The sequence below is a fragment of the Schistocerca piceifrons genome, chromosome 11 (assembly GCF_021461385.2).
Source record: "Schistocerca piceifrons isolate TAMUIC-IGC-003096 chromosome 11, iqSchPice1.1, whole genome shotgun sequence".
NCBI lineage: Eukaryota > Metazoa > Arthropoda > Insecta > Orthoptera > Acrididae > Schistocerca > Schistocerca piceifrons.
The window spans coordinates 17820172-17892260 of record NC_060148.1 but is presented as its reverse complement, the minus strand read 5'-3'; the positions used below and the strand labels follow the sequence as shown (position 1 = coordinate 17892260).

General features: G+C 43.1%; 1 long non-coding RNA gene across 1 annotated transcript; it reads left to right on the top strand.

Annotated features, from left to right (window-relative positions):
- The first annotated feature begins 43784 nt into the window (after window positions 1-43784).
- LOC124720304 lies at window positions 43785-69456 on the top strand. The gene is made up of 3 exons (XR_007006123.1): window positions 43785-44053; window positions 64038-64197; window positions 68002-69456. It is a non-coding gene; the product is annotated as an uncharacterized LOC124720304 (long non-coding RNA).
- Window positions 69457-72089: the final 2633 nt, after the last annotated feature.

The window sequence follows — 72089 nt, the reverse complement described above, 5'->3', positions numbered from 1 at the left end:
ATCGGCATTTCTTGTGGTTGACTTTGCCTCCTCTGCCGGAAGGAGTGCCAGTGATAGTTCAAAGGATTATGTGGGTGCTGCGTGATGGTGCTCCAGCCTGCTTCACCGTTAATGTCTGAACATACCCTCTTGAGTAGTCCCCGCCCGGAGATCCAAATGGGGGACTATTTTACCTCCGGAATATTTTACCCAAGAGGACGCCATCATCATTTAACCATATAGTAAAGCTGCATGCCCTCGGGAAAAATTACGGCTGTAGTTTCCCCTTGCTTTCAGCCGATTCTTAAACATCCATATTCACCTACTACTTTCGTTCTCTTCCTTTTCCTACTGCCGAATTCCAGTCCCCAACGACTATTAAATTTTAGTCTCCCTTAACTATCTGAATAATTTCTTTTTTCTCATCATACATTTCTTCAATCCCTTCATCATGTACAGAGCTGGTTGGCATATAAACTTGTACTACTGTGGTAGACGTTCACCCTGCTGTTCATAGTAGCTTACCCGCATTCCTAATTTTCATTCATTATTAAACCTATTCCTGCATTATCCCTATCTGATTTCGTATTTATAACCCTGTATTTGCCTAACCAGAAGTGCAATTTGCTCTGCAACTGAACTTATTAATTCTCACTATATCTAACTTTAACCTATGCATTTCCCTTTTTAAATTTCCTAACCTACCTGCCCAATTAAGGGATCTGACACTGAATGCTCCGATCCGTAAACCCCAGTTTTGTTTCTCCTGATAACGATGTTCTCCTAAGTAGTTTCTGAATGGAGATCCAAATGAGAAAATATTTTACCTCTGTAATCTTTTACCCAAGAGGACGCTATCATCATTTAACCATAGAGTAAAGCTACATGCCCTCAGGAAAACCTACAGCTGTAGTTTCCCCTTGCTTTCAGCTGTTTGCAGTACAAGCACAACAAGGCCAGTTCAGTCAATTGACCAGACTCTTGCCCCTGCAACTAGCTGCCCCTCTTCAGGAACCACACGTTTTTCTGACATCTCAACAGATACCCCACTGTTGCAGTTCCACCTACAGTAAGACTAACAAGCCTTCCCACCAACGGCAAGGCACACGGTTCGTGGCGGGGGGGGGGCGGGGGGGAGTACAGAGGTACATAATTACAATTCCTGACAGTAGTCATTTTGAAGACAGCCAAGAGTAATGTGTGAAAGCACACACATTCAGCTCTCTCGGGAAGTAATAAGGATTTTTTTCATTTTCAAGATGGAAAACAAATTTCATTTATATAGAGCGCACACATGCAAAATACACACAATTTATTGATGTACTACAGTGGTCTTGCTCTATGCTTTTCAATTGCTTTCACAAACTGTTGCCAGATATTTTATGAAACTGCACACATTTATCATTATCATTTTGTTTGAGGGTATCTGCAAGTAGTTGCAGTGCACGAAAGTAGCCATCTTCAGCCTCCTTAGATTTTGTTGGTGTGGAAGATTTGGGTACAACACATCTTCCTGGTTCCACATTGTTTGTGGAGTGGGGGGGGGGGGGGGGGGGCTGCAGCTGTCCAGTATTGTCTGATGCACGCAGGAACTCCACGTCAATTCCTTCTGTAGGCTCTGCAGTACTGTTAGTGGAAGTTGCTACAGGGTCACATTCACGCCATGAGCTTCCATCTCTCTGAAATGTACAAAATAAGTACTTAGACATGGGAGGAGGAGATGGCTGTTTAATGTCTCATCAAAAACGACGTAGTTAGAGATGGACCACAAGCTCAGATTAGCAGAGGATGGTGAAGGAAATAAGGCCATTCACAGTGAAAGGAACCATCCCAGCGTTTCACAGAAGTGATTTAAGGAAATGACGGAACATCTAAATCAGTATGTCTGGACATAGGTTTGTATCACTGTCTTTCTGAATATGATTCCACTGTGCTATCCACTGCTCCACCTCGATCAGTATGATTAGAAATAGCAGCCTGTTTGGTGTTCTGGGTGCGTGTGTGTGTGTATTGTGCACTGAACTGGGGACCTAGAAACGATAGAGAGGCTTCATCCCGCCATAGCCCTCAGTGGTTCACAATCCCACAACAGGCCACAGCAGTCCACCCAACTCACCACCACCCCACACCAAACCCAGGGTTACTGTGCAGTTCAGCCCCAGCCAGTGGACCCCTCCCACCCCCACCCCCCCCTGGGAACGTCTCATACCAGACGAGTGTAAACCCCATGTTCGCGTGGTAGAGCAATTATGGTGTATGCTTATATGGAGACAGTGTTTGAGCAGCAATCGCCGACATAGTGTAACTGTGGCAGAATAAATGGAACCACCCCTCATTCGCTGAGGCAGATGGAAAACCGCCTTAAAAACCATCCACAGGCTGGCAGGCGCACCGGACCCATACACTAATCCACCAGGCAGATTCGTGGCGGGGAACTGTATGCCTTCCCGCTCGGGAAGCAGGGCATTATACCTCGTGGCTAGCCGAGCAGGTGGTGTTCTGGGTAGTGTTGACAAAAATTAATTACTTAGTATCTGCATGTCACAATAAATGCACACATAAAGTCCTGATATCTATGGTTCTGTAACTTGCAGCTGCAACAGTAGATTTAGCAGTAGTACTAGCAGATGCAAAAATTGCATTGCTACAAATTATATTTAGCCTGAAATATTCAAACAGCAATAAACTAAGATATGGAGAAGTTTAGTTGAGTCGCGTAATCTGTACATTCCTGCAGTTGGTAATTATTAAAATCACTACTCAAACATATTGCCATCAACTAAAGGTTATTTCACTTAATAGAGCACAAAGAGACCTATGCAAATCTGAAAACCTATCTGAGAAATACAAATGCTGTGGTGGCAGAAATGAAGAGGCATTTTCACTTTGACACAGTAAGTGCTGATTCACTTAGCAAGGTTGGATGAGATTTCTGGATGAGGTACTGTTCCCATCCTCACTATTTTTATGTAATGACACTCCCCTGTTGAATTAAGATCACAAAATATCTCCTTTATATGTTACATACGAGCCTGCTGTACATCCACTCACTAATGGCGGGGCGGAAGAATGCAAATCGACATATACTACATGAAGACACTTAGTTCCAAAAGCTGCAAACAATGAGCAACCTAAATGTAACAAAAATAACCGAAGGATACATGCATGCAATTAACTTATACCAAATGCAAGAGCAAAAACCGCCCTAAGTAAGTAACTGGAATTATATTCAATAGATGTTAATGAAGTTGCCTTGCTATTTACAGATAAGTAATTTTCTTTTAGAAATTCAAGTTCTGTTGTTAGTGTACAGCTGGTGCATACAGCTGAAAATAGTTAGCACCTAATTGCAGCCAAGTACGAGAGTAAAAGAAGTAGGGAAATTAGATTCACTCAGCTTTATCCCTTACAGAGATATGAGAAGTTCTAACACAACAGGCCTAAAGATGAAACTACAAAATGAAAAGTGGCCAGAAATGTACTTATCTAATAGTGTTAATGATAAATATAACAGTCCCCTAGATACCAATTTGAAAATCATTAAAGAGTGCCAACCAAAACCAAACCATGGAAATCTACCATGGCTAACAAAAGGTCTGTTAGTATCCTGCTGAAAGCTGAAACTTCTTCATGCAATTTGGAAAGCTCCATGTAGGCCTATTCATTTTGTTGAATATTATAGAGGCTATAAAAAGATTTACAATAAAACTTTGATAGCTGCAAAATAACTGTATAATGGAAATGTTATAACACTAGCTCCCAACAAAGTCAGAAGCACCTGGAAGATAATAAGCAGAGAAACAGGAAAGTCATCAGGAAATAACAATAAAAGTTTTAGCCTAACAATCAATAATGTTGTAACAGAAGATGCAATAATCATTAACAACACTTCCAACCAATATTTTACCAGCATCTGCCAACAACTTACACAGGGTAACAATAGTAATTCTCTGCAAGCCCAAAAACTAGTTGAGAATAAACAAAAGTCACCCAGTAACTGATGTTACCTGTATCCCGCAACTGAACAAGAGATAAGAAAAATAATAGAGAAACTACAAAATTAAGCATCCACAGACATAAATGGCATGTCAAATAAAATTTTGAGTTAACTACTAGGGAAATTGCTAAACCCCTCTGTCACTTAATCAACTCATGTCTCGAAAAAAGAATCTTCCCAATTAGAATGAAGATTGCCAGAGTAATACCACTATTCAAAAAAGGTGATCACATGTGCCCAGATAATTACAGATCAGTTAGCCTCCTTCCCATTTTGTCAAAGATCCTAGAAAGAACAATATTTGTTAGGTTAAGGGCATTTTTTGATAAAAACTGTACCGGTATCATAAATGGTACACAGTTTGAGTTCCAGAAGGAAAAATCTACAGTGTCAGCTGCATTTGTACTTATTAATATAATCTCTGCCTGCCTAAATCAATGCCAAATCTTGGTTGGTGTTTCTTGTGACTTATCTAAAGCTTTTGATCTTGTCAAACACTGCATATTAATAATGAAGCTACTCCACTGTGGAATTAGAGGAACTGCTCTTGATATCATAAAGTCATTTCTGCAGAACAGAGAACAAGCAGTGGAAGAGTCACACAATCAAGGGAAACAGATATCGGAACTACAAGATATAAAGCATGGGGTGCCACAGGGTAGTATTCTAGGACCCCTCTTTTCCTTATATACATGAATGATTTACCTTGTAACATAGACAGTGAATTGACACTCTTTGCAGATGACACAACAAGCATAACTGTGAGACCAAGCTTACAAGAGACCATAAGTAAAAGTAATCAAACAGTTGAAATGATCACCCACTGGCTTGAAGTGGATAGGTTAGTTCTGAATTATGAGAAAACTAGTGCAATCCTATTTAGGAACAACAAAAGAAAAACAATTGAACTGACAAATTTGCGAGAGCTAAATGTAAGAACAGTTGAAAGTGCTAAATTTTTAGGGATCACTGTGGGCATCATATTTCCAATATAAGCAATAAACTTAGCAGTGCCGCTTTTGCTCTAATAACTGAAGATGATGTGTGCATCCCCGAATAAACTGTTGTCAGAAGCTCTTCAGTATCATTCTGATGTTTTGGCACAGAATCTTCTTGCCTCTGTTATTAAGGTGCATGCAATGTCTAGAAACTAGAAAATTATGTTCATAAAATTTTTCAGCACTTCATATACTGGTCAAGTCAATGCGTAAGTTATAATTAAAGCACATTAGAAACTTGAAGTTTACAACTGAATACATGTATAAGCCAATATTAACGATTACAGTATTTGCATGATCCTCACTTAAGCTCTAAGGATTTTTGAGGAACTCTTCTACACTATGAATTGACATGTACACTAGAGAATTACATTCACAGAATTTTACTTCATATACTGGCCAAGTCGGTATACAACTTATACTTGAACCCTATTTGAAACTTGAGAATTACATCTGAATGTATTTATAGGCCAATGTTAATGGTTACAGTATTTGCATAATCATCACTTAGACTCTCGAGGATTTTGGAGGAACTCTTCCACACTATAAAAGCAATGTGTCAACAGATATTCTTTTAATGCTGCTTTAAAATTTTTTACATCAGTCTTTACTTTAATTTCTCTTGGCGATTTATTGTAGATAATTTTTCCATGGTGTAATGTTCCTTTTTGGCACAAACTGGTTTTTGTATGGAGTACATGAAAGTCAGTTTTCTGTCTTGTATTATGATGATGAACATTTTCATTTTTGGGGAGGATACTAGGATTTGTTGTTGTATATTTCTTTATAAACATTGCACTTTCAAATAGGAAAATACATGGAAGGGGAAGAATCCCCATCCTTTTAAATAATGGTCTACATGGTTTGTTCCTTTTTATTCCAGCCATGATTCTCACTATTCTTTTTTGCATCCTGAAGAGTTTTAGGCAGGATGGCGAGTTACCCCAAAAAGTGATCCCATATTTTAGGACAGAATGTATATTAGAATAGTAAACTGTCATTAGACAGTCCTTATGGCAGCAGTTTTCTAGCACTCTCATTAAATAACACATGGTACTTAGCTTCTTTAATATGTTGTCAATGTGAGTTTCCCATCTAAGATTTTCCTGTAGCCAGACCCCCAGAAATTTTGTATTAGGCACACTTGCAATATCCGTGTCTGACATCTGAATTCTTATATCCTCTTCAATGTTTCTCTCTTGACATTATGAAAATTTAATGCTACTGTTTTGCTTTTATTTATTATTAGTTTGTTTTGGTTGAACCAGTTTACAACATTTATATATATCAAAAATAGGATGGGGCCCAGTACCGAGCCCTGTGGTACTCCATATTTTACTGCTTTATAATCAGAATAGTGTTTTGTTGATTTATTTTCTTTGTGATAATGTATTTCTACTACTTGCTTGCGGTCAGTAAGATATGATCTAAGCCAGCTGTTAGGCATACCTCTGATACCAATTCTTTCAAGCTTCTGCAGCAATAGAGTGTGGTCTTTGATGTCAAAAGCCTTAGACATATCAAGGCATATGCCAGTTACTTTTTGTCCACTATCAATTGAGTTCTTGGATGGGTGCACCTGGTTTGACAATACTAGTTGTTTGTATACAATGACTGTAACGTAATTTTGCAATTTCAGGTCCATAGCTATCAGAGAATATTTTCACTTTGAGTTTGTCTTCACGTTTATTGTGGAAGTTTCTGCTCAGGTGCTTGTCACTATATAGATTCGGCGTGTTGTCGTCGTCGTCACAGTTTTCGGTGGCCTAATTTAATGTTAATTACGAAAAGAGGTGTTGAAACTCGATACCACAACAAGAACTGCGAACTCTGCTTTCGATATTAATAAAGGATAGCAGGGGGAAAACTGTTTCATGCTCGCCACAACAAACACTTATCGACTCATTTACCTTGAATTTGTCGCTAAATATCTGCCCCCTACTCTCCATCTCTACACCCTACATCTCCTTGCCCAAGGTGGCTTCCATCAACTCCCCCTCCCCGATGATGCCCTCTCTCCCTCCATTTATCCCTCCTATCAACTCTGATCCTCACCCCCCCCCTCCTTTCCTCCGTCCTTTCCCTGGGCTCCCTCCTCCTCCCCCCCTTCCATCCTGTGTTTTCTCCCCACCTACCCTCTCCCTATCTCCTTTCTCCCCCCCCCCCCCCGCATCCTTTTAGACTCCCCTCTCCCCTCCTCTGCCTTCACCACTCCCAGGCACGTCTGCTCAGCACCCCCCCCCCCCTCTTATGTATCCTCATCTTCCATTGGCTCCTTTCCCCCCTCCCCCTTCACTTTTCCTCTCCTTCCACCCCCCCCCTTTTTTTCCGTCATCTGACCAGTTTTCCCCCACCTGCTCTCGGGTGTGGTATGTCATATTTGTGCCAATTTTTTAGTGCAGTGTTTAAGTGAGTGTTCAGTATTGTGCGTCTTTCCACAGTGTTGCGAACAGAAATCATGATGTCGCTGGGTGTGCATTTTATATCTCTTGTGAACAGAAACCAGACTGTCGCCATGTTTTTTAATTTTCTGTCTATTATTTTTTTCTTCTTCATGTGTATTTTATTAGCATCATCCACCCTGTGTTTTATGTTTTAAGCTCCAGTATTTTCTGCCATTTTACCTTTAAGTCACTGATTTTATCATAAACTGTTATTATTTTTATTATCTTCATCTTTTTAAAACAAATTCTGTAGGCTGAAGAGCGGTGTAATAAGCTGCTGCCAGCCCGCCCCCTTTAGGTGGAATCGAAACTCAATAAGGAAAAAAAAAAAAAACTAAATATCTGACATGCTTCATTTGAAGCTACTAATCAGTTTTAGCAGTGCATTAGGCGGCTGAGTGCACTTGTTTAATATACACGGCTAAATGTGCTGCAGAAGTCACTGTATCACCAGGGCCATACTTTCACTATACAAAGGCTTATGCTTTGCAGCTTGCACATGCCATCCGTCAGCGGCAGTCCGTACTATGTGAGTCCAGCTACTGGTGACACACAGGCTGGTGCATCTCTCTCTGGTTATCACTGTTAGCATTCAACCGCGATTCTTATACATACGTTTTAACAACGCGTTTCAAGAGACAATACTCTCATCATCAGGTTGTAAAATCTATGTCATGAAATTTATCGGACTGAAAAGACAAAATACCATCACAAATAGTTGGGAAGTCCATAGGGTAAAACAGAATTAAAAGTATATTGGACTGTGGGTCCTCGTCTTACAGCCCCTCCCCGGTTCTATAAAGCTCTCCAAATCGTCGAATGCCATGCACTCCGCCTCGCCTTCCGCATCCGCCTTCCGTCCCCCACGCGCATCCTCTATGACCTCATCCCCTTCCCCCACCTTCTCCTTTTCCTTGAACACATCCGCACACTATATATTGTCCGCCGCCTTGATCCCCCTCACCCCCTGGTGTCTCCCTTCCTCTCCACTCCCAACCAGTTGCCGCGCCCTTACCGTTGTGTCCCTCCCTCTCTCCATCTCCACACCCTCCATCTCCTTTCCCAACACAACTTCCACTGTCTACCACTCCCGGATGATGAGCTTCGCCCTGACATCTACCCTTCCTACTAACTCTAACCCCCTCTTCCTGCCTCCTCAGGGCCGACTGCACTTCGTGGCATTTGTAGCCACGTTGGTCGTGTACGTTGTTCGTTTAAAATAGCAAGTACTGTGTATTTTTGTCTTGAATAAGTCAACAATGCTGAGCTTTTAGCTGAACTTTCGAAGCCAACAAGAGAGGGAAGCAGCAAGAATAAGAATATGGCTGATGAACTTCTGCAGAGCAAACTGGCAGAACACAAAAGCAACTGCATTATGTGGAGTAAGAGCAATTTTCACGCATTGACGTAGATTGGAAAATGTAAGATTCCCCGCCTAGCATGTCACGTAGCAAAGACGTGCAGTATTTTACTTGTACAGCTCGTGACGTAACTAGCTGCAGAATGTTGAGGTTAAATTCGTAAGGTCCAGTATTGGTGCTTTTACAGGTGAACACGTGTTGGTAAAACACAAAATTATGTCACCAGTAACTGAGCCAGCAAAACAAAATCTCGTTTCAACGTTGCGTGCAGTTCCTGAAGCATGCTTTTCTTATTTGTTTATTTCTGTTCAGTGTAACATCACGGGAAGTAACGAATTAAAACGAAACGAGATAAACGTGAAAGGAAGACAAATATAATGAGAACAGTATAGTTGATATCTCGTTATTTTACAGTTGCTGTGTAAGAGACTGTTACAGTAAATTTTTTTTCTTTTTTTTTTTTTTCTTTATTGTATTTCAATTCCCCATCGGGGCGGGCTGGCAGCAGCATATGCGCTGCTCTTCAGCCGAAAGACATAGAACAAAACAATAGAAGACATTTAAAAACAGCAAAGGAGAGAAGAAGGCGAACATAGATATACAAAAGGGAGAACATCATGGAAGGCAATATAAAAAAAAAAAAAAAATAAAAAAAATAAAAACGGGGTGACTGTAAAATGGAGATAAAAAAAACTGTTTAAAAGTAGCACACACAAAAAGCCACACTCTGCGACGATTAAAAGAACACAAGGCACAGTATGACTGGAGCATGAAGGTGTTGACGGATGGCATAGCACACTGACGGCGAACCTCAAGGCAGGACACAATTAAAATCACACCTCTGGACGCACACGAGAAATAGCACGAAACACAACACTGACGTGGCACACTGATGATGATCAATACAGAGGATCTGGCAGGTTCAAGGAGATGAGGGAGACCTGAAGAAGGGAGGGAGGGGAAGAGATGGGGGAGGGGAATGGGGGTCGCTCGGAAGAGGGCCAGGTAGGGAGGGATGTGGGAAGGAGAGAGGCAAGTATGGGGTGCAGGGTCTCAGGGGAGGGGGGGATGGAGGAGAATCCGCTCTGGGAGAAGGAGGAAAGAGGAGAAGGGGGCCCTGGGGAGGGGGGGGGGGGAACAAGGCCGGGTTATAGTTGGAAGGAAGGGTATATGTCACGGCGAAGTTCGTCATCCGGGAGGGGGAGGCGTTGGAAATTGCCCTGATGAAGGAGATGGAGGGTGTGGAGGTGGAGAGAGGGAGGGATACAGCGATAGAGGCGCGGTAACGGGCGAGGGGTGGAGAGGAAGGAGGAAACCAGAGGGTGGGGGGGATCAACCCTGCGAACAATGTAAAGGATGCGGAGATGTTGGAGGAACAAGAGGAGGTGGGGGAAGGGGATCAGTTCATACAGGAGCCGTGTGGGGGAAGGAAGGCGGATACGGAAGGCAAGGCGGAGCGCATGGCGTTCAAGGATTTGGAGAGCCTTGTAAAAGCGGGTGGGGGCGGAGATCCAGGCGACGCTGGCATAACAGAGGATAGGACGGATGAGGGATTTGTTGGTGTGGAGGATGGTAGAAGGATGCAATCCCCATGTCCGGCCGGACAGGAGTTTCAGCAGGCGGAGGCGGGAATGGGCTTTCTGCTGGACGGTCAGGAGATGAGGGGTCCAGGTGAGGTGTCGGTCAAGGGTGAGGCCAAGGTATTTCAGGGTGGGGGTGAGTTGGATAGGACGACCATAAAGGGTGAGGTAGAAATCTTGGAGGCGAAAGGAGCGAGTGGTACGGCCTATGATGATTGCCTGGGTTTTGGAGGGGTTCAGACGGAGGAGCCACTGGTTACACCAAGTGGTGAACTGGTTAAGGTGGGTTTGGAGGGTACGTTGAGACCGTTGAAGGGTAGGATAGAGAGCCAGGAAGGCGGTGTCATCAGCATATTGGAGAAGGTGAACTGGTGGGGGTGGCTTGGGCATATCAGCTGTATACAAGAGATAAAGGAGAGGGGAGAGGACAGAACCCTGGGGGACGCCAGCCGTGGGATAAAAGAGACGGGAGTTGGTGTTGTGGAGGGTGACATAGGAAGGACGGTGCGAGAGGAAGGAAGCGACCAGACGGACAAAATTGATAGGCAGGGCGTAGGTTTGGAGTTTAAAGAGGAGACCGGGATGCCATACACGGTCATAGGCATTTTGGAGGTCAAGGGAAACAAAAATGGCGGAGCGACGGGAGTTGAGCTGGAGGGACAGAAGGTGAACAAGGTTGAGGAGTTGGTCGTCAGCAGAGAAGGAGGGTCGGAAGCCACACTGGGTAAGGGGGAGGAGGTGGTGTTGAGCAAGGTGCCGATGGATACGGTGGGAGAGGATGGATTCAAGGACCTTACTGAAGACGGAGGTGAGGCAGATGGGACGATAGGAAGAGGCGGCAGAAGGGGGTTTGTTGGGTTTGAGGAAGAGGAGGACGCGGGAGGTCTTCCACAGGTCAGGGTAGAAGCCAGTAGAGAGGATGACATTATAGAGATGGGCGAGGACAGTTAGGAAGGAATAGGGGCTTTCTCGAAGGTGACGGTAGGTGACACAGTCGTGACCAGGGGCCGTGTTGCGTTTGGACTGGAGGAGAAGTTTAATGTCTTGTGCTGTGATGGGAGTGTTGACGTCGGAGGGGGGCAACTGCCCCAAGTACTGGAGACTAGGAGCAAGTGGAGCGACTGAGGTATCAGCACGTTCCATGACGGTGGGGAAAAGAGAATAATCAAAGTGGGGATCATCGGGGATGGAGAAGACCTCGGAAAGGTGGGAAGCAAAGTGGTTGGCCTTACTGAGGTTGTCTGGAAGGGGGCGATCGTTATGGAGAAGGGGGTAGTGGGGAGCGGAAAGGGAACCAGTAAGACGATGGAAGGCAGACCAGTACTTGGAGGAGTTGATAGGGAGGGTGGCATTGAGTCGTGTGCAGGTCTGGCGCCAGTCCCGGCGCTTCGTTGCTGTAATAAGGTTCCGTACGTGTCGCTGTATTTGCCGGTGGCGTTGGAGTGTATCCCTGTCACGAGTGCGGAGGAAGGAGCGATAGAGGCGGCGGGATTCACGGAGGAGGAGGACAGCCCGCGGAGGGAGAGTGGGACGGTGTGGGTGGATGGTTTTAGTAGGAACATGGGCCTCCACGGCGTCAGTAATTACCGTCTGAAGGAAGGACGAGGCGCGGATGATGTCGTCAGGATGGCGATAGGTAAGAGGGTGGCTCTCGACCTGGGTGGAGATGGAGTCCCGGTAGGCATCCCAGTTGGCACGGCGATAGTCATGGACGACCTTGGGAGGGGGTGCAGGTTGCGGAGCTGGAGGGGGGCGGTTTGCAGACGTTATGGTGAGAAGGACAGGGAGGTGATCGCTACCTGTGGGGTCAAGGACGGCGACAGTGATACGCCCAAGGAGGTTGGCGGAGGCAATGACAACATCGGGGGTGGTGTTACTTTCGGGTCGGGTGTGCTGGGGAATGGGAACAAGGTCACCCTGGATTGTGGAGAGGAACTGATGCCACCGCCGAAGGGCAGCAGGAGTGCGGCTATGGACGTTGAGGTCGGCGGCAATCACGTAGGTGGAGAAGGTGTGGTCAACGTGTGAGATGAAGTCATAAGGAAGAGGAGCAGTGGAGCGGACATAGATGGTGGCACAGGTAATGGTGAGGGAGGGGAAGAAGACGCTAAGGATAAGGTGTTCAGTGGGGTCATTGAGGAGAGGTTGTGGCCGGACGGGGATATGCTTAAGGTGGCCAATCGCGACTCCACCCTGCGCACGAGGACCAGGAGCATCAGTGCGGTGGAGGATATAGGGGGAGGAGCGGATAGAATGGTGGGGCTGGAGAAAGGTTTCGTTCAAGAGGAAGGTGTCGACCTGGTGGTGGGAGAGGGTGTGCATGAGAAGGTATTTGTTGGAGCGGAAGGAGCGAATGTTCTGGAAGAGGATGCGAGACTCGTGCCGCGCCATGACGGGAAGGAGGGGGGGAAGAGAGGGAAGGGAAGAGACTTAAACTAGGGTGTCGAGGCGGGTGAAGGTGAAGTGGGCTTGGTTGTGGGAGTAAGTGGCGAAGGTGTTCAGGTGGAAAACAGAGCGAGCAGCAAGGGATATTTGTTGGAAGGTGTGCGGGCGCTGAAAAGGGTGAATGTTTTGGAGTACAACGGTAATGAACCGGATGATGTCCTCGGCCGTGGGGGGTGGACGGAGGGAATTGTTAGGATGGACAGGAGGATCGACGGGACGAACTGGGACTGTAAGTTCAGGGGTGGCTGGAGGGGGTTTAGCTTTACATTTGTGGGAGTATGTGGGATGGGGGCCATTGCAGGTATTACAGGAAGGAGGAGCAGCGAGGTTGGGGCAGTTCTTGAGAAAGTGGGAGGCCTTGCAATGGGGACAGGTGGGGGGGTTTTTGCAGTTGGGAGTCAGGTGGTCATTGTACATCAGGCACCGTTGGCAACGGTAGGATTGGGGAGGGGATTTGGAGGATTCAACAGGGTGGCGACGGTGGTATATCAGGGCACCCTGGGTGAGGAGATGGTCTATGGACGGGGCGGACTCTGAGAATACCCGCATGAGGTAGGTGGGACCAGAGGCATTGTGGATACGGCGAGCAGAGCGGATTTCCAAGTCCGGGTGGGAGTTCAGTTCTACCAACACTTCATCCTCTGTGATCACCGGGCTGAGCTTGGTGATCACAGCGGTGTAGGTGGGGGGGCGACGGGGAGGCTGGGGCTGACGAGGAGTGGAAGCGGAAAGGAAGGGTGTCAGAGAGGCTTGGGGGCCAAACATAACTCGTGGGAGTTTTCGCAGGAGGTCTGTGTGAAATGATGGGGACGGGGACTTGATAAGGACTGAGTCCCTGCGGGGAATGAGTTGGGAGATGGGAGCACCAGGTAAGTACTTTCGTATTTCCTTGGTGAGGGTACGAGCGTCGAGGAACTTAGGATCGGGAGTGGACAGGACAAAGGTGTGGAGGGTGGGGGCCAAGGTAGGGGTGGCAGGAGGAGGGGTGGTGTCCATGGTGACGGCAGGGGGAGGGGGAGGTGGCGTTGATTTTTTGTGGGAAGTGGCGGGAGCAGAGTCGGTAAGGACGCGCTTTTGGGGTTTTTTGGAGACTGGAGGCTGGGAGGAGGGGAGAGGGACGGGGAGGAGAGGGAGGTGGCGGGTGGCAGATCCCTGTGGCGTAGTGGAGGCACCGGGAGAAGCAGCTGGTTCAGTGGTGGCGATGGTGGCTCGGCGCAACGTGATGCGTGCGGGAGATGCAGAAGACGAAGCGACGGGGTCGGTGAGAGAGGGGAAGCCAACCACCTGAGGGGCGGCAGCAGAGGCGGCAACAGAGGCGTACGTGAGGGCGGGGGTAGTAGTGGGAGCTGTTGAGGGTGTGGAGGCTGGGGGAAGGGTGTAGAGGTGTGGGTATACAGCAGGGGAGGAGATAGGGGGGTGGGTAAGTGGAGGAAGGGAAGGGGAGGTGGAAGGAGGGAGGCCAGAGGCGGCACTCCAGGAAGTGACTGTGGGAGAGGGGGAGGGGGAGGTGTAGATGACGGTGGAGGTGGGAGTACTCATTGCAGACGAACGGCGACGGACAGACGGACGTGCAGCAGGCGGCGTCGGCGTCGGCTGTGTCTGCATATGAAGGGCTTATTTCAATAGTGGTACAAGTCCGTTTTTGTTCATTTTGAGATACAGAGTCGTAAAGTTAAATGAGCGCTGAAAAATCTGCAGTTGAGATACCAGAAATATTCAAGCATATGGCTTCTTGCTAGAGATGAACCTTTATTTATGTTTGTTTGGATCACTAATTTCAGAAGCATTATAGACAGAAAAGTGTAGGTAATGGACTTGTACCACTATTGAAATAAGCCCTTCATATTATATGACGACATGCACATTCAGCATCAGTTATGGTTGGTCAAATACTGCTGTGACTCTGAATGTATTATATTAATAAGAAGCGACATTGCCTTTTTCTCCTGAAAATATCAAGTAACGTAACAAATGTGTTTGATTCTGCTTCCAATATGACAGTTTTGGTTAATACTCCACATGCCTACAGGACTTTGCAATGTTAACACAGCAGAACTCAGACATCTGTATAAGTGTAGAGAAATGAAAACAGTCATATGAATGCCTCACTTTTGTTCCGACACAGTTCAAGACTCGGGAGAAAAGTTTTACACCTGGTGTTCTACATGGCAACTTCACACACAAGAACTTTTTGCCGACACTACTACCACCTACATAAGTAAGCTTTTCTTGTGTCACTTTCAAGTAATGCACTTAAGCTATTCCTGATTTAACTGGAAGATCTGTACTTCCCACTTTCATATCAACAGCCTCAAAATGCATATTGTAGTCTTCAGGACATGTTACAGGTCAGTGTCACACCAAGATTGCGGAGAAAGGGTTCGGGGGGGGGCACGTCGCTATCCAACAAGTGTTTACCAATAAGTAAGTGGCGGAAAATTACGGGTATTGGACGGCTTAACATGTGGAAAATGAGATTTTTATTATTCACTCACTGTATTTAACATTTATTATTCGTTTAAAATCGCACAACAATTTCAATAAAACACAGTTTAATCACTCACACACTTATTTCACTTTTAAACTGCAAATCCTCTAAGAGCTGTCTTGAATCTTCACGAGTCTCTCTCAACAGCCTTGATGTGGATAGATACGTACAGCAACCATTAATCAGAGTCAGAACCTCGTCTGCAAAAACACAAGGATTATTAAACAATTTTTGCTGTCACTAATTACTAGCAATATAATTGACAGAGTAGATAGCTAATATTTGCTGTAATGAAAGCCACTCAATGGGGTATATTTCACATTTGCAAGAACGATCTCACTGAAGTAATTAAGTCTATCGAAACACTTAGAAACTAACCTCTCGTCTGACGAAAACGGTCTAAAGACGCAGTGGCAATTTCTTCAGATCTGTTGACAATGATATTTTGAGTTCTCACTTTAATGAGTGACTGAAATGTAGTTCAGGTACCTGTGAACATAACAATATGTTAGAATTAATTTTCTAAACACGAACTATTACGGTACTGTATGGCTACTTACATATTAATTACCCTATTAATATTTTCACAGTTGTTTCCTTAATACAAAATTAAAGCCAACGGAAGAAAAAACGTAAAACATTCTAACCAATGACAGATTTGTTGAGATGCAATTTTCTGTGTGCACAGATGTAACTTTTTCATACGGTGGTGAGTTACAGAAATCGCAGTGGCGGAGGGATACACGTCCTAGGTTCCTTAACTGCGACAAATCGCAGTTTAGAAACACAGATACTGAAAAGTAGCTTTCACAGAAATCACTGATATCGGAAAATCGCTGTTTAACCTATCAGTATAGCTTACTAACATCCTGTGCTTCAATCACATTTATAGACACAGACCTAAACTTCCGTGTCTTCCAAAAATTGAATAACCATTTAATATTATTGTGCACGGTGTAGTTGCGGCAGTTTGTAAATATGTAGAATGTGTTACCACAAACATTGGTGAGTATGAAATATATTCGCCCGAAATAATGAGGAGGTATTGGCGCTTCTAGCAATCCCATTAATAAAATATGTTCAAACAGTTGGAATCGCGCAGGAGATGTTTGTTATTTCTGAGATGTTCTTGTGAAACTTCCAAATGCGAAATGGATCAAGTAATATGCGAGAGGCTCTCAATCACACTTGTATCTTGACGTTGCCGACAGATGGCAGACCAACACGTTGGCTTCGTACTCACGCAAAAACGCCAGAGCGCAAAGCAGAATGCATCTCAACTCACCATGGTGCAAACTTCTGACTTTCCAGCAAAACGGCTTATGTGTTTTAAACCCTCATTTATGCAACATGTTAGATCGGCAAAGTTTCACAAATGGGCAGACAGAAAGAGAAGTGTACGCGGGACAGATTCTATAAGGATTCAACTTTCACCTTTTGCATTGTAAACAACACACATACAGTGATTTTTTTATATTTATTTAGCAGCTTATGATGTACATCTATGAAGTAAGTCCAAGTTCATACTTGCTTTGTCAGCTTTCCAATAGACTACATTACTCTTACTGGTTCTAACTATAGTTTTGCTAAGATAACTGATAAATTTTAGTCACAACATTTATGGAAATTAACATCATAGTTACATAATTTTAGATACTTTAAACTGAACGGATTTTATGAGGCATACATAGTCTATGTACCTAAATTACAGAATACTTAATTGCAACAATTCTGTCACACGGTACAGACATATTCTAGATCCCGTTTTGTTTACAATTATAAAAAAGTTTAACAGCAATAATACTGTAGAAAACAAAATAATTAGATAAAACAATGCTGTTAAGAAGTTAACATATTTTACTTTCTCCTTTTCTCTGTACCTGTGTACATTTTCTTTTAGTTTACTGTGCCTGTTTGCTTCAGTTATTTTCGTTTGAAAGAAATTCTCTGATTGCATATAAAGGGGTTTCTGATAGCAGTTGTTTCATTGCTGTTTAAACTTATCCTTCGATTAGGTATTAGTGACATGTGGTGGTAAAGAGTTGTACAAATTTACTGCCATGCAACCACTGCTTCTCTCATATTGAGTTGTGTTGTGCTGCGGAATTCTTAATTTCTTGCTGTTTCTGGTGTGGTGGTGGTGTACATCTTCATTTTTGTTCAATTTATCTTTATGGTCCCGAGCAAGGAGCAGAATTTTTTATATGTACAAACTGTAGAAGGTTGCAACGTTATATTTTTTGAAAAGGGGTTTGCAGCAACGGTAGAAGTTAAGTGCAAGAACTGTTCAGAAGGTTATGTCCAGATGCTCACTGTCAGTTGCTGCGGTGAGACAGGCAAATGCAGGAATGAGTCTGAAAACTTCATTAACTGACCTTTTTACACTGCTACCACGAAGCTCATCGCTTACGTTGGTAATACATCCATGATTCAAATACAATAATAGACACGAACATCAAAGCACGTTTCTTTCAAAAATATCTAAAATAAGAGCAGATATAGATGCACGTTATACTGCTCTTTTCTTTTTTTTTTTTTTTTTTCTCTATTGTAATTTTAGCACCTCATACAGGCGGGCTGTCAGCAGCATAGTACGCCGCTCTTCAGCCTTAAGTGTTACAATCATATGACAAAGAGGCGACATAGACAATACAATGAAAATGGCGGGCAAAAAAAGTAGAGACAAAAAACAATAAACATGAAGCCGTTCACGCTGGACGATAAAAACACTAACACTTGTTTACACGGCGCACAGAACACGGAGGACGGCGAGAGCACATGTGAACAGTGGAGTTGTAACTGCGAAAGAACGCGAAACACAAAATGAAGCACACACACGAGACACTGATGGCGATGATCTCTGGCGCGCGAATGTTCACTCTGCCAAGAGAGGAGGAGGATGAAGGGGAGTGGGAGAGCGAGAGGGGAGAGCAGAGATGCCACGCGCAGGGGTGATAGGGGGGAGGGAGGAAGGGGGAGGGGAAGCCCGGGGGAAGAGGGGTGGAGGGAGGGGACAGGGGAAAAGGAAAGAGAAGGGAAGGGAAGAGAAGGGAGGGAGGGTGCCTAAAGGAAAGGACATCGGAAGTAGGGTGTGGGACAGGGTCAAAGTTGATAGGAGGGGTAGATGGAGGGGAGGAGGACATCATCAAGAAGGGGGAGCTGGCGGAAGCCACCTTGGGAGAGGGTAAGGAGGGTGGAGAGATGGAGACTGGGTGGGACATGGGAATACAGGCGCGGCAGCGGGTAGGGGTGGGAGAGGATCGGGGAGATGAACGGGTGAAGAGGATCGAGTTTACGGGAGGTGTACAATATCCGTATCCTTTCAAGGAAATGGAGGAGGTGGGGGAAGGGGATGAGAGCGTACAGGATCCGCATAGGGGAGGGGAGATGGATGCGATAGGTGAGGGGGAGAGCATGGCGTTCAAGGATTTGGAGGGATTTGTAAAATGTAGGGGGGGGCGGAGATCCAAGCCAGATGGGCATAACAAAGGATAGGGCGGATGGGGGATTGATAGGTGTGGAGAATGGTGGAGGGGTCCAGACCCCACGTACGACCGGAAAGGAGCTTGAGGAGACTGAGTCGGGAGCGTGCCTTGGCTTGGATTGTCCGGAGGTGGGGAGTCCAGGAGAGGCGACGGTCAAGGGTGACGCCAAGGTACTTAAGGGTGGGAGTGAGGGCGATAGGACGGTCATAGTTGGTGATGTAGAAATCAAGGAGGCGGAAGGAAGGGGTGGTTTTGCCTCCAATGATCGGCTGCGTTTTGGAGGGATTGACCTTGAGCAACCACTGGTTGCACCAAGCAGTGAACCGGTCAAGATGGGATTGGAGAGGGTGTTGGGAGCGCTGCAGGGTGGGGGCAAGGGCAAGGAAGGCGGTGTCATCGGCAAACTGGAGAAGGTGGACGGGGGCTGACGGCGGCAGCATGTCCGCCGTGTACAAAAGGTACAGAAGGGGGGAGAGGACGGAGAATTGGGGCACACCGGCAGAGGGGAAAAAGGTTTAGGAATCAGTGTTATGGACGGTGACATAGGAAGGATGGCAGGAAAGAAAGGAGCTGATCAGACGGACGTAGTTAATGGGAAGGGCGAAGGTTTGGAGCTTGAAGAGGAGACCGGAATGCCATACGCGGTCATAAGCACGTTCGAGGTCCAGGGAGAGGAAGATTGCGGAGCGACGGGAATTAAGCTGTTCGGAATGGAGATGAGTGAGGTGAAGGAGAAGGTCGTCGGAAGAGAAGGACGGCCGAAAGCCACACTGGGTAACGGGAAGGAGGTGGTGCTGGCGGAGATGCAGGTGGATGCGTCGGATGAGGATAGATTCCAGGACCTTGCTGAAGACCGAGGTAAGGCTGATGGGACGGTAAGAGGAGACAGCGGACGGCGGTTTGCCAGGTTTAAGGAACATGAGGATACGGGAGATTTCCCACAGGTCGGGATAGTAACCGGTGGACAAGACTACATTGTAGAGCCTGGCCAGGGTGGAGAGGAAAGAGACAGGAGCTTCATGAAGGTGACGGTAGGTGACACGATCGTGACCAGGAGCCGTGTTGCGTTTTGTGCAAAGTGTAGTGATAGGGGCATTGAGTTCGGTGTGTGCAATGTTGTCCAAGTACTGGAAACCAGGAGCGAGGGGAGGGACAGAGGTGTCAGTTCGATCACGGATATCCGGGAAGAGGGAGTAATCAAACTGGGGATCATCGGGGATGGAAAATACATCGGAGAGGTAGGAGGCAAAGTGATTGGCCTTACTAAGGGTGTCAGGGAAAGGGTGATCATCATGGAGAAGAGGATAATAGGGGGAGGGTTTAGTTCCGGTAAGGCGACGGAAGGCCGATCAGAACTTGGTCGAGTTGATTGGTAGGGTAGCATCTAAACGGGTGCATGTCTGTCGCCAGTCCCGGCGTTTCTTAGCCGCGAGCAAATTACGAATGTGTCGCTGGAGTTGCCGGTGGCGTCGTAGCGTGTCCGGGTCTCGCGTGCGGAGGAAGGCACTGTAGAGACGACGGGATTCACGGAGGAAGAGGACGGCCTGTGGGGGTAAGGTAGGACGGTGGGGGCGGATGGCGACAGTAGGGACGTGGGCTTCCACGGCCTCAGAAAAAGTCTGCTGGAGAAAGGAGGCGGCATGGGTGAAATCGTCAGGGTGGTGGTAGGTGAAGGGGTGGCGATCGACCTGGGTGGAAAGGGTATCCCGGTAGGCATTCCAGTCGGCACGGGAATAGTCATGGACGTACTTACAGGGAGGGTCATTACGAGGGTTGGGGTGGGGGCAACGACCGTCTGAAATGGTGAGGACAGGGAGATGGTCGCTAAGAAGAGGCTCCAGGACATCCACCGTTAAGCGGTCAAGGAGGTTGGGGGAGAAGAGGATAACATCAGGAGTGGAGTTGGATTCGGGACGGGTGTGCTGGGGGATGGGGATGAGGTCGCCTTGAAGGGAGGAGAGGAACCGATGCCACTGCCATAACTGGGCGGCGGAACGACTATGGATGTTGAGGTCGGCGGCGATCACATAGGAGGAGAATGTGCGGTCAATGTGGGAGAGGAAGTCGAAGGGAATAGGGGCGTTAGGGCGGACATAGATGGTGGCGCAGGTAACGGTAAGGCCGGGGAAGAAGAGACTAAGGATCAGGTGTTCGGTGGGGTTGGGAAGGAGAGGTTGGAGCCGAATGGGGATCTGGCGGTGGTGACCAATGGCAACTCCACCACGCGCAATTGGGAGGGGGTTATCGGAGCGGTGGAGGAGATAGGGTGAGGTGTGGATGGAGTGGTGGGGTTGGAGGAAGGTTTCATTGAGGAGGAAGGCATCCACGTGGTGGGTGGCAAGGTTGTGCAGGAAGAGGTTCTTGTTGGTGGGAAGGGAGCGGATATTGTTGAAAAGGATACGTTGCTGTCGCGCCATAACAGGGATTTAGACGACGGTGTCAAGACGGGAGAAGATGAAATGGGCCTGGTTGTTGGAGTAGGTGGCGTACATCTTGAGTTGGAATGTGGAACGGGCGGCGAGGGAGATCTGCTGGAGGGTGTGGAGGCGCTGAAAGGGATGAACATTTTGAAGGACGATGGCGAGGAACCTGATGATGTCCTCAGCGGTGGGGGGGGGGGGGGACGAAGGGAATTGCCAGGAGGGGTGGGGGCGTCCAGGGGACGGACAGGGACTGTGAGTTCAAGAGTGGTCGGAGGGGGTCGGGCTATTACACTTTTGGGAGTAGGTGGGATTGGGGAGATTGCAGGTATTGCAGGAGGGAGGGGATTGAAGGTTAGGGCACTGCCGGAGGAAGTGCGCTTGCCTACAATGCGGGCAGGTGGGGGCCACGCGGCACTCAGCTGTTTTGTGTGCATTATAGTGCAGACACCTCTGGCAGCACAGGTATTGAGGAGGGGAACGGGAGGGGTCGACCTTGTAGCGTTTGTTGAAGAGGAGGGCACCCTCCTTCAAGAGACGGTCAATGGAGGGGGTGTCCTTGGAGAAAACCCGCATAAGGCGAGTGGGGCCAGCCAAGTTGAAAATGCGGCGGACCACCCTCACCTCCAGCGTGGGATGCGCCTTGTGCTCCGCCAACACCTCCTCCTCCATGATCGACAGACTGAGCCGAGTGATCACGGCGGTGAGGGTTGGCGGGCGACGCGGGGTTTGGGGTTGGCGGGTAGGAGATGGAGAAGGAGCAGGGGTGAGGGAGGCGTTGGGGCCAAAACGGGTGATGGGAAGGCGGGAGAGGATGTCAGTATGGAGGGTTGGGCTGGGGGAGTAGATGAGAACAGAATCCCGTCTGGGAGTGAGGAGAGAGATGGGGGCACCAGGGAAGTGTTGGCGGAGGAGGAGGGAGAGATTCCGGGCCTCGAGAAGGGAAGGATCGGGACGGGAGAGGAGGTATTTGTATAAAGAGGGGGGGGAGGAGGAGGAGGTGGCGGAGGGAGCAGGGCCAGGTGGGGAGACATCCATGGCACGCTGGGAGGGGGAAGGAGGATGGGGCGGGGCCTTTTTGGGAGGGGAGGAGGTGGTGGCGCCACTAGGGCGTTTTATGGCGGCAGAAGGGTGGGTGGTGATATGAGGGACGGAAGCTATAGGGAGGTGGTGGAAAGGGACAGGTCCCGGCGTGAACGCAGTAGTCGGCGCCGGAGTTGGTGACGGTGAAGGCGTCGGTGACGGTGACGTCGACGGCGACGGTGGCGGCGGTGATGGCGAAGGCGGGGAGAGCTGGGCATGGACAGTGGCCCGACGGGCCACCACCCTAGCTGGAGCTGCAGTGACAGGCTGGGTGAGTGGGGGGAAAGGATCAGATGGAGAGGAGCGGGAGGAAGAAGCTGGAGAGGGGGCGACAAAGAGCGAGGGCGAAGGGAGAGAAGAGGTGGGATGGAAGGAGGGGGGTGTGACTGGGCACACCATGTTATAGTGGTGGTGACGGCGGAAGGGGAAGTATAAACGATGGCTGTGGTGGTAGCGGTGGCGGTGGTGGTGGGGGCGGACATGACGACAGGGAGAAAAAACATACAGGACGAAAAGGAAAGGACACAAACTGGGGATAGACGAAGACAGACAAAGACCAGGGACGGTGACGGCAACGGCGACGGCGAGCGGCAGGAACGCCACAGCTGCTGCTGCTGCCGCGGATGGGGCCGGGGCTGCTGCTGCTGCTGGCTGCTGGCCTCTGGCTGCTGGTTGGCTGGCTGCTGGTTGGCTGGACCGCTGCTGCTGCTGCTGCAGGAGGACTGGTTGGCTGCTGCCGGCTGGACCGCTGCTGCAGACCAGGACCGGGACCGCCGCTGCTGCTGCTGCTGCTGCTGCTGCTGGACTGCTGGATGGCTGGCACCTGCAATACACCTAACGCTTCGATTAGAACCGAACGGTCAATCGACGGGCGATATCCTTCCGGATTACCGCCGAAGATCCACGTTATACTGTTTTTTTTTTCTTTATTGAATTTCAATTCCCCCCGAAGGGGGGGCGGGCTGGCAGCAGCTTAGTATGCCGCTCTTCAGCCTACAGACTTTATGATAAAAATGAAGAGAATATAATAATAAAAACAGGCGATAAAATCGGAGACTTAAAGAGTAACATGGCGAAAAGAAATCGTGGAACTGAAAACAAAGAACAGAGGGATGATGAAGCTAATAAAATACATACGAAGCTGACAGGTAAAACAATAGACAGACAAAAAACACGGCGACAGTCTGGATTCTGTTCGCAAAAGATATAAAATTCACACCTAGCGACAGCATGGGTTCTGTTCACAACACGAGAAAGACGAACAACACTGAATAGTCACTGGAACACTGCACGTAAAAGTTGGCAAATGCGACGTACCACAGCCGAGAGCAGGTGGGGGGAAACTGGACAGATGATGGGAAAACAAAAAGGAGGGGAAAGGAGAGTAAAAGCGAAGGGGAGAACCAGGATAGGAGCTGATGGAGGAGGAGGACCCATAAGAGGGGTGGGGGGCAGATGCGACAGGGAGTGGGGTAGGCAGAGGAGGGGAAGACAAAAGGACTTGGGGGGGGGGAGAAGGAAGGTTGGGAGAGGTTTAGTGGGGAGAAAACAGGACGGAATGGGGGGAAGAGGGAGCCCAGGGAAAGGACAGAGGAAAGGAGGGGGAGTGAGGATCAGAGTTGATAGGAGGGATAAATGGAGGGAGAGAGGGCATCATCCGGGAGGGGGAGTTGACGGAAGCCACCTTGGGAAAGGAGATGTAGGGTGTAGAGATGGAGGGTAGGGGGGGCACAATGGTGAAGACGTAGCAGGGGGCGGGGATGGGAGAGGAGAGGAGCTACCAGGGGGTGAGGGGGTGCAAGACGGCGGGAGGTGTAGAGGATGCGGATATGTTCGAGGAATAGGAGCAGATGGGGGAAAGGAATGAGATCATAGAGGATCCGCGTGGGGGACGGGAGGCGTATTCGGAAGGCGAGGCGGAGTGCATGACGCTCAAGGACCTGGAGGGACTTATAGAATTTGGGGGGGGGGGGGCAGATATCCAGGCAGGACTGGCATAACAGAGGATGGGACGGATTAAGGATTTGTAGGTGTGGAGGATGGTAGAGGGGTGCAATCCCCACGTCCGGCCAGAGAGGAGTTTGAGGAGTCGGGGCGGTTGTGAGCTTTGGATTGGATGGAGCAGAGATGAGGGATCCAGGTGAGGTGACGGTCAATGGTGAGGCCAAGGTAGGTGAGGGTGGGGGTGAGGCGAACAGGACGTGCGCAAACAGTAAGGGAGAAATCCAGGAGCTGGGAGGAGCGAGTGGTACGACCTATAATGATTGCCTGGGTCTTGGAAGGATAGAGTTTCAAGAGCCACTGGTTACACCATGCAGCAAAAAGGTCAAGGTGAGTCTGGAGAAGGCGTTGGGACCGTTGGAGGGTAGGAGCGAGGGCGAGGAATGCGGTGTCATCAGCATATTGCAAGAGGTGTACTGGAGGGGGGGGGGGGGGTTGGGGCATATCCGCTGTGTACAGGAGGTAGAGGAGAGGGGAGAGGACAGAGCCCTGGGGCACACCTGCAGAGGGGTAGAAGGTGTGGGAATTGGCATTATGGATGGTAACACAGGAGGGGCGGTGGGAGAGGAAGGAGGCCACCAGACGGATGTGGTTGATCGGAAGGGCGTAGGTTTGGAGTTTAAACAGGAGACCGGGATGCCAGACACGGTCGTAGGCCTTTTCGAGGTCAAGGGAGACAAAAATGGCGGAACGATGGGAGTTAAGCTGGAGGGAGAGGAGATGAGTGAGGCGGAGGAGTTGGTCATCAGCAGAGAAGGAAGGTCGAAATCCACATTGGGTGTTGGGGAGGAGGTGGTGTTGGCGGAGGTGGTGATGGATGCGCCAGAAAAGGATGGATTCCAAGAGCTTGCTCAACACCGATGTGAGACAGATAGGACGATAGGAAGAGGCATCAGATGGAGGCTGGTTGGGTTTGGAGAACATCAGGATACGGGAGGTTTTCCACAGGTTGGGATAGAAGCCGGTGGCAAGGATGACATTGTAGAGGGTGGCAAGGAGTGAAAGGAACGAGGGAGGGCAGTTTTTGAGGTGGCGGTAGGTAACGCAGTCGTGGCCGGGAGCAGTGTTGCGCTTAGTGCGGAGTGTGAGGCTGATGTCCTGTGTAGTGATGGGAATGTTAAGTTCAGATGGTGGGGTGTGGCCCAAGTACTGGAAGCTAGGAGCAAGGGGAGGAACAGAGGTATTCGTACGGTCCATGACATCAGGGAAGAGGGAATAATCAAAGTGGGGATCATCAGTGATTGAAAAAACATCAGAGAGGTGGGAGGCAAAGTGGTTGGCCTTACTAAGGTTGTCAGGAAAGGGACGGTCATTAAGGAGGAGAGGGTACTGGGGGGTGGGGCGGTTCCCAGTAAGGCGGTGGAAGGCAGACCAATACTTGGAAGAGTTTATGGGGAGCGTGGTGTTGAGTTGTGTACATGTCTGGCGCCATGCACGGCGTTTCTTCGCAGTAAGCAGGTTGCAGATGTGTCATTGTAATTGCCGGTGGCGGGTGAGTGTATTCCGGTCATGAGTGTGGAGAAAAGAGCGGTAGAGGGACTCTCGAAGCAGAAGGACGGCCTGTGGAGGCAGGGCGGGGCGGTGAGGGTGGATGGCTTTGGTGGGGATATGGGTGGCGACGGCGTCAGACAAGGTCTGGTGCAGGAAGGCAGCAGTGCGAGAGATGTCATCAGGAGATTGGAGGGTAAGGTCGTGGCCGTCAACCTGGGTGTGGATGAAGTCCCGGTAGGCATCCCAGTTGGCACGGGAGTAATCATGGACAAGTTTAGGAGGCACGTCAGGGCGAGGAGCGTGGCGGGGATGGCGACCATTAGAGATAGTGAGGAGAACAGCAGCATGGTCACTGCCAATGAGGTCATCTGCGGTGATGCGCCCAAGGAGGTTGGGAGAGGCAAGGACCACATCAGGAGTGGTGTTGGATTCGGGTCGGGTGTGCTAAGGCAGGGGAGCCAGGTCGCCCTGGAGAGTGTTGAGAAACTGATGCCACCGCTGGAGGTCAGCAGGATCACGGCTGTGGATATTGAGGTCGGCGGCAATCACGTAGGTGGAGAAGGTGCGGTCAATGTGGACCAGGAAATCGTACGGGATGGGGGTGCGAGGGCGGACATAAATGGTGGCACAGGTGATGGTAAGGGTGGGGAAGAAGAGGCTGAGGGTGAGATGCTCGGCAGGATTGTTAAGGAGAGGTTGGGGCCGGACAGGGAGGTGCTTGAGGTGGCCTATAGCAACTCCTCCACGTGCCAGAGGGTACAGATTATCGGTGCGGTGTAGGGTGTAAGGGGCAGTGGAGACGGAGATACGGGGCTGAAGGAAGGTTTCATTTAGGACGAAGGCATCCACGCGGTGCTGACGGAGGGTGTGGAGGAAGAGGAGTTTGTGGGTGGGCAGGGAGCGAATGTTGTGGTACAGGATACGGTAGGGTTGTTGTACCATGGGATGGGAGAGTTAGACGAGGGTGGTGAGGGGGTGAAGGTGAAGTGGGCCTGGTTGTGGGAGTATGTGGCATAGGTGGTAAGATGGAAGATGGAACGGGCAGCGAGGGCGATTTGGGAAAGAGTGTGTGAGCGCTGGAAGGGGTGGATGCTTTGGAGCACAATGGTGGTGAAACGGATGATGTCCTCAGCAGTAGGGGGAGGGCGGAACGAGTTATTGAGGTGGATGGGGTCATCAACAGGACGCACGGGGACGGTGAGCTCAGGGGTGACTGGTGGAGGTTTCGCGTTGCACTTCGAGGAGTAGGTAGGATGTGGTTCGTTGCAAGTGTTGCAGGAGGGAGGAGAGGTGAGGTTGGGGCAATTCCTGAGGAAGTGTGAGGCTTTGCAGTGGGGGCAAGTAGGGGGGTTCTTGCAGGCAAACGTGGTCGTTGTAGGTGAGACAGCGTTGGCAGTGGTAGGATTGGACTGGGGAACGGGAGGGGTCCACCTTATGGCGCTGATTGTAGATGAGGGCTCCCTCGGTGAGGAGGCGGTCAATGGAGGAGGAGGATTCGGTGAATATCTGCATGAGAAAAGTCCACGTTATACTGCTGCGGTTGGTAGATATGTAGAATAGGTTACCACAAACATTTGAGAATATGAAATATTTTCAACCGAAATAATGTAGAGCTATTGGCGCTTATAGCAATCCCATTAATAAAATGTGATCAAACAGTTCGTATCGCGCAGGAGATGTTAGTCATTTCTGATTTCTTCTTGTGAAACTTCCAAATGCGAAATGGATCAAGTAATATGCGAGAGGCTCTCAATCACACTTGTTTCTTGGCGTTGCCGACAGTTGGCAGACTGACACATCGCCTTCGTACTCACGCAAAAACTCCAGAGCACAAAGCAGAATGCATCTCAACTCACCATGCTGCAAACTTCTGACTTTCCAGGAAAACAGCTTCCTCGCGGTAGAACGAACATATGTGTTTTAAACCTACATTTATGCAACAGGTTAGATCGCTTAAGTTTCACAAATGGGCAGATAGTAAGAGAAGTGTAGGCGGGACAGAGTCTGTAAGGATTCAACGTTCCCCTTTTGCATTATAAACAACACACATACAGTACTTGATAGTACATCCCGCAGCAGTCTAGAATTTTTTAAATTTATTTAGCAGCTTATGATGTACATCTATGGAGTAAGTCCAAGTACATATTTGCTTTGTCAGCTTTCCAATAAACTACATTACTCTTACTGATTCTAACTATAGTTTTGTTAAGATAACGAATAAATTTTAGTCACAACATTTCTGGAAATTAACATCATGGTTACGAAATTTTAGATACCGTAAACTGAACGGATTTTATGAGGCATACGTAATTTATGTACCTAAATTACAGAACATTTAAATCCAATAATTCTGTATTATTGGTCCATAATTTTGTATATACGGTATAATCCAGCAACACAGCACATACATATTCTAGATTCTGTTTTGTTTACAATTATAAAAAAAAAATTAACAGCAATAATACTGTAGAAAAACGGAATCTATAGATAAATAAATGCTGTTAAGAAGTTAAGACATTTTACTTTCTCTTTTTCTCTATACTTGTGTACATTTTTTTTAGTGTACTATGCCTGTGTGCTCCAGTTATTTTCATTTGAAATAAGTTCTGTGATTGAATATAAAGGGGTTTGTGATAGCAGTTGTTTGATTGACTGTTTAAACTTATCCTTCGATTTGGCATTAGTGATGTGTGCCATGTAACTACTGCTTCTCTCATATTGAGTTGTGTTATGCTGCAGAATTGTTAATTTCTTGCTGTTTCTGTTCTGTAAACATAACTAACTTAGCTATAAGATTCCACTCTGCTCATGGTCTTCATCTGAATCAACTCGGAAAGAAGCATGTGAGTAATGAAATCATATAAGTAACCAATGAGTTAGGCATAACAAAAAGCGATAGCTCTGAGTCAATACCACTTAGATTTAGGGAAAACTCTTTTTTAGAGGTAGCAAAGAAGGGCCGAGAGTAACAGGTTTGCCCAGATTCACACTGGATGACCACATTAAAGATACGAGTAATATAATAAATGTCGGTAACACTAGAAAGAAATATAGCAGTAATGACGATTGCCCCCATAAAAAAAATTACTCACCAGCTTTGTCTCTCAAGATAAGTTATCTCAATATTGAAAGTATGAGGAAAACAAGTAATTTTAAACGAATTTGCGAATGAGAACTTATTTTATGCGTTATGCCAAAGTGAGCACTGGTGTAAAGGAAATGAAATATCTTTTCATGTACTAGATGATTTCCTCTTAGCAAATAGCTTTAGCACAGAGCAGCATATTCATGGGGGTGTATCAATTTACATTAAGAAAGAATTAATAAATCGTACTAATGAACTAGATCTATGATTTCTGTGCAGTGAGATACATTTTCAAGCCACAGGTGTATATCTGGATCATTTAAAAATTGCTGTTGTATCTCTTTATAGATCACCAGGCGGAAGTCTACTAATATTTTTAGAAAAACTTGAGATTTTACTAAATTTCTTTCGTAGTCCTCACTGGAAGAAATATAGTATAGTGATTGATGGTGACATCAATGCTGCATTCGATGTAAACAAAGACTTGCACACCGTAAATGAATTTAGAAACCTGTTAGGATAATTCAATTTCATTTTTACGAACTGCAAACCCACAAGACAGTCTGCTTGTCTCGACAACATACTTACAAATGTCAATAGAGAGTTACTATCTTCAGATGTAGCTGTCTTCGATTTCTTGGACCATGACTCAGTTTGGGTAAAAATAAGTACAGATAGGCGTAATATGGACTATAAGGAGTTTAAAGAGCTTAAAATAGTCATCACAAGACCGTAAAGCAAGAAAAATTGTCTAATCTCATGGTCTCACTCAGTAATTGTGACTGGTCACATATGTTTATCAATAATGCCCAGGGCTCTGCCAATACATTGTTCGATAGATTTTTTCATTCTTTCTTAAATATATTCGAGACCAACTGCCCTATATATAAATGTAAAGTTAACACTAAAAATAACAGTAATAGACATAGGGATAAGAATCCATGGTATACCGCTCAACTAGCCAATATGAAAAGGAGGTTGTTGTTGTATAGAGATTCTTACAGACTTCAGAAAACTGATATGACTAAACAAAGGTACTCAAGAGCACAAAAGGAATATAAGTATGCTTTAAATGAGGCCAAAAAAGAACATAATCTAGTCAGCATTGACTCATCAAAAAATAAATTCAAAAAAAGCATGGACTATAATAAATTCAGTGGCCGAAAGCAAGCAGAAAGCTGTGGTAGAAATTTCAGCAGAGGAATTTATTAACTACTGTATAAAATCTGTTTACCAAATGAGGGAAAGCGTTGGAAGGCCACAAGAAACTGTAGCTGATCTCATTAAATATCATAATGTAGACTATACCCTGAAAGACTGATTCCTTTCAACAGATGTCTCACCAGATGTTGTTTGAACTATTGTAAATAATTTTAGGCCCTCTGGTAGTGAAGATATATATGGTATTTCCTGTAATATGATAAAAAAAGGTAATTGGACACATAGTATAGCCTCTTACTAAATGTATAAACAGATGTCTAATTGAAGGAGTATTCCCAGATGTTTTGAAATTATCCAGGGTAGTGCCCATTTACAAGAAAGGAGAGAAAAACTGCCCATCTAGCTATCGCCCAATATCTCTGACACCTATTTTATCTAAAGTTTGGAATCCATCATCAACTCCCAGTTGTGTGATTATCTGACACGTAATAACATTATTACTGCGGTACAATTTGGCTTTAGGAAGGGCAAATCCACAGTCAATGCCATTTACTCCCTAACTTAAAAGGTACTTAATGCTTATGAAGGAAAAAAAATTTGCTCAGGTTAACTTTTGTGATCTTAGCAAAGCTTTCGATTGTGTGGAGCGTATTTCACTCCTCAGCAAACTAGTTTATTATGGAATCACAAACAGTGAAGTTGGCAACATCTTCAAATCCTTTCTCAGCAACCGTAAACAAATTGTTTGTATTGGTAAACAGAGATCACAGCTAGCTGAAGTTAAGTGCAGTGTGCCACAAGGCTCAGTGTTAGGACCTCTGCTATTTATCCTAAGGACAAATGATCTATCATTTTACATGAATACTCACTCCATTCTCTATGCAGATGATACCACTTTTTTTCAATACCAGCTCACACATGGATATACTCCAAACTGTGGCAAATGACACAATATCACAAGCATCAGTATGGTTTTGAGCTAATGGATTCCTGCTTAATGAGAGTAAAACTAAAAAGATTGTATTTAGTTTAAGAGATCTACCAGTAGCAGATGTCACGGATAGTGTTAAGTTCTTAGGTATTGTTATAGATAGTAAATTGACTTGGGAGCCACATATTAAATACATTATAAGGCTGTCTAGAGTGGTGTATTTGTTAAGGAATTTAAAAAAACTGCGTACTTATAAACTTGTATATTTACACTGCCCTACTGCATACAAAGAGCAACTTATCAGAATACCAGCGTAGAAGAGATGTACACTCTCATGGAACCAGATATAGTAGCCATCTTGACATACCTTACTACAGATTATCCGTCACTGAACAGCTACGAAGAGGTGGGTATGAAGATGTTTAACAAACTGCCACTAGAATGGGTAGAAGCTCCATTTGATTTATTTAAAGACAAATTATTCGGTTGGTTAGCTGCAAATCCTTGCTACTCACTTCAGGAATTTTATGACTGTAAAACATCATACTGGTACCAGTTTGGAGAGTACAGCATAATTTCTTTAACTGAGTAATTTATGTTGCAATGTTTTCATATTATTTGATTTTATATATTGTATTTTATGGAAAACCAATAGTGACATATTGATCTTCGTGTATATATGCTGCATAACTTGTATATATGTAACTTGACTTTGTCAATTGCTGTAATAGCTAAACTACAATAAAATTTCATTCATTCATACATCTTCATTTTTGTTGAATTTATCTTTATGATCCCGAGCAAGGAGCAGAATTTTATATATGTACAAGCTGTGGAAGGTTAGAATGTTATATTTTTTGAAAAGAGGCTTGCTACTATCTCTTGTTCTTTTGTTTCCTATTATTCTAATCGCTCTCTTTTATAATTTGAATATTTTACATGCCTCAGTCGAGTGGCCCCAGATTCCTATACCATAGCTCATTACGGCATTGAAGTTCGAAAAATACACCATGCACACATCATCTTCAGTTATTAGTGGCTTAATTTGTCTTAGAGCAAAAGCGGCACTGCTAAGTATATTGCTTATATTGGAAATATGATCTTTCCACCCTAAACAACTGTCCACCGTGATCCATAAAAATTTAGCACTTTCAACTGTTCTTACATGTAGCTCTCGCAAATTTGTCAGTTCAATTGTTTTTCTTTTGTTGTTCCTAAATAGGATTGCACTAGTTTTCTCATAATTGAGAACTAACCTATCCACTTCAAGCCAGTGGGTGATCATTTTAACTGTTTGATTACTTTTACTTATGGTCTCTTGTAAGCTCGGTCTCACAGTTATGCTTCTTGTGTCGTCTGCAAAGAGTGTCAATTCACTGTCTATGTTACAAGGTAAATCATTCACGTATATAAGGATAAGGAGGGGTCCTAGAATACTACCCTGTGGCACCCCATGTTTTATATCTTGTAGTTCCCATATCTGTTTCCCTCGATTGTGTGACTCTTCCACTGCTTGTTTTCTGTTTTGCAGAAATGACTTTATGATATCAAGAGCAGTTCCTCTAATTCCACAGTGGTGTAGCTTCATTATTAATATGCGGTGATTGACAAGATCAAAAGCTTTAGATAGTCACAAAAAACACCAACCAAGATTTGGCACTAATTTAGGCAGGCAGAGATTATATTAATAAGTACAAATGCAGCTGACACTGTAGATTTTTCCTTCTGGAACCCAAACTGTGTACCATTTATGATACAGTTTTTATCAAAAAATGCCATTAATCTAATAAATATTGTTCTTTTTAGGATCTTTGACAAAATGGGAAGGATGCTAACTGGTCTGTAATTATCTGGGCACCTTTTTTGAATAGTGGTATTACTCTGGCAATCTCCATTCTAATTGGGAAGATTCTTTTTTCGAGACATGAGTTGACTAAGTGACAGAGGGGTTTAGCAATTTCCCTAGTAGTTAACTTCAAAATTTTATTTGACATGCCATTTATGTCTGTGGGTGCTTAATTTTGTAGTTTCTCTATTATTTTTCTTATCTCTTGTTCAGTTGCGGGATACAGGTAACATCAGTTACTGGGTGACTTTTGTTTATTCTCAACTAGTTTTTGGGCTTGCAGAGAATTACTATTGTTACCCTGTGTAAGTTGTTGGTAGATGCTGGTAAAATATTGGTTGGAAGTGTTGTTAATGATTATTGGATCTTCTGTTACAACATTATTGATTGTTAGGCTAAAACTTTTATTGTTATTTTCTGATGACTTTCCTGTTTCTCTGCTTATTATCTTCCAGGTGCTTCTGACTTTGTTGGGAGCTAGTGTTATAACATTTCCATTATACAGTTTTTTTGCAGCTATCAAAGTTTTATTGTAAATCTTTTTATAGCCTCTATAATATTCAACAAAATGAATAGGCCTGCATGGAGCTTTCCAAATTGCATGAAGAAGTTTCAGCTTTTTACAGGATACTAATAGACCTTTTGTTAGCCGTGGTAGATTTCCATGATTTGGTTTTGGTTGGCACTCTTTAATGATTTTCAAATTGGTATCTAGGGGACTGTTATATTTATCATTAACACTATTAGATAAGTACATTTCTGGCCACTTTTCATTTTGTAGTTTCATCTTTAGGCCTGTTGTGTTAGAACTTCTCATATCTCTGTAAGAGATAAAGCTGAGTGAATCTCCCTACTTCTTTTACTCTTGTACTTGGCTGCTATTAGGTGCTAACCATTTTCAGCTGTATGCGCCAGCTGTACACTAACAACAGAACTTGAATTTCTAAAAGAAAATTACTTATCTGTAAATAGCAAGGCAACTTCATTAACATCTATTGAACATAGTTCCAGTTACTTACTTAGGGCGGTTTTTGCTCTTGCATTTGGTATAAATTAATTGCATGCATGTATCCTTTGGTTATTTTTGTTACATTTAGGTTGCTCATTGTCTGCAGCTTTTGGAACTAAGTGTCTTCATGTAGTATATGTCGATTTGCATTCTTCCGCCCCACCATTAGTGAGTGTATATACAGCAGGCTCGTATGTAACATATAAAGGAGATATTTTGTGATCTTAATTCAACAGGGGAGTGTCATTACATAAAAATAGTGAGGATGGGAACAGTACCTCATCCAGAAATCTCATCCCACCTTGCTAAGTGAATCAGCACTTACTGTGTCAAAGTGAAAATGCCTCTTCATTTCTGCCACCACAGCATTTGTATTTCTCAGATAATTTTTCATATTTGCATAGGTCTCTTTGTGCTCTATTAAGTGAAACAACCTTTAGTTGATGGCAATATGTTTGAGTAGTGATTTTAATAATTACCAGCTGCAGGAATGTACAGATTACTCGACTCAACTAAACTTCTCCATATCTTAGTTTATTGTTGTTTGGATATTTCAGGCTAAATATAATTTGTAGAAATGCAATTTTTGCATCTGCTAGTACTACTGCTAAATCTACTGTTGCAGCTGCAAGTTACAGAACCATAGATATCAGGACTTTATGTGTGAGTTTATTGTGACATGCAGATACTAAGTAATTAATTTTTGTCAACACTACCCGGAACACCACCTGCTCGGCTAGCCATGAGGTATAATACCCTGCTTCCCGAGCGGGTAGCCGTACAGTTCCCCGCCACGAATCTGCCTGGTGGAATAGTGTATGTGTCCGGTGTGCCTGCCAGCCTGTGGATGGTTTTTAAGGCGGTTTTCCATCTGCCTCGGCGAATGAGGGGTGGTGCCATTTATTCTGCCACAGTTACACTATGTCGGCGATTGCTGCGCAAACACTGTCTCCATATAAGCATACACCATAATTGCTCTACCACGCGAACATGGGGTTTACACTCATCTGGTATGAGACGTTCCCAGGGGGGGTGGGGGTGGGAGGGGTCCACTGGCTGGGGCTGAACTGCACAGTAACCCTGGGTTTGGTGTGGGGTGGTGGTGAGTTGGGTGGACTGCTGTGGCTTGTTGTGGGATTGTGAACCACTGAGGGCTATGGCGGGATGAAGCCTCTCTATCGTTTCTAGGTCCCCAGTTCAGTGCACAATACACACACACACACACCCAGAACACCAAACAGGCTGCTATTTCTAATCATACTGAACGAGGTGGAGCAGTGGATATCACAGTGGAATCATATTCAGAAAGACAGTGATACAAACCTATGTCCAGACATCCTGATTTAGATGTTCCATCACTTCCCTAAATCACTTCTGTGAAACACTGGGATGGTTCCTTTCATTGTGAATGGCCTTATTTCCTTCACCATCCTCTGCTAATCTGAGCTTGTGGTCCATCTCTAACTACGTCGTTTTTGATGAGACATTAAACAGCCATCTCCTCCTCCCATGTCTAAGTACTTATTTTTGTACATTTCAGAGAGATGGAAGCTCATGGCGTGAATGTGACCCTGTAGCAGCTTCCACCAACAGTACTGCAGAGCCTACAGAAGGAATTGACGTGGAGTTTCTGCGTGCATCAGACAATACTGGACAGCTGCAGCCCCCCCCCCCCCCCCCCCCACAAACATTGTGGAACCAGGAGGATGTGCTGTACCCAGATCTTCCACACCAACAAAATCTAAGGAGGCTGAAGATGGCTACTTTTGTGCAGCGCAACTACTTGCAGATACCCTCAAACAAAATGATAATGATAATGTGTGCAGTTTCATAAAATATCTGGCAACAGTTTGTGAAAGCAATTGAAAAGCTAAGAGCAAGACCACTGTAGTACATCAATAAATTGTGTGTATGTTGCATGTGTGCACTCTATATAAATTTGTTTTCCATCTTGAAATGAAAATAAAAAAAATCCTTATTACTTCCCGAGAGAGCTGAATGTGTGTGCTTTCACACATGACACTTGGCTGTGTTCAAAATGACTACTGTCAGGAATTGTAATTATGTACCTCTGTACTCCCCCCCCCCCCCCCCCCCCTCCCCATGAACCATGGGCCTTGCCGTTGGTGGGAAGGCTTCTTAGCCTTACTGTAGGTGGAACTGCAACCGTGGGGTATCTGTTGAGATGTCAGAAAAACGTGTGGTTCCTGAAGAAGGGCAGCAGCTTTTTCAGTAGTTGCAGGGGCAAAAGTCTGGTCAATTGACTGAACTGGCCTTGTAACATCAAGCAAAATGGCCTTGCTGTGCTCGTACTGCAAACAGCTGAAAGCAAGGGGAAACTACAGCTGTAGGTTTTCATGAGGGCATGTGGCTTTACTCTATGGTTAAATGATAATAGCGTCCTCTTGGGTAAAATATTACAGAGGTAAAATATTTTCTCATTTGGATCTCCATTCAGGAACTACTCAGGAGAATATCGTTATCAGGAGAAACAAAACTGGGGTTTATGGATTGGAGCATTCAATGTCAGATCCCTTAATTGGGCAGGTAGGTTAGAAAATTTAAAAAGGGAAACGGATATGTTAACGTTAGATATAGTGAGAATTTGGGGAGCAAAATAACTGATGATGGTCCAAGTAGAGAGGACATAAAATGTAGACTGGCAATGGCAAGGAAAGCGTTTCTAATGAAGAGCAATTTGTTAACATCGAGTATAGATTTAATTGTCAGAAAGTCGTTTCTGAAACTATTTGTATGGAGTGTAGCCATGTATGGAAATGAAACATGGATGATAAATAGTTTAGTGAAGAAGAGAATAGAAGCTTTCGAAATGTGGTGCTACAGAAGAATGCTGAAGATTAGATGGGTAGATCACATGACTAATGCGGAGGTATTGAATAGAATTGGGGAGAAGAGGAGTTTGTGGCACAACTTGACAAGAAGAAGGGATCGGTTGGTAGGACATGTTCTGAGGCATCAAGGGATCACCAATTTAGCATTGGAGGGCAGTGTGGAGGGTAAAAATCATAGAGGGAGACCAAGAGATGAGTACACTAAGCAGATTCAGAAGGATGTTGGTTGCAGTAGGTACTGAGATATGAAGAAGCTTGCACAGGATAGAGTACCATGGAGAGCTGCATCAAACCAGTCTATGGACTGAAGACCACAACACTAACAACAACAACAAGAATCATGAAATAAGATTGAATATGTGTAAGACGCCTGGAAACAATAAAAGATTTCAGATTGATTATATAATAGCAAAATGATCTCCTAAATCCTCCAACAATCCAAGAGGTGCAAATGGCACTAAGAGAGATGAAAATTATAAGGCATACAGATATGACCAAGTTTTTGCAGAAATGTGGAAATATGCCAGTGATACAGTTCGAACATCCTTACTCATAGCCCTAACACAAATCTGGATAGCAGAAAAGTTTTCCGAGCATTAGACCACAGCCGTTATCCACCCACTCCACAAAAAGGAGATAAAAGCAACCCAAATAATTACAGAGGTATCTCTTAAACTGTACATACAAGATTTTCTCCAGAATCCTACACAAGAGGATCAAAGAGCAACTAGAGGAAGAATTCGATGAGTACCAAGGAGGCTTACCTTGGAGAAGCTGTGCAGAACAGATCATCACTTTAAAATTAGCCATAGCATTTTACAAGAAATGAAATGAACCTCTTGTAATAACCTTTGTGGACTTTATAAAAGGATGTGACTGTAACCATACACCTTCAATGTTAAAAACCTTAAGAAATTTTGGGCTCCATACAGAATTAATCGAATTGATGGAACTCACCTTAACCAATTCTGTATCAAAAGTCAAGTTCAGAGGAGAACTCCCTGAACCATTCATCATAAAAACAGGTTTAAGATAAGGAGATTGCTTGGCACCCCTGCCGTTCAACTGTGCTTTAGAATATGTAATGAGGGAATGGTACAAGATTAACCCAAAGAACATACAAATTGGAAGATCCAAAGACAACATAATATTAAATTGTCTAGGATTTGCTGATGACCTTGCTCTCTTGTCCAACAGTATTCAGGAAACCAGACAACAAGTTACCTCACTACAGGAAATAGCACAGAAAATTGGTCTTGGAATATCCTTTGAAAAAAACAGTCATCATGTTAACTCATCCACCACTCTTAAACAAAATTGCCATAGGAAACCAAGAGATGAAAATTGTAGATAAATTTAAATAGCTGGATGAAATCATAACATATAATCTCAATGAGAAGCCAACATGGCTTAACAGAATGAACAAATTGACTAGAGCACAATATATTACCAAGAACACCTACAACAAAAAGAGCCTGACAATAGCAACAAAATTAAAACACTACAAAACAGTCACTCAACCAGAAATAACATACGCAAGTGAAACCATCTTCAAAACAACTAACAATGCACAAATAGACAAAATCCTCAAAATAGAGAGAAGAATCATCAGAACGTGCATCAACAAATCGTACCAGAAGGATGGACACTGAAGAGTAGCTACAAATGAAACAGTCTACACGGAAATAGAACCAGTTGTAAGTATAATCAGGAAGAAACGCATTTCGTTCTTCAGACATCTAATCAGAACACCAGAGAACAGGACCATCAGGAAAATAATAGAAAAATTCAATTTGTTGAAGATTCAACAAACAGACAATAGGAAGTGTGATTTCCGATGAAGAAAGAAGGATAAGATCCGAGAGAATGAAGAAGTACTGTGCTGACAGGAAATAAAAATTCTATGTATAAAGTTGGCTAGAGCAGTCCAATGAAGGCCATAAAATGTAAATAAATAAATTGTAAGACAAAGAGCTGGGAACCAGGTCTTATATTGTATGACATTTCCAGGGGCAGATGTAGACTTGGACCACCATTTTTTGGTTATGGACTATGGAGTAAAACTGAAGAAACTGCAAAAAGGTAGGAATTTAAGGAGATGAGACCTGGATAAGCTGGAAGAACTAGACATTGTACAGAGTTTGTGCTGTGCGTGTCCCTTCACATTTCCACTTTGCCATCACATCGGCAACAGTGGACCAAGGGATGTTTAGGAGTGTGGAAATCTTGCATACAGACGTATGACACAAGTAACACCCAATCACCTGACCACGTTTGAAGTCCGTGAGTTCTGCGGAGCGACCCATTCTGCTCTCTCATGATGTCTAATGACTACTGACGTCGCTGATATGGAGTGTCTGGCACTAGGTGGCAGCACAATGTACCTAATATGAAAAACATATGTTTTCAGGGGTGTCCGGATACTTTTGAGCACAGTGTAAATCGTCGTCAGATGGATCGGATCCTGCTTGTTGTCCATTTGGTGTGTCTGAATCATTTGAGTCGGCAGTGCCAACTGAAACAAAATTGTTGTCCTCCTTCTTATTCGTCTCACTGTTGGACTCCTCGGTCCATTGCGTCGGTAAACGTTCTCCAGGTGGAAGAGATTCTCGGCCTCCATAATGCCACGTTGTCTTGCCATCTCAGCTTCTGCGACGTGAAATGACGAAAAGAAACTGGAAGCTCACGTCGCTGGCGTCAGGACTGGCTCAGCCCGCTCGGCTTAACCACAAAGATGTAGTGACGGGAAATTTCGGTAAGGGCGAAGCGCCTGACACCTGTTGTCATGTGAGAGAACTATTAGCAGTGTCACAGACTGCGGTGTTCGAGGGGTTCCGAATTGTATAATCCGTTCATCATAAGAGTAAACCCAATGTAAACATTGCGCTATGTATTCTTCAGCGTTTGCTAGAACCGCAGCAGTGGATTTCCGTTTCACATGGAACTGCACCCAAGCTGTCTCGAGTACTACCGATTAGGTTCCTTTCAGGTTACGCTGATACAATTGCTCCCTACTTAGGTATCATATACAAACGCTCGCTCACCGATAGATCTGTACCTGCAGATTAGAAAATAGCGCAGGTCGCACCAGTGTTTAAGAAGGGAAGTAGGAGTAATCCATCAAACTACAGACCTACATCATTGACGTCAGTTTGCAGTAGGGTTCTGGAGAATATACTGTATTCAAACATTATGAGTCACCTTGAAGGGAACGATCTATTGATACGTAATCAGCATGGTTTCAGAAAACATCGTTCTTGTGCAATGCAGCTAGCTCTTTATACGCACGAAGTAATGGCTGCTATCGACAGGGAATCTCAAGTTGATTCCGTTATTTCTAGATTTCCGGAAAGCTTTTGACACCGTTCCTCACAAGCGACTTCTAATCAAGCTGCGGGCGTATGGGGTATCGTCTCAGTTGTGGGACTGGATTCGTGATTTCCTGTCAGGAAGGTCGCAGTTCGTTGTACTTTATTGAGTTTCGATTCCCCCTAAAGGGGGCGGGCTGGCAGCAGCTTATTACGCCACTCTTCAGCCTACAGAATTTGTTTTACAAAGATGAAGATAATTAAAAAATAATAGCAGTTGGCGATAAAATCGGTGGCTTAAAGGTAAAATGGCAGAAAAAACTGGAGCTTAAAACATAAAACACAGGGTGGATGATGCTAATAAAATACAGAGGAAGCAGAAAAATAATAGACAGACAATTAAAAAACACGGCAACAGTCTGGTTTCTGTTCACAAGAGATATAAAAAGCACACCCAGCGACAGCATGATTTCAGTTCGCAACACTGTGGAAAGACGCACAACACTGAACACTCCCTTAAACACTGCACTAAAAAATTGACACAAATATGACATACCACACCCGAGAGCAGGTGGGGGGGAAACTGGTCAGATGACGGGAATAAGGGGTGGGGGAAGGAGAAGAAAAGTGAAGGGGGAGGGGGAGGGGGGAAAGGAGCCAATAGAAGATGGGGGGAGGGGGGGGGGGAGTGCTGAGCAGACGTGCCAGGGAGTGGTGAAGGCAGAGGAGGGGAGTACAAAAGGACGCGGGGGGGGGGGGGGGGGGATCAAGTACTGTAAGTGTGTTGTTTATAATGCAAAAGGTGAACGTTGAATCCTTACAGACTCTGTCCCGCCTACACTTCTCTTACTATGTGCCCATTTGTGAAACTTTGCCGATCTAACCTGTTGCATAAATGTGGGTTTAAAACACATAAGTTCGTTCTTCCGCGCGGAAGCCGTTTTCCTGGAAAGTCAGAAGTGGGCAGCATGGTGAGTTGAGATGCATTCTGCTTTGCGCTCTGGAGCTTTTGCGTGAGTATGACGGTGATGTGTCGGTCTGCCATCTGTCGGCAACGCCAAGCAAGATGTGCGATCGAGAGCCTATCGCATATTACTTCACCCATTTCGCATTTGGAAGTTTCACAAGAAAAAATCAGAAATAACTAACATCTCCTGCGCGACATGAACTGTTTGAACACATTTTATTAATGGAATTACTATAAGAGCCAATACCATTACATTATTTCAGTTGAAAATATTTCATATTCACAAAAGTTTGTGGTAACCTATTCTACATATTTACCAACCGCAGCATCAGAAGGTCATTTCGAGGGTTGGATTCCCTCACTTCCTCATCGAGGACTCGCACTGCCTGGGCTACTCTCAGGGTGTATCTTCGACGTGGAGGAGCCCCAACCGTGCTTGTCGCGTTGTTGCCCGTCTGCACGCCGTCACTGCTCCCCGCCGCCGCCGCCGTCATCTGTTCGCCGCCGCTGCCGCTTTGTCGCCGTCTTTCGGTGCTCGCCGCTTCCTCTTGTGCCACCGCCACCTGGTCGCCGCTTCTTCAGCCGCCGCCGCCGCCGCTGTCACCGTCTCTTGGTGCTTGCCGCTTCTTCTGCCGCCATCTCTCGGTGCTCGCCACTTCTGCCGCCGCTGCCGCCGCCGCCGTCTCTAGGTGTTCGCTGCCGCCTGCGATCATGGACGCCCCAACTACCACCATCATCTACACCTCTCCTTCACCTGCCCCCACTGTAACGTCATGGAGTGCTTCCTCTGGCATTCACCCGTCTCATGCACCTCCCCTACTCACAGTCTCCTCCCCATCTATCTCCTCTCCACCGATGTATCCCCACCTGTACGTCACTCCTGCTCCTACCCCTGCTACTGCCCCTGCTGCTTCTCCCGCTCCTGCCTCTGTCCCTGCTCCCAACCCCCCTCCTGCTCCTGTCGCCCGCCGAGGCGAGTTTCCCCCTCTCCCCACTGCGACTACCACTGCTTCCCCTGCCAGAGTCTCCGCCCGCCGCGCCACAGTCGTCGCCACAGAGCGCCCTACCCTCTCATCCGGTGCTACTGCCTCACAGGAGGGCCCTGCCTCCCACCACCTCCCCATCCATCCAGTCCCTCATCCCTCCTCCCAGGCAACACCTGCCAAAAAATCTTCCAAACGGCCCAGTGGCGACCTCTCCTCTACTCCTTCCTCCAAAAAGCCACTGCCCGCCCCACCTCCCACTGACCCCGCTATGGATACCACCCCACCTCCCTCCTCTCCAGCCCCCTCCCTGTATACCTTTGTCCTAGCCAACCCTGATCCGAAATTCCTGGATGCCCGCACCCTCACCCTTGAAATCCTGAAGTACATCCCCAGTGCACCCATCACCCAACTTATCCCTCGTAGAGACTCTGTTCTCATCAAGTCTCCCTCTCCGTCCTTCCATACTGATCTCCTCTGGCACCTTCCCCGCATCACCTTTGGGCCCCACGCAACCCTCACCCCATTCCTTACTTCCTCCTCTCCTCGTCAAACCCAACTGCCTCATCGTCCGCCGACCCTCCATCTACCCTTCCTACCAACTTTGATCCTCCCGCCCTCATCCTGTGCTTGCTCCTCTGGGCACCCTCCCTCCCTTTTCCCTCCCTCCTCCTTTTCTCCCCCCTCCTGCCCCGGGCCTCCCCTCCCCTGTCCCTCTCCTCCTGCCCCCGTCTCCTCAGCCATTGTCATCCTTTTTCTCCCCTCTCCCCCACCTCACCCCTGTTCCCCTCTTGGCAGGTCCCCGGACTCGCACACGCTACGTGGACATTTGCGCGCCAGAGATCACCGCCATCAGTGTTTTGTGTGTGCCGTCGTGTTTAGTGTTCAGTGTTCACCGTCCACTCCATCGTTCACCAGTGCCATCGTCATCTTCAGTGTTTGTGCGTCGTCTCATCAGCTAGCAGTGTGGATTATCGATGAGTGTGAACGGCTCCGTGTTTGTCTCTATGTGTCTCCTGTTTTATTGCCCACCGTTCTGTGACTTATATGTGTTCTCACTGTTTTTGCTCCTTGTATATTCTATGGCTGAAGAGCAACGTAGTGTGCTGCTGACAGCCTGCCTGTTCTACAGGTTTTAAAATAACAATAAAGTAAAAAAAAAAATGAACGATATCTAGGTGATTAATACCTATACTAGTGAACTTATGAAGTTATGCAAGATACGGAAACATTAGTCTGTCTCTCTGAATCGGATTGAAGTACAGAGTTTTAGTAAGTAGTGAATTTCCGAAGAACATGGAAACGTTATGATTTACGCAATATTAACAGTATACCTATTTTTGAGGGACACGGTAACGTATATTCGTGTCTAAATGTCTATGGATTGATTGAATTACAGATGCAAGCGATGGGTCTAGTGGTAATGGGGTTTAGTTCTCAGACTCATTCGTGCATATGCCTGTCTCACCACATCAACTCATAGTGTGCACGTGGACACAGCTTCTGAACAGTTCTTGCACTGCTGCAAGTCTGAACAGACAATCGTAGTGCTTCCCTTTCGGACAAAGCGGAGGTTTGGTATGATCGTATAGTGTTGGAAACACTACAGATTACCCCACGTCATTCTTACTCTCCTAATTATGTCCTTGCCTGCCCATCCAGTCCAGTCGACAATCACTATCTTCAATTTCCGTTAATGTAAAAACTCATCCTTAGCTTTTATCTGTTTGTTGCTTTTGCGTTACTGCTACGGTGGACCAATGGAGAAAAGTGCACGGCGTTTAATGACGGACAATCCACACCTGGCCAGCTGCACGTAGTGTAGGGGAGCGGCGCGAGAGGGCAGCAGCTGCGGGCGGCAACACGAAGTGTCACTGCCCGCGAAAGTATGACCGTCATTGCATAGCACGGCGTACAGCTGACTGCACTTCGTGGCATTTGTAGCCACGTTGGTCGTGTATGTTGTTCGTTTAAAATAGCAAGTACCGTGTGTTTTTGTCTTGAATAAGTCAAACAATGCCGTGCTTTTAGCTGAACTTTCGAAGCCAACAAGAGAGGGAAGCAGCAAGAAGAAGAATATGGCTGATGAACTTCTGCAGAGCAAACTGGCAGAACACAAAAGCAACTGCATTATGTGGAGTAAGAGCAATTTTCACGCATTAATGTAGATTGGAAAATGTAAGATTCCCCGCCTAGTATGTCACGTAGCAAAGACGTGCAGTACTTTACTTGTACAGCTCGTGACGTAACTAGCTGCAGAATGTTGAGGTTAAATTCGTAAGGTACAGTACTGGTGCTTTTACTGGTGAACACGTGTTGGAAAAACACAAAATAAAGTCAACAGTAACTGAGCCAGCAAAACGAAATCTCGTTTCAACTTGTAGCGTGCAGTTCCTGAAGCATGCTTTTCTCATTTGTTTACTTCTGTTCAGTGTAACATCACGGGAAGTGACGAATTAAAACGAAACGAGACAAACGTGAAACTAAAACAAATATAATGAGAACAGTATAGTTGATTTCTCGTTATTTTACAGTTCTTGTGTAAGAGACTGTTGCAGTAAACTATCTCAAGGGCAAATAGACCTTCAACATGTGTAATATATTCCGGTACCGGAACACATGCCAAGTAATGAACGTCACATAAGAGGAGAAGTTAAGTTTTTAAATTAAAAATAAAATTGCTTTCGAGCAATTCAAGAAATGGAATGCCACAGATGAGATGGTGTCGTGTGTATTACTCCACTCCAGCATGTGCACTTTGTGTGTTGTGATTAACAGTTATATTTCTAAAGTTGTGTTGTTTTGCAAATGAACATCTTTTTCATTTCCAAATGTAATTGTAATGGACAGTTACGGAATTTATTCACCTTTAATACACAGCAGACATAATGGGGTCAGCCAATTATAGTTTCACTGATTAATCGAATAGTTTTATTCTAGCGCCATTTTAAACCAAAGGAACTAATGAGTTTGTGATACTTAAACCAGCTTTTTTTATTGTAAACCAATAGTTGTACACAAGGCCGTTGCTGAGAGGAAGATGTTTATGAAATATGCCCCTAGGAGACAGGAAATGGGAAAAATTAATTTTATACCTTCAGTAACTTGCACATCTTATTCATACTATCGTTTGCTGCTGAATCACAACAGCCTGAAATACTATAGGAATACTTATAATTTTATGGTTTAATTAATAGGATGTTAAACATTCTGACCCACCAGCTTGGTGATCATAAATTTACCACTACAAGATACTTAAATATTCCTATAAAAGAAATGAATGGAATTACCTGGTGTGTGCTGTGAAAGGAAAACTAGGTTCAGTAATTATTAAAATAAAAATTAATTTTTATTGTAGCTACTGTATTTTTTAAATGGGACAAAAAGTATAAATAATTTCATCCATCCCCATAGAGATAGCCCTGAAAATGAGTGATTGTGAAACTGTAGTAGGTGTATAAATACTTTGAAGACTTAAAATGAGAAATGTGGTGTACATTCAGTAGATAATCAATGCATGAATAGTTCACCTCTTTGCTATCAACTTAGGCATGCAATTATTCCATAATACATTACTGTGCAGAAATGCACTAAAGATGTCTGCATTATTAGTCAGAACATGCGTGTTCCTGGAAATATTTTAGACTGCCATTAAAATGTAGTAGTTTTGTTGAATATGACCTTAAACTATTATGGACTTTAAATAAATTTCCCTCTTCAATTAACAATTTGTTGCACATCAGTTGTTTCAGCCTGAGCTGTGTCAATAAATGTGCTTTGATTCGGGATCCTACTATCTTCCTGCTCACAAGTTGCAAAATTAACTACGAAAATCAGATTCAAACACCCAAATAATGGTTATAGTACTTTTTACCTCTCGGAATCCTTCAAGAAGTGTATTAAAATCATCACAAACTAATGACTGGTTCAGCTTGTTTCACAGATAGCTCAGTAATTCATGTAGATTTCTATTAAATCACTGAAAGTCTCATAGACACTCTGAGGAGTGTTATAATTAGAAGTGTATTATTATCTAGTAACAACTGACAAGCACACGCTTTTACATTGCGATTTACAAAGAAACTCCTTGTTGCCATATTTTTGCTTTTGTGTTAAAACTCCTCCTTTTTCCAGGTAAACTGTACACATATATGATGCTAGCCTATAATCCCTTATATCTTATTTCTCCATCACCGTGAGTACATGGTGTTGAGAGTGGCACAAAACACTCATCCAAATTTCACACACCTTTCTAACATAAAAGAAGCTCATGTAACTCTTTATTCAGCATCCTAATGTTTTGACGGACCAAACACTTAACTTTCCTGGAAACTATTCCATAGTTTACGATGCTATGCAGTTCTAATTTCTCTCAAAGCTGTCTGTCTGTAATCTGACTCTAACCAAAATATGTGTTGCCTTATGCTTCCTCCAAGATGCTCAACTAGTTTCTCGGGTTAACAGAAACGTCCGATTCCACCCGTGTGCTTGACCAATGCCATCACCAATATGGCGGAAATGACCATTCACAGCAACTCCCATATCGCTACTAAAACGTCATTACGTAAACATGACAACAAACACGAAAATAGATCGAAAATCCATCAAACACATATTTCTCCGATAATATAATGAAACTAACGGGACAAGGGCGGGGGAGGGGGGGGGGGTAGGAATGGGTGTTTTTTAGGTAGGGACAAACTAAAAATAAACACAAGCCACTAAACCAAACGATAAAATAAAATGACCACAACCTTCCCAAAATCAACTAGAAACAATATCCACTGGAATCGAACATATCCCTTGACCTATATAGCTCAACAGAAACTACAGATACCAATTCATACAACCCAAACCTACAACCACTTCAGCAATCACCACTGCCTCAAAAACCACAAGAAAACACCAAATTTGGAACTAAACACTTCCCTTGACCTTACAGGTCATCAAAAACACACAAAACCTACTCACCGATACCAGCAGCACCACCACCCCCACACATGATCCACAAATTATCTAACCAGATATAAACATGAACAGACAACTCACCACACACACACACACACACACACACACACACACACACACACAAACTATACACACAACCTCATAAACATAATAAACCATAACCAAATAAAATTTTTTGCATATTATGTGAACTGTTTATTTCAACTTTCTGCACTCTTCCAGTTAGGTATGATTTAAACCATTTGAGCACTCTCCCATTCATACCACAGTACTTGAGCTTATCTAGAAGTATTCCATGATTTACAAAATCAAAAGCCTTTGCTAATCACAAAAAATCCCAACAGGTGACTTCCGGTTACTCAGAGCATTTAATATTTCATTAGCGAAAGTATATATAGCATTTTCCGTTGAAAATCCCTTCTGGAAACCAAACTGACATTTTGTTAAATCTTTATTTTTACAAAGGTGTGAAGCTACTCTACAATACATTACTTTTTCAAGAATTTTGGATAAGGCAGTCAGAAGAGAGATTGGGTGGTAGTTGTTGACATCAGACATATCCCCTTTTTTATGCAGTGGTTTTACAATGGCATACTTCAGTCTATCTACGAAAATGCCCTGCTTCAGAGAAATATTACGTATGTGGCTGAGAACCCCACTTATTTCTTGGGAACAAGCTTTTATTATCCTGCTGGAAATGCCATCAATTCTATGTGAGCTTTTATTCTTGAGAGAGTTTATTATCTTCCTAATTTCAGAAGGAGAGGTGGGTGGAATTTCAGTTGTGTCAAATGGTGTGTGTAAGACCTCTTCCATTAATTGCCTTGCTTCTTCTAATGAACATTTAGATCTAATTTTCTCTACAACATTTAAAAAATGATTATTCAAAATGTTTTTGACTTCCGGCTTGTTGTTTATCAAGTTTCCATTCACTTCGATGGTGATGCCATCGTCCTGTACTCTTGGTTGTCCTGTCTCCCTTGTAATAATATTCCAAATTGTTTTGATTTTGTTATCAGAGGTATTAATCTCAGACATGATGCACATGCTTCTGGACTTTTTAATAACCTTTCTTAATGTAACACCTTAGTTTTTATAATATTTGGCTGTTTCTGGGTCATGATTCTTTCTTGTTGTTATATACAGTTCCCTTTTGTGGTTACAAGATATTTGTATTCCTTTAATAACCCTAGGTTTTTTGCATGGTTTCTTATAATTAGATTTAACTACTTTCTTGGGGAAACAGTTTTCAAATTCTCTTACAAGTGTATCATGAAATAAGTTATATTTTAAATTAGCATCGGGTTCCTTGTACACCTCATCCCAGTCTAACTGCTGAAGATTTTCTCTGAAATTTCTAATTGTTGAGTCATTAATTGGACGCACAACTTTGGAGGGTAGCTTTGAATTACTGAATGGAGCTATGTCATATACTGTAACTAGCTGAGCACCATGATCAGAAAGGCCATTCTCAACAGGACAAGAATTTATGTTATTAAACCTATCTTGGTCTATAAAAGTGTTATCTATCAATGTGCTGCTGCCCTTGACTACCCGAGTAGCGAATCAACAGTGAAGTCCCTACAAATAATAATTTGCTTTCCCCTATCTGACAGATAGCACAACAAGGCATCCAAGTTTTCCAGGAATAAATGAAAGTTTCCTGTATGGGACCCATATACTGTTACAATTATAAAAGAGCCCTCCTTCAGTTTAAGTTGACAGGCACATGCTTCTATACATTGCTCTAGACAAAACTTTTTAGTATCCAAGCTTTCTACACAGTGATAACTTTTGACATATATGGAAACTCCTCCTCCCACCTTATTCTCTCTACTCACTTAAATCACGGCTGGTTGTGGTGCTGCAATACTTAAACATGTGTGCTGTTACTTCTTGTATTTTCTCCAGACTGGCTTCCATACTCTGCTCTAAGTTGACAGAACTATTTAAGTGAAACAAGTCCAAAACTCCTTTAGACTTTGTGTTCCTTTCTCTGTGGCTTTGTGCATTTGTGACTTTTGTATAAGTTTCGTTATTAAAGGAATGTAACAGTTATTGAAATTTTCAGGCAGAATAGACACATACAAATTTGGTGGACCCAAAGGTTGTAGTTGTATTCTTCACTTACGATGAGAAACGGAAAGTAAGAGATAAACAGGAGAGCAACAAGCACCTGCTTGGAATTCAAAGAGGGTCAACCAGCATGCAGGTATTCTTCCCTTTGGTCAGTCTGATGGCTTTTCGTACCTAAATTACTGCTGCTTGGATATTGTTGTGGTCATCACTCCCAAGACGAATTTCGTACATATCTCCAATCTAGTCTGTCATGTGCAATCCTCTTCATCTCTGAATAACTACTGCAACCTACATCCATTTGAACCTACCTACAGTATTCAAGGGTTTGACTCTATCTAAAATCTCTACTGTCAACACATTCCTCAAGTACCCAATTAACTGTTACTTTTTACTTCTTGATGTTTCCTGCTAAAGTGACTGTACATTTAGGCACGTGGTGCCATAAATTTGTGTCCTCTCAGATAATATATCTCTTTATCGATCATGATCTTCTCCATTATTTTCATTGGAGAATATTATTTGTGGGTCGGCAACTGATAAACTGTTTGTGGTGGTATAGAAGTGCCGTGGCCATACTATATTGTTTTTATTTTGTGTGTTTATATTCCAGTCTTTGCGATTCATTTTGGGATCTGCCTCATGTCGATCTGGAATGAGGCATCATTGCTGGTTGCAGTGGTCAAAACTAGTCTCAAACGTGAAATTGGTAAAATAAAGCGATGGAGTTGTTCAAAAACAAATACCTCTTCATTGGTGATTCAGACTACCCACCACATCTTTAGCATTCTTCTGAAGCACTACATTGAAACGGCTTCTAATCTCCTCTTGTCTATACTGTTTATTGTCCAAGTTTCACTTCCATATAAGGCTACGGTCCAGACAAATATTTCAGTCAACAGGTGGATTTATTTGTGTTAATGCAAGGTGTGTATTGTGTTAGGATATTAGGGTAACCTGAGGCACTGTGTGTAAAGAAACAGATCCCTATTTTAGAACATGGCTGTGTCAAGGTCACTGACTAAAACCTGAACATAAATCTAAATATGTAAATGAAATAACTAAAATGTAATACCTCCAGTGGCCACAGGCTCCTTTCTGGGTCATATGCATCACAATAAACTAGCAATGAGTTAGGAACTGATAAAGCAGCAGAATTATGACAATTTAAAAAACGAGTGTAATGAAAACATACCGGCAATTTTCGTTTCAAACAAAACTTCTGCTAGTAGTAAACGAAATCTTTTTGGCGGTATGACATCATCAGTAAATAGAGTGCAAAGAAAAATGGGTAATGAAGACACGACAGGACGAAATGTGAACTCAAAAAATAAGATAAGTGAAAGTGAATCTAGATCATCTGTGTGTTCTAACGAAACAAATGTTTCTACAAAGTGTACTATAAAAACGACGGAACGAGGGCACCTGGAGAACAACAAATATCAAGCCTGTGTATTAGGTGATAGTCATGCAAAGGGTGTGGCACAAATAATAAATTATCGGCAGTCGCAATTCAGAGTAACAGCCATTGTCAAACCTGGTGCTCCCCTTAACGAAATAGTAAATAATTGTGAAAACTTAGTTAAAACTGGAACATGCTGTGTGCTAATAGGTGGAGCAAATGACATATGCAAAAATGAAAGCCAACTAACGACAAGGGCACTTCAAACAACTCTAAAAAAGCTGTCAGATCTAAATTTAAAGGTTCTCGTTGTAAGTGTGCACATAGACATGATCTAATCAAGGAATCATGTGTAAACAAAGAAATAAAGTCAACAAATAATAAATTCAGGAAGATCTGCTGTGCTTTTAAGTGTGCAACTTTTGTGAATGCAAACAGCTCAGTGAGAAATCATTTCACGAGGCATGGACAGCACAGGAACTATTATGGAAAAAAGATGATGGGTGAAAAGATACTAGAAGAAATAAGCCGCATAACAGTAGACAAGTTCCCTAAAATCCCACCCCAAATGATGGCAGAAGCAGAAGAAATGAAAACCTTAACAAGAGCAACATTTGCTGAAGCACTAAAAACATCATCATCTGCTATTGTAAATATTAAAATGTCATCAGCTGCCACAGCTAGTATAAACAATCAATCAGCATCATACACTTCAAGTAGGAAAAGCAACAGAAACAAGAAACCTGTGGCACAACAGGATTTTTGGTATCCAGCCATAATGAAAACTCCAAGATAACAGTGTTAAACGAAAGGAGAAGTACCACCAGTGCTCACTCCCCTGTTCTAAAGATTATGACTCTAAATGTGCAGTGCCTCAAGAACAAATATTGTGAACTTGAAATAACAGTAAGTAACACCCAACCTGATGTCTTGTGTATTACTGAACACTGGTGTAAGGACCAAGAAATTAGTAGTATTCATATTAATCCATTTAAAATGGCAAATAATTATAGTAGGAAAATTGCAAAGGTGGTGGAGTCGGTATTTACCTTAGACAAGAGTTAGAATTTAAAAAGAGATGTGAAGCAGAGAACTTAAGTATTGAAAAGTTTTTTGAAGCAGGTGCTGTCCAGCTATATGGCCTGATGAAAAAAGTCAGTCATAACAGTGTATAGGTCACCATGTGGAGACATAGAAGTCTTTTTTGATAAATTAGAATTGTTGCTAAATACTATTTACAAAAAAGAAACTGTGATTATTCTTTGTGGTGATTTCAATATTAATCTTCTAGTTGAAAGTCAACAAAAATGGCAATTTTTGGACATATTAAAGAGTTTCAACATGTCACCACACATAAACAATTCAACTAGAATAACAAACACCTCCAATAGCCTCATAGATAACATTTTCTCAAATATGTCAGAAACTGACATAGAGGTAACAAACATAGATTTAGGATTGTCTGACCACAATGCTCTCACCATTGAAATCCCTTTAAGGTCAAAGGAAGATAAAGGTGTAAATAATATTTACAAAAGAAACTTCTCTGTGGACAGCTGTCATCAGTTCATAAGTATCTTAGAAACTGAAAATGAAAATTGGTTAGATGTTATGAAACAGTCAAGTACAGATGAGGCATATAGTGTATTTGCATCAATTTATATGATTAACTTTGAGATGTGTTTTCCAAAGAAACTGACCAGAATCAAGTCTACTGGATACGTAAAGTCAAGTTCTTGGATGACTCTTGAAATTAAGAAATCATGTGAAAACATGAAAAAACTGAATTCAGAGTTGAGGGAGTGTACAAATATTGATTTTATAGAATATGTAAAGAGGTATAGGAAAATATACCGCAGAGTAATTGCAAATGCAAAGCTATTAAGTAATAATATGGAAATAAAACAGTCCAAAAAGAAAACTAAAATAGCATGGGAAATTGTGAGAAAAGAAACCGGGGTACCTACCAAAGACAAGGAAGTTATTCTAAAAGATGAGGAGAATAAAATGGTAGATAAATATGCCATGCCTAATTATATAAATAATTACTTTTTAAATGTACCCCAGACATTAAGCAGGAATCTTGGGGAGCAGATTAAGATGGAAGCACCCGAGGCAGCCAGCAGTATGATGGCAGTTCCAACAAATGAAAAGGAAGTTTTAAAAGTGATTAAAAGACTGAAGTCCAAGATGTCAGCTGGAGTAGATGAGGTGCCAATAATATTAGTAAAGAAAACAGCTAATCAGATAGCAAAACCAGTGGCGCACATAGCAAACTTGTCAATGGCTGAGGGCATGTTTCCACAAAAACTGAAAATTTCTAAAGTCATTCCCCTGTTGAAAAAGGGTGATAAACTTAAAATAGAAAACTACAGACCTGTCTCACTCCTCCCAACTTTCTCAAAAGTTTTAGAGATACTAATGAAATATAGAGTCACACATTATCTTAATATGCACAATCTGATAAACAGTAATCAGCATGGATTTCAAGCTGGGAGAAGTACTGAAACAGCTGTACTAGAATACACAAAAGAAATAATCACTAAATTGGAAGAGGCAAATAGTGTAGTTGGGATAAATCTAGATTTGTCAAAAGCCTTTGACACCATTGACCACAGCATACTTTTGAAAAAGCTTGAAGCTATAGGTATCAGAGGACCGGTAAAAAAGTGGTTTGAGTCTTATCTAGAAGAGAGGATGCAGGTGGTTGAAATTACAGCACCAAATATTAATAAAAAATTAAACTAAGATCAGATCCAAAGGAGGTCACAGTAGGAGTACCCCAAGGGAGTGTATTAAGCCCCTTGCTGTTCCCCATTTACATTAATGATATTCAGGTGTCAGAGAGAAAAGCTAGAATCATGTTACTTGCTGATGATACTAGTTTAATAGTTAGTGATATGAAGCAGTCATTGCACAGTACTGTGAACCATGCCCTACAAGATATACAAAAATGGTTTAGTGCTAACAAGCTAACACTGAATGCAAAAAAAAAAAAAAAAAAAATTATGTGCAATGTGAAAAAATAAGTGAACAGGACGACCTAAATCCCACCATGGAGGGCAAACAACTTGAAAGAGTACAGTGTGCAAAATTCCTGGGTATGCACATTGATGAGAAGATTAATTGGAAGGACCATGTGGTGAACTTAGCACTGAAACTAAATTCGGCGTGTTTTGTGCTTAGAATAATTTCAAGAGTTTGTAATAATGACTGTACCAGATTAGTATATTTTGGCTATTTTCAGTCCATTGCATCCTATGGGATAGTATTCTGGGGAAAAACAAATTGTCGTCTAAATGAGATTTTCAAATTACAAAAACGTGCTATTCGGATAATGACCCACAGCCCACCTCAAACACATTGTAGGCCCCTTTTTAAAGCATTGAAAATTTTAACAATTCCATCTTTATACATTCTGAAATGTCTGTTGGTGATCAAAAGAAATCAGGACAAAAATAAAACCAATACAGACTTCCATAATTACGATACATGGCAATGTAAAGATCTCCACATACAAGCTGTAACAAGTACCCGATGCCAGAAACATGTATGTAATCAAGGCATCAAACTTTTTAATGCACTACCAAAACATATCAAAGAGCTCGAAAATGTGGATAACTTTAAAACCGTTCTAAAGAACCACATGCTTGACAAATGCTATTACAGCATAAGCGAATATCTCTGCGCAGCTGTATAAAATATATGTTTAAGTTAATGTGACAAATGAAATTACATCAGTGCATAATAAATTATGTTATAAAAACACTTATTAGTTGTATATTGTATTAAACATAAGATAGATTAATATGAATTCAGCACAGATACAAATTTTGTAAAGATATTATATAGTTGTTAAAATGTACCCTGACAAATCCTATATCACAAATGTGATCATCGGGATGATAATAAATAAATAAAAAAAAAAAAAAAAAAAAAAAATAATCATCCAACACCTCCGATGAGGGTATGAAGATCACAGTTGAGAACCAAGTAAGTGACACTGTAAACTTATTAGACGGGACCATTAGAATAATGAATAATAGACATCAAATTGAAATTTATTGGAAATCTTCAACAATGCTCTGCCATCCACAATTCCTCCTGTCATCCCACACCCACAAAAAGGTAGCATTCTGGTGTGTTGTTAACAGGAACAGCAACTCAACTACAACACTCTGAAGATAAATGTAAACAATAAATTGAAATGATAAAACACCACCTCCATAGTATACTCCCTGGAAAACTCAAATAATTGCAGAAGGATCACAGCACAGAAAACAAACATAAAATGAGATCTTCCACACAGTACCATTTGTGGTTAGTATTTCATATTTGATTATTTATATCTCGATATGTAAAGGCATAAACATATCTTTCGTCATGCGCAACATGATTGGGCAGATAATTAGGCATCCTTCAAACACTGCAGATATACAAATACACTACTGGCCATTAATGTTGCTACACCACGAAGATGATATGTTACAGACGCACAATTTTACCGACAGGAAGAAGATGCTGTGATATGCAAATGATTAGCTATTCAGAGCATTCACACAAGATTGGCGCCGGTGGCGGCACCTACAACTTGCTGACATGAGGAACATTTCCAACCGATTTCTCATACAAAACAGCAGATGACCGGCGTTGCCTGGTGAAACATTGTTGTGATGCCTCGTGTAAGGAGGAGACATGCATACCATCATGTTCCCGACTTTGAAAAAGGTCGAATTGTAGCCTATCGCGATTGCGGTTTATCGTATCGCGACATTGCTGCTAGCGTTGGTCGAGATACAATGACTGTTAGCAGAATATGGAATTGGTGGGTTCAGGAGGGTAATACGGAATGCCGTGCTGGATCCCAATGGCCTCGTATCACTAGCAGTCGAGACAACAGGCATCTTATCCACACGGCTGTAACAAATCGTGCAGCCATGTCTCGATCCCCGAGTCAACAGATGAGGACGTTTGCAAGATAACAACCATCTGCACGAACACTTCGATGACATTTGCAGCAGCATGGACTATGAGCTTGGGGACCATGGCTGCGGTTACGCTTGACGCTGCATCACAGACAGGAGTGCCGGCAGTGGTGTACTTGACGATGCACCTGGGTGCACGAACGGCAAAACGTCATTTTTTCGGATGAATCCAGGTTCTGTTTACAGCATCACGATGGTCACATCCGTGTTTGGTGACATCGCGGTGAACGCACATTGGAAGCATGTATTCGTCATCGCCATACTGGTGTATCACCTGGCGTGATGGTATGGAGTGCCATTGGTTACACGTCTTGGTCACCTCTTGTTCACATTGAGGGCACTTTGAACAGTGGATGTTACATTTCAGATGTGTTACGACCTGTGGCTCTACCCTTCATTCGATCCCTGAGAAACCCTTAATTTCAGCAGGATAAAGCACGACCGCATGTTGCAGGTCCTGGATACAGAAAATGTTCGACTGCTGCCCTGGCCAGCACATTCACCAGATCTCTCACCAACTGAAAACGTCTGGTCAATGGTGGCCAAGCAACTGGATCGTCACAATACGCCAGTCACTACTCTCGATGAACTGTGGTATCGTGTTAAAACTGCATGGGCAGCTGTACCTGTACACGCCATCTGAGCTCTGTTTGACTCAATGCCCAGGTGTATAGAGACCGTTATTACGGCCAGAGGTGGTGGTTCTGGGTACTGATTTCTCAGGATCTATGCTCCCAAATTGGGTGAAAATGTAATCACATGCCAGTTCTAGTATAATATATTTGTCCAATGAATACCTGTTTATCATCTGCATTTCTTCTTGGTGTAGCAATTTTAAAGGCCAGTAGTGTATCAAAGAAAACAGAGTGAGTCCATCCTAATTGCCAACATATACAACAGTGTCTGTCATCTCTGGTTTTAACAGCACCCTACACCATTAGATTTGCGATGCACTTGCACAAGCTCGCTCTCTCTCTCTCTCTCTCTCTCTCTCTCTCTCTCTCTCTCTCTCTCTCTCTCTCTCTCTCTCCCCCCCATACACATATACACTGCCTTTATCTTCCTGGGGGACTGATGACCTTCGCTGTTTAGTCCCCCTTAAACATCCCAACAACCACCACCACCTTTATCTTCCACTTCATATTGACCATGAATTTCGTAATTTTCATGTTTCATTAATATTTTCTATATGAGCATTTGACTAGCATACTTCCAGTACTCACTAGCTCTACTTAAAATGACAAAACAGTTTGGATCCCTTGTCATCCTAGTTGGTTCTAGCATGCAACAGATGGAATCCTAGGAAACCCATAACTCTAGAATAACCAGAATTTCTCTCTTCTTCTGCCACTCCTTTTGTCCTCTGTCTCTGAATTCCAAACCAAGTTGTTATTTATGTATATTTACACCATTTCTAGCAATATAATTATCACGTTTCATGTTTTTAACAGGTCACCTGAACACACAAATGAGTACAAAGTTTAAGTTATGTAAATTTAAAAGAAAAGATTCATGTACCATTTTAAATACTAAATCTAAAAAAATTATTAATGTACTCAACCACAGATATGCACAATACTTTAACGCATACTCAGAAATGCTGGGCGTTTTTACTGTATGCTCTTAGTATTTTCAAATAGTGTTTTTGCTGTACAGTCTTTGTGTCTATCAGTTTCTAAACATCATCTTTGTCAACGAAGTGTGTCAGTTTATTGTGATGTATAGTGACACAGAAACCAGCCTGTGGTAAATGGGGGTATTCTAAAACAACTGTTTTGTGTGTACATTTAGATTTACGTTTAGATTTTAGTCAAAGATCCCCACAGAGCCGCGTTCCAAATAGTGATTTGTTTCCCTACAGGCAGTGCCTCAGGTTAGCAAAAAATCATAACCCAATACACACATCATATTAATACAAATAATCCACCTGATATTGAGGTTTAAATCTTTGAAGCACATTGAGGAAATAAATTAAACAGTGCCTGGTTACTGTAAACACATTGTTTCATGTGAATTAATATACTTCCGTATAGTGGCTTCAGAAGTACTGAGGTTAAGGGCTTAGCCAAATCACTCAGCATGCCCTGCATGAGTCTGGATGCAAGTAAACAGAAACCACTGGAAAATGTAAAACAAGGTAAAGGGATGTAGTCGAATTACAGCAGGTAATGCACAAGGAATTAAGAGGGGGAAATGACACACTACTAGTATTGGACAAATTTTGCTGTTTTGGCAGCAACATACCTGACACCGACCAAACTAGAGAGGATTAAAATGGAGTGTGGCAGTATATAAAAACGTTTCTCTGAAAAAGAATGAGGTATATTTACATCACGTAATTATAATTTTGACTACTGGAAAGTCTTTGTTTGAAAGTATTTGTCTGGAGTGTAACCGGATGTGGAAGTGAACCATGGACAACAAATAGCATACATAGGATGAAAACAGTAGTTGTGTAAATGTGGTGCTACAGAAGGGTGCTGAATTAGATTTGTAGATTGGACAACCTGTGAAGAGGTATTTGTTTCTCAATTGAAATCCCACAGGAAGTCCTCATGTCCATATTTTCACCGTGTGTCTTTGAATGCGAGGAAACCTTCCTTGTTCAACCAACCATTAATTCACTTGGCTACCTGTCCTGCCACTTGCAATACATTCGCATTACAGCCATAATTACGTCCACCCCGCCAGTCTGCTCCCTAACCCATTTTTACTCTTCTATATAATTAGGCTGTAGTCTTTAAGTCCAGTAGTCCAGAAAAAATACACACAAAAGCTCTCCATATCAGAGATAGGACATATCTCTTATGCTCACTTAACTTGAAAGAATTCAGAAGAAATGACGTTTATATGAAGTGCCTACAGATCTGAATGACATGTTAATTAGCAACACACACACAATGCTCGTTTCATTATTATTTAAGTTAGAATCTTCTCATGCTGCTCAAAACTGCATCTGCTGAACCATAGGATGCTTACAGCTAGTATAAAGAAAGACCTTACTTATCTGTACAAATATTTCAGGAGAGGCAAAAATTTGTTTCTTTAACTGTGTGGGAAGAAATTTTGTTTAATATGACTGTAACTTATAAATGATTCACTGAAATGTTTATATTGTTATAAATATTTGTAGCTCAAATTGTAAACTTGGTCTTTCTGTGTCTCCACACTTCACATCACACGTGACAACTCAATCAATCACGTATACAATGAAATAGATGATGATACATGAAATCTTTCGAAATTGCTATTTATATTAACCATAAATTTATCATTGTACCTATAACTACAGATATCACATGCTAATATATCTGAATCACAAACATATTATTAAGAATGCCAACTGTTTGCAGCAAATTTGGAGGTTACAGTTCAAAACCTAGAGTTGTCTTAGCTTTATATAAAAAAGAAAAAATTAAAAATAACAAAATCTATGTTGCTATTGTCCTCTTGACTGGCAGGTTCTACTCAGTTAATAAATAAGATAGAAAGTTGGTGTATCATCTTCATGAGCACGGGGCATGGAACATTTGACACCAGTGCAAGAAAAAGTTTGCACTTCTAAACTCTCATTTGAAAGTTTTGCGTTTTACATCACAGATCATAGTTTTCCTCTCACTCTTACTAGAACATGGTGTTGTTGTTGTTGTTGTTGTTGTGGTCTTCAGTCCTGAGACTGGTTTGATGCAGCTCTCCATGCCATACAGTAAAGCTGCATGCCCTCAGGAAAAATTACGGCCGTAGTTTCCCATTGCTTTCAGTCGTTCGCAGTACCAGCACAGCAAGGCCGTTTTGGTTAATGTTACAAGGCCAGATCAGTCAATCATCCAGACTGTTGCCCCTGCAACTACTGAAAAGGCTGTTGCCCCTCTTCAGGAACCACACGTTTGTCTGGCCTCTCAACAGATACCCCTCCGTTGTGGTTGCACCTACTGTACGGCCATCTGTATCGCTGAGGCATGCAAGCCTCCCCACCAATGGCAAGGTCCATGGTTCATGGGGGATGGGGGGGGGGGGGGGGACATGGTGGGTGAATGTGTAATGCTTCATACAAACGATGCTACAATATCTATAAACTGTTTTCTTTTTTCATGTCAAATAGTATAGGCTAGTTTGATTTCACTATGAATGATTTCCAGTGACAGAAACCAGACTTATGAGTAATCTACATCTACATTTATACTCCGCAAGCCACGCAACTGTGTGTGGCAGAGGGCACTTTACGTGCCACTGTCATTACCTCCCTTTTCTGTTCCAGTTGTGTACGGTTTGCGGGAAGAACGACTGCCAGAAAGAATCCGTGCGCACTCGAATCTCTCTAATTTTACATTTGTGATCTCCTATGGAGGTATAAGTAGGGGGAAGCAATATATTAGATACATCATCCAGAAACGCACCCTCTCGAAACCTGCACAGCGAGCTACACCGCGATGCAGGGGGGCCTCCCTTGCAGAGTCTGCCACTTGAGTTTGCTAAACATCTCCGTAATGCTATCACGCTTACCAAATAACCCTGTGATGAAATGCGCCGCTCTTCTTTGGATCTTCTCTATCTCCTCTGTCAACCCGACCTGGTACGGATCCCACACTGATGAGCAATACTCAAGTATAGGTCGAACGAGTGTTTTGTAAGCCACCTCCTTTGTTGATGGACTACATTTTTTAAGGACTCTCCCAATGAATCTCAACCTGGCATCCGCCTTACAAACAATTAATTTTATATGATCATTCCACTTCAAATCATTCTGCACGTATACTCCCAGATATTTTACAGAAGTAACTGCTACCAGTGTTTATCCCGCTACCATATAATCATACAATAAAGGATCCTTCTTTCTATGTGTTCGCAATACATTACGTTTGTCTATGTTAAGGGTCATTTGCCACTCCCTGCACCAAGTGCCTATCCGCTGCAGATCTTCCTGCATTTCGCTGCAATTTTCTAATGCTGCAGCTTCTCTGTATACTACAGCATCATCCGCGAAAAGGCGCATGGAACTTCCGACATTATCTACTAGGTCATTTATATATATTGTGAAAAGCAGTGGTCCCATAACATACGATGGTACAGACTTCGAGTTGAACTCAAAAGAAGGAAAGTCAGTGAGAAGTACCTTTGTAACATACGGTAGTGCTGTGAACAAGACGGGAGGCCATTGCAATACTGCCATGGAACTCAATTGAGATAAAAGTGAAATTTGTTATTGTTATTTGTTCCAAAACATGTTTCGGCCCTGAACTGATCTTCTCTCCTATCGTACTACTCAGATGACTCCATCCGTCTTCCCACAAATGCAAATGCGCATGCGCATGTTTGCTCTATCTCTATCTCTCTGCCTTCCCACATGTCTGCTCATTTGCATATGACATCTGTCCAGCATGGACTACAGCTCCATTGTCAGTGCTGCCAACACTGCCAACCATGCCAGCTGTGACATTTGCACCAGTCTGCTGTGCCTTCACCCTCACTCTTTCTCCATTTCCACATCACCATCACTACATCTGGGTCCAGAAGCAGCTTCCCGGCATCCCCACCTACTCCAGCAACAACAAACCAACACCTGCAACCTGTGCCATTTTGCGGTCGCCTCCCTCTTTTTATTCGTGCCTTTTTAATGGATCGACAGTTCAGGGTACGTGTGGGTTCTGTCCTGTCAGACACCTTTCGCCAGGAGAATGGGGTGCCACAGGGCTCCGGTTTGAGCGTCGCTCTCTTCGCCATAGCGATCGATCCAATAATGGATTGCCTCCCAGCTAATGTATCAGGCTCCCTTTTCGTGGACGATTTTACCATCTATTGCAGTGCGCAGCGTACATGTTTCCTGGAGCACTGTCTTCAGCATTGTCTTGACCGTCTTTACTGCTGGAGTGTCGCCAGCGGCTTCCTTTTTTCTGCCGAGAAGACGGTCTGTATTAACTTCTGGCAGTACAAATAGTTTCTCCCACCGTCCTTACATGTTGGTCCTGTTGTGCTCCATTCGTGGAGACAACAAAATTTTTAGGTCTTACATTTGACAGGAAACTTAGCTGGTCTCCACATGTGTCATATTTGACTGCCCGGTGTACCCGTTCCCTAAATGTCCTCCATGTTCTCAGTGGTACGTCGTGGGGAGGGGATCGAACTGTCCTACTTCACCTATAATGGTCGATCGTCCACTCAAAGCTGGATTATGGGAGCTTTGTGTAGTCCTCTGCACGTCCGTCCATCTTACGCCGCCTCAACTCTATACAACATCGGGGGTTACGTCTTGCGATCGGAGCGTTCTATACTAGTCCTGTCGAGAGTCTTCATGCTACCGGCGCGTTATACTGGTTTGTCGGTAGGCCTGTTGGCTAGTGTCAATGCCCGACCACCCGTCTTATCGTTCCTTTTTTGACGACTCTCTCAACTGTCAATACGGGTTGTATGTATCTACCCTGCTACCCCCTGGAGTTCGCTTTCTTTGCCTCCTTCAGCAACTTGATTTTCCACTCCCTGCAACCCTTACCCGAGTGGGCGAGAGCCAAACGCCACCTTGGCTCCAGGCTCAGGTTCGCGTTCACCTTGACCTCGGCTCGCTCCCAAAGGAGGTTACCCCAGCTTCGGAATACCGCTCGCAGTTTGTCGAACTTCGTCCGAGGTTCATTAATACGATCTTCATTTATAGAGATGGCTCTAAGACCAATGATGGTGTCGAGTGTTCTTTTATTGTCGGGACGCACAGTTTGAAATACCGGCTCCATGGCCATTGTTGGGCCTTCACAGCTGAGCTATTTGCCCTCTACCAGGCCGTTCTTTACATCCACCGCCACTGACATTCTGCTTATGTCATCTGCTCCGATTCCCTGAGTGCCATCCAGAGCCTCAGTGATCTGTATCCGGTTCACCCTTTCGAGCGCTGGATCCAACACTCTCTTTGGCAGCTGGCAGACGACGGTTCTCCAGTTACCTTTATGTGGGTTCCTGGCCGTGTGGTATCCCTGGGAACGAAGCTGCAGATGCTGCGGCCGAGGCTGCAGTCCTCCAGCCTTGGACAGCTTCTCGCCGTGTGCCTTCATCCGATTGTAGCAGGGTCATTTCTCAGCACATTTTATCACTGTGGCGTGCCGATTAGTCTCCACTTACTGGAAACGAGCTTCGGGCCTCAAAACCTCTCCCCACGGCTCGGACGACCTCTTCACGCCCTTCTCGGTGGGAGGAGGTCGTTTTGGACCGGTTACGGATTGGACACTGCCGGTTCAGCCACTGCCATCTGCTGACGGCTGCGTCAGTGCTGTTCTGCCATGTGGGCAATTGCTGACGGTGCGCCACATTTTAACGTCCTGTCCGAATTTTAATACACTGTGCATTGATCTCGGCCTGCCATGTACTCTGGGTGAAATTTTAGCGGATGACCCAGGAGCAGGTGCTCACGTTCTTCGTTTTATCCACTTGACAAACTTGTCTGAGGACATTTGATCATGCTGTTTTCTTTTCACCCCTTGCCTGTTAATGTGACTTTTATAGTGTTGTCCTTTTTAGTTGCTGTTTTAACCTTGTGCCTCGCAGTGCATTCATAATTTAGTCTGGGCGCTAATGACCACTGTAGTTGTGCACCCTAAAACCACAAAAAAAAAAAACTCTCTCTCTGCACCTCCACACCCTCCATATCCTTCATCAAGGCAATTTCCAGCACCGCCCCCTTTCGGATGTTGAACTTCGCCCTGACATCTACCCTTCCTTCCAACTGTAACCTGACCTTGTTCCCTCCCCCTATCCACAGCTCGTGGCCTTGCGGTCACATTCTCGCTTCCCTAGTGTGAGGTCCCGGGTTCGATTCCCGGCGGGGTCAGGGATTTTCACCTGTCTCGAGATGGCTGGGTGTTTCTGATGTCCTGAACATTTCATCATCATTCATGAAAGTGGAGAGTTTGGAGTGAGCAAAAGTTGGGAATTTGTACGGGTGCTGATAACCGCGCAGTTAAGTGCCCCACAAACCAATCATCATCATCATCATCATCATCATCATCCCTCCTTCCCCCCTCCCCGCCCTTTCCGTTGCAGCTGTATATACTAAAGTAATTTTGAATAGACTATAGGTAGACTTAGACTATGTGCATCATACAATATATGTTATGAATATAATAGAGGGAAACATTCCACGTGGGAAAAATATATCTAAAAACAAAGATGATGTGACTTACCAAACGAAAGCGCTGGCGCGTCGATAGACACACAACACACAAACAAACACAAACATACACTGTGTGTGTGTGTGTGTGTGTGTTTTGTGTGTTGTGTGTTGTGTGTCTATCGACGTGCCAGCGCTTTCGTTTGGTAAGTCACATCATCTTTGTTTTTAGATACAATGTATGTTGTTACACAAGAAACCTAAATCTCATGAAAATTAAACTTGAACAAAGATACATTACCTAAAAGATGTTAGTTATCTCATGTAAAATATAATCTTTTTTCAATTATTTTGCAGGTAGGAGCTGAGAGATTGATCAGAACGACAGTGTTTGTGTATAGCTGCTGTACCTAATTCATAGGCCTTTGACCACCTTGCACTGCATGTAGTTTTAGTAATGTGTGCTCAGTTCTATTGATATTGCAGATTCATATATTTTATATTATAAAATATAGTTATAATGTACAGTTTTGAAATTTTTATATCGCTTAAATAATGAAGTTGGTAATCAAACTGCCTGATAGTACTGTTTCTATTTACCAGAATCACTTCACTCCAGACCAGTTTGAAACCAACAGAGCTTGTGGAGTGGTAAAACTTAAACCAAATGCTGTGGCAACCATTTCTTGTCATCATAAGCCACCAGTGGGATGTAAAGCTCCTTCTGAGAGAAACCTGTTGGCCCAACCAACTGAGGATACTGGTAACTGGAAAATAACATTCACTACTTCAATAGCTTTTTATATATGTCATGCTGTCACACGCTGCTGAATTGCAGTACTGTGAATATCTTGTGTAACTGCTAACAGTTCACATTTGTTGTTTTGATCAGTAGCACACACAGAATTTCCCTTCACAGCATTATGCTTGCAAACAGTGGGCTTACTTGTATCGTAGAAGTTGTCGTAGTAAATACTTTGTCAATTGAGTACAATAAGCATTTACTTTTTAATAGGTGTTGTAAATACATAGCTTAGATTTTCTTCTTTAGAAATAAGAGATGGAGTTTATCTACATCATTTATTATTTGCTGATGATCAAGTAGTCGTAGCACAAGATGGGGAGGATGCTAACTATATGTGCAATCAACTAACAGTAGCATACAAAACTTGGGGTTTGAAGATTAATTACCAAAAAACAGAATACTTGACTAATGATTCAGATGAGCTATACATTGAAGGAAAGAAAATCAAAAAGATAAACACTTTCTGTTATTTGGGATCCATTTTAGAAATGGAGGGAAAATCAGAGTCAGAAATCAATAAAAGAATTAGTAGCGGATGGAGGGTCATTGGGATGCTTAACTCAGTCTTATGGAGCAGGAATGTAATGAGTAGAGCTAAAAAATTAATATACAAATCCATATTGGAGAGTGTGGTTCTGTATGGAACGGAGACCTGGACAATTAATATGAAGCACATTAAAAAATTACAAGCTCTAGAGATGGACTTTTGGAGAAGATTGGCAAGAATCTCCAGGAAAGAAAAGATAAGGAACACCGAAGTAATAAGGAGAATGGAAATAAAAGAAAGAATATATGACATAATGGATAGGAAGAAATTACAGTGGTATGGGCATGTACGACGTATGGAGAAAACCAAAATACCAAAATTGATACTGGAGTGGGAACCGGAGGGGAGGAGAAGACGACGACCTATGACCACCTGGCTTCAAAATGTACAGCACACAATGAGGAGAATGGGTGCAGAGGAAGAAGACACACAAGATCGAAACACCTGGAGGAATATTTTGAGAATATAGTTTAAGAACATTGATTGTTTGTATTGTAATTTCCGAGTTAGTTATAATGTTGGAGATAAGCCTCTGTAATGAGGAAAAGCTCAAAATAATATAATAGAGTTTCTTCTTTTGAAGTTATATTTAATACTCTCATTTAAACTCTCAGTTGTGTACAGAAACAGACTCAAACATTTAATTTACAACAGCTGTATATTTTTCAAACTGGCACGTCCAGGGTCTGTTGGTGGTGGGAACAAACTACTTTGTCACAAGTTAATTTAGCGAGCACGACCACATCTCTTACATACACAGTCCACTTCTATTGGTATCTGATGAAATAAGTCTTTTCTCCTACATTTTAGCCTGTGGCTTTTCTGTACCTTTTTTTTAACTCTGTATACAGAGCTTTACATTTGTTGGCAATACGTGGCACAACAGGTGCTAAGATGTCTAACGTTGTGGTTGAGTTTGGTCATTATTTAATCTTTTATTGTAAATAATATTTACTTGCACTTAACTGTATTCTGCACTACAACCCACATCAGGAAGTATGACTGGCCTCACAACTCTTGTAATTTTAAGTATTCGGGCCTCACATGCTCTGTTATTATTGAACTGTTGTATAGTGAAGGTCTGTTAAATTACAGTGCTGTCAGATTTCTTTGGTGCCTTAGCAAAGAGCTAATGATTTTTGTAAACACTGTGGTAGTGTTTATTGGGAATTAAATATAATTGGTCGCCTACAATTTGACATTAGTATATGGCATTACTTTTCCATTTCAGAGTATTAAGAACCCACCTCCAGAATATTTTGGGCTCTTAATACTATGAAATGGAAAAGTAATGACATGGAGAAGAAATAAAAACTTTGGGGTTCGCCGATGACATTGTAATTCTGTCAGAGACAGCAAAGGACTTGGAAGAGCAGTTGAATGAAATGGATAGTGTCTTGAAAGGAGGATATAAGATGAACATCAACAAAAGCAAAATGAGGATAATGGAATGTAGTTGAATAAAGTTGGGTGATGCTGACGGTATTAGATTAGCAAATGAGACACTTAAAGTAGTAAACGAGTTTTGCTGTTTGGGGAGCAAAACAACTCATGTTGTTCGAAGTAGAGAGGATATAAAATGTAGGCTGGGAATGGCAAGGAAAGCGTTTCTGAAGAAGAGAAATTTGTTAACATCGAGTATAGATTTAAGTGTCAGGAAGTCGTTTCTGAAAGTATTTGTATGGAGTGTAGCCATGTATGGAAGTGAAACATAGACGATAAATAGTTTAGACAAGAAGAGAATAGAAGCTTTCGAAATGTGGTGCTACAGAAGAATGCTGAAGATTAGATGGGTAGATCACATAACTAATGAGGAGGTATTGAATAGGATTGGGAAGATGAGAAGTTTGTGGCAAAGCTTGACTAGAAGAAGGGATCAGTTGGTAGGACATGTTCTGAGGCATCTTTATTAGAAGATGCTAGGCTGTTAATGGAAGAGGCCATACCTATGCAATTTGATACAATTGAAATCTCACCCACTTCTCCCTCTGAAATTAGGAAAATAATAAACTTGCTTAAAAGCAAAAACTCACATGGAATTGATGGCATTTCCAGCAAAATACTAAAAGCTTGTTCTCATCAGATAAGTAAGATTCTCAGCCACCTGTGTAATAGCTGTCTGGAACAGGGCATTTCCTCTGATAGACTGAAATGTGCTATTGTTATATCTTTGCATAAAAAAGGGGATAGATCTGATGTCAACAATTACCGTCCAGTCTCCATTCTAACAGCTTTATCCAAAATTTTTGAGAAAGTAAGGTATTCAAGAGTAGCTTCACATATCAGTAAAAATGAAGTACTAACAAAATGTCAGTTTGGTTTCCAGAAAGGTTTTTCAACAGAAAATGCCATATATGCTTTCATCAATCAAATTTTGAATTATCTGAATAATCGAACACCACCCATTGGGATTTTTTGTGATCTCTCAAAGGCTTTTGATTGTGCAAATCATGAAATTCTGCTAGACAAGCTCAAGTATTGTGGCATGAGTGGGACAGTGCACAAATGGTTTAATTCGTACCTAACCAGAAGAGTGCAGAAAGTTGAAATAAGCAGTTCTCATAATATGCAAAGATCAGCACATTCCTCAAACTGACAACTCCTTCTACCCCATAGAGGAATTTTTAGATATAAATTAAGAAAAAAGAAAGAAAAAAAAAACCAAACAAAAAAGTTGTTATATTAACTTAATTTAGTTGTTAAATTAACTTAACTATGTCATGTATTGGAAAATTTGACTCGTTCCACATCATTACGAAATATCGTATTCGTGATCCATGGAACTAGTATTAATCTAATCTAATCTAATCTAAAGGATCACCAATTTAGTGTTGGAGGGCAGCGTGGAGAGTAAAAATCGTAGAGGGAGACCAAGAATGAATACACTAAACAGATTCAGAAGGATGTAGGTTGCATTAGGTACTGGGAGATGAAGAAGCTTGCACAGGATAGAGTAGCATGGAGAGCTGCATCAAACCAGTCTCAGGACTGAAGACCACAACAACAACAACAAAAAGAGCCCACCTGGAATTTTACCACTCATATTGTCACAGATTTGCCTCTGTCCCTTGAAACTAAGATTTTGGCATGTTATGAATCTTTAAATCACATACCACATCCTACTGAGAAACAATTTCTGGCTGCTTGAAAGCATATTGTAGTATTAAATACTTTTTCATTTTTGAAGATCGTAATATTGCAAATTTGTGTTCCAGAGGTTGGAGAGCCTTCAAATGTGACCAGTGACATCAGTCCTCCAGAGAACCTGGACGAAGAGTGTGTTTAGAATAAGACAACTTTCTTGCCAGCCTGCATGGTTTATTTGGTGCAGATCGGTTTGCAGTATTAACAAAGGGGACATGTAAAGGTAGCAAATGGTCAGTGGAAAGGGCTGAGAATTAGACTAGCTTGTGGTAGTATGTGGTAGAAAATAAATTTCCGTTTCCTTCAGACAGAACCCCGAGATGTTTGCTACAGAATGTGAAATTTAGACCTGGTGTGCTGAGGCAGCTAATGAGTTTTCCTGAAAGTTAAGTTTGACCTCATGGTGCCAGATGAAAAATGTGCTCCTCTCCTCATGGATGAGGGTCGTATCATTCCATCATTGGAATATGATTGGAGCATTAGTTGTTATGCTGGGTGGTATTACCTGAAAATGGAAACAAACAATAGGTTAGTATTACACAGGCCATCTTTTTCCAGTTCTCATGTCAAAAGCATCACTATAAGCATTTAGTGAATCTGAGGCACTCGGTATCAATGTTCACTGCATCTCGTTAGGTACGGGAGGGCAAAATCGAGCTGAATGGTGAGAATTTGGAATTGTTGTTGGCAGGTTCTCAAAATTAGTCAATTTTTGCCAGTATCCTTGTGATAACAGGAAGCTAATTTTCCTCAGAGATACACCACACATTTTGAAAATATGAGGAACTACTTAGTCACCGGGCAATCAGACTTCCTTTCACAAAATGTTGTCGAGGAACGATATCTACCTTGTAATGAGGTACATATAAATCATGTAAAGCAGTCGCTTGAGATAGACAATGGTTTAAGTCTTAAACTGGCACCACAACTGCGTGAGAGGTGTTTGATGCCAAACCTTTATGATAAAATGAAAGTTGGCTCGCCTACTGCCCTAATTATCAGCCAGACTGCAGCAGCCATTGAGTATGGTGTCAGGACAGAGAAACTGCAGAAAAATGCTTTAACCACAGCACGGTTTCTAAAGCACGTTCATAAGTGGTTTCGCCTCATGACATGTAGAGCTCCAGTTATGGCTCTGAGTCGTTCTGATGAACAAACATACAGTGAGGCTCTCTGTCATCTGGAGGACACTCTGTGTTTATTTGAAGAGTTGAAAATTGGCCTGAAGGATGCCTGGAAACCAGTTCAGTCTTTGTAGTTTTGTCAACTGTAGGTATTTTGGAATTGCAGGACACATTCGTGAATGAGAAGAATTTTAAATTTCTGCTAACAAGTAGATTTGCACAAGATGCTTTAGGAAATCTGTTTTCAATGGTCTTCTTCAAAAATCCAGTATCAGCACCATCAGAACTGAAAACAGCACTGATGATTATTACTCTTTCTTAATTCTTTATTTCTACCACTGATAATGAAAATTAAGACAGTAGATTCCTGGCAGAATTAGTGGGGTAATTTGTAGGTGAAGATGGGGATAAGTGTGCTGAGGAAATTGACGAGCCACTTGCAACATGGTGTGTGATGATGAGCACCAGTCTCTCTACTATTTATGTTGTCACAATGTTAGGCAAGCTATGAAGCGCCTTGCACTTTGGAAATTTTGCGAGGAGAGCCTAATCGCATCCAAATAAAATTCCTGTACGTCTGAACATGGTTTTACATCTGAAGTCCTTTAAAGAAACCTCACTTATTCAGCCACCAAGTGAGGTTTTCAGTGTATTGCAAATGGCAGAGGTTTATTTTAGAAGCAACAAGAAGAAATTACTCACAGGTGAATTTTTGCTCTCTGATATAGCCACTTCTGTGTTTGCATCAGTGGAGGAGAAAGTAGTTTTCCCAGCCAGCCACTTTATACAGAAGAAAATAATTCACTTTGTTGGCAACAAGAGTACGTATGCTTCTGAATGAGGCAAATAAAAGATACTAGGGTGTAGTGACACAGGGCAGTAGAAGCATGGCCATGAGAGAATTATTGCAGAATCTGTGACTTCCAAAATTATGTTTTAGTAAATAATTTGGAAAATTGACATTCAGACTTCTTTAGGTTATCTTTAATATCTTGAGGCACAAAATCTGTGGTAACATTTTCTCTTCAAATAATCTCATTTTTGTTTGACTTACAGAGATTTTTATAAAATTTTTGTTCCATGTTTCTTTCTGAATGTGGGATGTTATTGTTATCTCATGTAATATGTGTTACATTTTGCAAGCAGACTCTGTCCCTGTCAAGGGTTAAGAATGATACATAGATAAATAAAAACTTCATCCTTCAACTGTGTACATATTTGATATTTGTGCTTTACCATCCCTTTGTTTCTTCCTTGTGCTTCATTTGCTTTCTTTAATTTGTTTCTCTTGGTTATAATAGGTTTTTATACATACGTATGAAGACAGTAACTGTTCTCAAAAGAACAGAATACTGTTGATGACCGTGCAGCTTTTCCCTGGATTAAATGATGACTAACTGAAGCCCTCAGGTGTTGTTGATATACCTCGATGTGGACAGCTGAAAATGTGTGCCCCAACCAGCACAGTTACTGTCTTCATATATATAGTTAAAGGCTACCCACTCATTGACCTTCGTCTGTGTGAATGCGCACAGGTTGCCCAAACTCATAAGGGAATCGCCAAAGCGTGCGCCAGTAATGAGTGAATGGGCAAATGTCTATAGGGTACATTACATATGTAGAATTGTGGACAGTTGGGAATGTGAGTCTCACGGGAAGCATGCAATGGGTAAGTCGCTGCAGTCGCGCTATTCATCTGTGTCCTCGGTGGCTCAGATGGATAGTGTGTCTGCCACGTAAGCAGGAGATCCCAGGTTCGAGTCCCGGTCGGGGCACACATTTTCAGCTGTCCACATCAAGGTATATCAACACCACCTGTCGGCAGCTGAGGGTTTCAGTTAGTCATCTTTTATACATACGGTGTATCTACATTTTACGTAATAATGTAGAGAGGGAAGAAGTATAAATACTTCCAGGAAGAAATTAGCTTGTACTCCATACTCTTTCCTACCCCAGAATGAAATAGCACGTGCAAAATCTGGTGATGGTTTACAGGTAGGCCACCCTTTTGAAGAATACTTGTTTCAACACATGGTGAAATTTGAAGGTTATTTCATGTAAATGTCATGCACATTTTGTATTGTAATTGCTATTTTTATTTCTCTTCATAATCTGACAATTTATGTTGAAATCACGAATGTGTGAGCGGAAATGCAGTCAACTGTGGTACATGCTGTAGTTAAAGTTACTGAATGCTCCTGATAGTGAAAATATAGACAAGTTAACCTATTACTGTAATATTTTAATATTTATACTGATAAAGTTACACTGCCATTCTGGCTAAGTTTAGGTTAGTCTTAGACAACACTTATTTTACCAACGTGGAATTCCGTGGGTAACTTTTCAGCCATCGAAAAAGTAAATCAGTGGTTAATAAGTAGTTTAAACAAATTGTTCTAGTTCAGTAATGCAGGTTTACTTTGAGATTTAAAGATATTTGTATAGACCTGTTAAAAACAGTTTTAATTTACGTGGATATAAATGCAAAAATAAGATTTCTTCAGGATATTTTTAATAACATGTATTACAAATAATAGTGCACAGATTGTCTTCAAAGTAGAACAACACTTTCAGCAATACTATATAGTAAATACATTCCCTCAAATATTTTCAGATACTATAAAGTGTAGATGTTCACTTCTGTTATGGACCATTCCCCTTTCTGTTAACAGGTATTGGGTGAGATTTATCTTTTCTATTGATAAACTGTCTTTACAGTACAAAACTCCATCTTAGCCTTCAGGTCCAAAACCTATTTCTTTTTTCCTTTCTTGGATCTGGAAATGCAACTTATTTAAAAAACTTGTCTTATATATCTGCTGCAGTGACTTTTCCAGCATATGGTTTACCTTCATGTAGTGTAATGACAACCATTTATTTGAAAGCCATATTCAAAAACTAATTTAAATTTGGTGACCAAATCCCCCAGCAAACCTAGAACCATGCTCATTATTGGTAGTGCAGAAATGATGTTCACCATTTCCCCATGATCGTGAGCACGCAACTGCTGTTTACACCTAATTCAGCTAATTTCA